The sequence below is a fragment of the Helianthus annuus genome, chromosome 1 (genome assembly GCF_002127325.2).
Source record: "Helianthus annuus cultivar XRQ/B chromosome 1, HanXRQr2.0-SUNRISE, whole genome shotgun sequence".
NCBI lineage: Eukaryota > Viridiplantae > Streptophyta > Magnoliopsida > Asterales > Asteraceae > Helianthus > Helianthus annuus.
The window spans coordinates 3,155,464-3,227,552 of NC_035433.2; the positions used below are offsets into that span (position 1 = coordinate 3,155,464).

Sequence of the window (72,089 nt, forward strand, 5' to 3'; positions counted from 1 at the left end):
TAGCGGGATTTTGGTTAGGTGATAAAGAAAATGAAAAATAATGGTGTTGAAAGGAAAATGGGTTAGTCTTATTGCCTCCATCATTTACTTACTTGGGTTTAAGTTGGTAAGGACCGGGAATGTATCGTTGTGGCAAGTTCTAGAGTTGTAAGAACTAAGCGGCTATTCACACAAGAAACGAAAAATGAGCATTTAGTTTTAAAGATGTATGCTTGTATGCTCAATAAAGGCGCAAAACTCACTTAGTGTGGGAATGGGTTTATAATGTGATCAAGTATATATAATCAAATTTTAACTAGATTTGTCATGCCGTTTCATAATTTCTTATGTTGTTTCTTTTTATCACGACGCTATCGGTTGTAAATTTGTAAAAATATAACCTTTTTAGAACTTGTTATTCCCAAATTAAACCAAGACAAGTAAAAAAATGAAAAGTTTTTGAAAAAAATTGGGGTGATTAGCGGTTCCAATAGAGTTTTGTTTAAGGCCTGTTATTAGGACTTGCAAGATTCAAGGTTTTAGCACCCCCCCTCCACACTCAAATTACACATTGGGCACAGTATGAAAGATCTTTTAGATGCACATATCCCTCCGGGAGGGCGATTGGGATGTGGGCATAAGGGCCTTTATGACACAATTAATAATTCGATTCATTTTCAATTAGGCCTTGCTCTAGCTTCTTTAGGGGTTATTACTTCTTTGGTAGCTCAACACATGTACTCTTTACCCGCTTATGCATTTATAGCACAAGACTTTACTACTCAAGCTGCGTTATATACTCATTACCAATACATCGCAGGATTCATCATGACAGGAGCTTTTGCTCATGGAGCTATATTTTTTATTAGGGATTACAATCCGGAACAGAATGAGGATAATGTATTGGCAAGAATGTTAGAACATAATGTGTCCCAAAAATAGTTTTTAGGTTGATTGAATGTGTAAAAAAGTGTTTAAAAACAAATTTTCATGTTACTGGGCGTCTGGCCACGGGCCCGTGTCGGTCCGGGTACGGCCCCGTGGTCAAATTGCCAGTATCATAATTAAACATAAGGCTGGGCATGGGGGCGTGTTCAGTAAGCACGGCCCCGTGTCCAGCTACCTGAACTAGGCATTTTTCTGTAGAACCTTGGGCACAGGGGCGTGTTGGCTGAGCACGGCCCCGTGCTAAACTTGCTGTAATGCTGGAAAATTGTTGGGAGGCTCTATTTTTGTGCATGCGGTGTGGGTTTAAAGTTCCCTTGGTAACCTCCAGCTTTTTGAGTGTGTTTTATTCCTGAAAAGTAAAGCTAAACTAGAAAACATAAAAGTTAATCTAAACTACGGATAGTTCCGCGGAATGCCTCCGTGGTGCGCCACGTTTATAAGGGTCCTTGGCTAGACCCAAAGTCAGTCATATTTTACCCAAGTGGGATGTTTTGCATCCCATGTTGCACCGTCGGAGAACATCTTCCAAGCTTGAGTCTATGACATCTATGTAGTTGACTGAGTCGTCTTCTACTCTTTTCCCAACCCTGAACTTCATTTCTTCATCTCTGACCCTTAATGTTAACTTCCCATCACTCGTATCTACCAACGCATGAGCGGTGGCAAGGAATGGTCTTCCTAGAATGAGTGGTACTTCGGTGTCTTCCTCCATATCGAGTATAACAAAGTCGGCCGGGAAGACAAAGTCTCCGACTTTTACCAACAGATTTTTGGCGACACCTTGTGGGTATTTGATAGACCTATCGGCGAGTTGTATGCTCATCTTTGTGGGGCTTGTCTTACCTAGTCCGAGTCGGTCAAACATTGAAGCGGTCATGAGATTGATGCTAGCCCCAAGGTTGGCTAGCGCATTTCGTATAGGTGATCCCCCAATGGAACAAGGGATGGTGAAGCTTCCGGGGTCGATTTTCTTTTGTGGGAGTTTATTGAGTAGCACGACGGAGCATTCTTCACTTAAATTAACTAATTGCAATGTTTCAATTTTCCTTTTGTGAGTGAGAAAGTCTCTCATAAATTTTGAATATTTTGGCATTTGAGTGAGGACTTCCACAAATGGAAGATTTATATGCAATTGTTTTAGTAAGTTTATGGATTTTCTGAATTGCTCATCGGTCTTTTGGCAAAGTAACCGACCGGGGTAGGGTACCGAGGAGCTTTAAGTAGGTTCGGGAATTGGCGGAGGAGTTGTTTCTTTTTGGGTTGTCAGTGAGGTCGTGGTTTGAATGGGTGGATTTTTGTCGGATGGAGGTAGCGAAGCCTCCTCGGGACCTACGGTACGGTTTCTCAATTTTATGAGATGCACTTACGCCTTTGGGTTGGGCTCGGTATTGCTGGGTAACGCGCCTTGTGGTCTCTCGGAAAAATTTTGAGCTAGTTGATTTAGTTGTTTTTTCAATGTTTTGAATACTAGCTTGTTGATTTCTAAAGTTCGATTCCATTTGTTGGAATCGATCCGAGTTTTTCTTTTCGGTGTCGGAGATGAGGCGTGAGATAGTATCTTCAAGCCTCTCTCGTCCCCCTTGTTGTTGAGAGAAATTTTGTGACTCATTTCTTTGTTGTTGAAAGTTTGTTCGTTGGTTTTGGTTTTGTTGGTTACTACTATTGTCGGGTTCTCTCCAACCAAGGTTAGGGTGGTTACGCCATCCTTTGTTGTAGGTACCCGTTGGAGGACCCGATGGCCTAGGTCTATTATCAATGTAGTTTACCATTTCCGTTTGATTATCCGTTTCTTTCATACAACTCCAATTTTCATGTGGTCCACCACACCCTTCGCAAGCCATAACCGAGGCCGTTTTTGCCATTTCTAACTTTTTGATTTTTGAAGAGAGGGCCTCGATTTGGGCTTGTAAAGAAGTGCTTTCATCTACCTTATGGGCGCCCGAGGTAATAGATTTTGTGCCTCGGGGAGTGTACCATTGAAAATTGGTTTGAGCAATTTCCTCAATTTGATAATAAATTTCATTTGGGCGACGATTACCTAGAAGTCCCTCGGAGCTAGAGTCTAGTGTTTGTCTCGTGTGTGGCAACAACCCATTATAGAAAGTGGATACTTGTTGCCAAACTGTAAGACCATGATGAGGCCATTTTCTTAATAGCGCCTTGAACCTTTCCCAAGTTTCATATAAGGATTCCCCATCCTCTTGTGAGTATGTATTAATTTCAGTCATTAATTTAGCCGTTTTAGAAGGAGGGAAATACTTATATAGAAACTTTTGGGCTAGTTCATGCCAAGTGTTTACCGAACCACTTGGGAGGGTGTTAAGCCAAGCCTTAGCTCGGTCTTTTAGTGAAAACGGGAACATCCGGAGGCGGATGGCGTCGTTTGATGCCCCATTGATCCGAAAAGTATCACATATTTCCAAAAAGTTGGTAATACGTAAATGGGGATCTTCGTCCGCTAGGCCGTGGAAGGTTGAGAAATTTTGGATCATTTGTATCAAATGTGGCCGAAGTTCGAAGTTGTTGGCATTGTCATTCGGTGCATTGATAGTGGCGCCGAGATTACCTATTGTGGGTCGTAGGTAATCCATTAGGGTACGCTGATCCGCCATTGATGAGTTGGTCCCCCGAAACTTTTTCTTGGATTTTAGCTTTAAGTCTTTTTCATAGAAAGCGTTCGGGTTCGTGTAAAGGTTCTTTTATGTCCTTATTGGAACTGGAGCTCATGCACTGCGTAGGAAGTTCAAGTGCTGCGCCTAGGTTCCAAGTCCTGTGATAAAAACAAAAAAGATTGTTGGTTAGAAGTCTCACCACGGCCCCATGGTCACTGACCACGGCCCGTGGTCGTGGTTACATTGATTGCTTTCTGGATCCCAGTTACCGAGGGTTTAACACGGCCCCGTGCTGCACCACCACGGCCCCGTGCTGCACCACCACGGTCCCGTGGTCACCTATCTGTAACTCAGAAAACAAAAACTGCCAGTAAGGGTGCTGGGCACGGCCCCGTGCTGAAGTCTGCAGAAACTGAAAAATTAAAGAAAAATCCTAAAAATAGAAAAACAAGGAAAATGATTAGGCCATTAATTCCTAACTTTCTTAAAATCCTTGTGTCCCCGGCAACGACGCCAAAAACTTGGTGTGTGTAAGGTGTAATATGTTTTTAAGCCCATTTTACACATTAGTCAAGTTTTAAGTTTATAAAACACGATATTCTACTAACACTAAACACATACATGGGTAAGTGCACCCATCGTGAGCGTAGTATAGCGTTGGTAAGATACCGAGGTCGTCCAAGGACACAAGAGCTTTTAGTACTGGTTTATCCTCAACGTCTAATCAATCTAAAATTTTTTAGAAAAGATTTTAAACATGAAAAATAAAAACTAAAAATGCTGAAATAAAAATAAAACAGATAGAGAAGATGAATCACTTGGATCCAACTCGCCTTTAATGTATCCTTTGACGATTTCTGCACTTTTGGCACTTTTTAAGAGATTATCTTAGTTATAGTAGTAGGCCCCTCTTTTGAAGGTGACGTTACCCTCAACCCAGTGGTTTGAGTCAGCAAGGATACAATCCCAAAGAGTCAGAATATTGAAAGATAATTAATTAAGTTATTAATGCGAAAAGTGGTAGGCCCCTCTTTTGAAGGTGACGTTACCCTCGGCTAAATGGTTTGAGTCAGCAGGGATACAATCCCAAGTAGCCGGTTTAATGTATAAATAGTAGTTTACATATGAGGGGATCAAGCCATTCGCACCCCCGCCATCCAATACCTATGGGTATTGAAGGAGGTCCTAGTAAGCTTAACCCAGGTCCTTGCAGGATCTATACACTGAACAAGGCAAGAACCTTACTAAACCATTCCCTTAACCCCCGACTAGGTAGCCAACATATCTCTATATAGACCGTACATATATGAATGGTGAAAATCTTTTACTTTATATAGACAGTAAAGTAATGCCAAGACACCACAGACAAATGATAAAGAAGTTTCACGTTCAACATAAGAAACTAGTTATTAAAGTCATTAATACAAAACAAAATAAAAAGTGTGAAAAGATTAAAAATAAAAAGTAATACATTAAATGCTTGTCTTCACCAAGTGATGTAAGAGACTTAGCCAAACATGACCATTGATTGACAAGAACTCTTACTATCAATCTTGGATCCCGAGACTACTACACACACTCTAAGGTGGATGATGGATGATGGTGGTGGATGTGGGTGTTGTAGTGGTGGCAAAGTGGGAGAGAGGTGGTTTGCCAAGGGATGCCTTTTAAGTGAGCCAAGCACCCGTATTTATAGCCTGCACAGAAGCCCGACCACGGCCCCGTGTCCGCTGGACACACCCCTGTGGGCACGACCACGTGTGCAGAAGCGTATCTGTACTATCAAGATTTTCAAGATTCTGCAAATCTTAGCGTTAACCACGCCACGTGCTGAGCTGGGCATGCCCCCGTGGTGGGCGTAGAAGCTTCCACAACTTTGTCCATTTCTGCAGACATCTGACCACACCCCCGTGTCAAGTGAGCACGAGCCGTGGTCAACCTTCTGTTTCATGTTTTTGCTTGTGGAGATGCTGTCGAGGGGTCGGGCATGCCACATTTATTCTTTTTCTTTGTATTTATGTTAGTTTTTGCTGCATATTTGTTCCTTTTGTTCGTTTAAGCTCATTTGGTCCTGAAAACACAAAAGGAAGACAAAAGCACACTTTTTCCAACATTAGTACTAAAAAGGGTTAGTTTTATGCCTCATTTAATGTAACTTATATGTTGCATTTTACACACATCAGAACGTCTGTCGGGGAAGTCATTTTTCTGTTTTCTGGATGGGTTCTCTGGTTATTTTCAAATTCCTATCGCTCCTGAGGATCAGGAAAAGACTGCATTCACATGTCCCTTCGGCACATTCGCTTACCGACGTATGTCGTTTGGGCTGTGTAATGCACCGGCCACATTTCCGCACTGCATGGTAGCCATTTTCCATGATATGATTGAGGACTCCATGGAGGTATTCATGGATGATTTTTCTGTTTTTGGGAGTTCCTTCAATCAATGTCTTGGAAATCTGAAAAGAATGTTGATAAGATGTGAGGAAACTAATCTTGTGCTGAACTGGGAGAAATGCCACTTCAAGGTGAAGGAAGGGGTAGTGCTTGGGCACAAAATCTCTAAAGCCAGGTTGGAAGTCGATCCAGCAAAGGTGGATATCATTTCTAAACTTCCACCCCCTACCTCGGTCAGAGCTATTAGGAGTTTCCTCGGTCATTCCGGGTTCTATAGGCGATTCATAAAAAGATTTTTCAAAAATCGCAAGACCGATGACTCGTTTGTTAGAAAAAAGACACTCCATTTGTGTTTTTAGACGAATGCATAAAGGCGTTCACCCAGCTGAAGCAAAGGCTTATTGAAGCCCCTATTTTGGTTGCACCGGACTGGGCGTTGCCATTTGAGATAATGTGCGACGCTAATGATTTCGCAATAGGAGCGGTCTTAGAACAACGAAGGGAAAAGTATTTTCATTCTATCTACTACGCCAACAAAACTCTACATGTTGCTCAGGAGCATTACACGACTACAACGAAAGAGCTGTTGGCCGTAGTCTATGCTTTCGACAAATTTAGGTCGTACCTTGTGTTGTCCAAAACGATTGTATACATGGATCACGCAGCTATCAAGTACCCTTTTAGCAAACAGGACACGAAACCGCGTCTTATCAGATGGATTACTACAAGAATTTGACATTGAGATCCAAGACAAAAAGGGTGCTTTGAATGTTGCAGCCGACCATCTCTCAAGACTCGAGCATGGTAATTCTGAAGATTCGCGGGAGGAACCAATAAATGACAATTTCCCCCACGAATTCCTTTTGAGTGTCGAGGTGAATGACGAGTCACCTTGGTTCGCCGACTTCGCGAACTACCTCGCTTGCGAAATCGTTATCAAAGGATTGTCATATCAACAAAAGAGGAAGTTTTTCATGGACCTAAAATATTATGTTTGGGATGAACCATTCTTGTTTAGAGTCGGTGCCGATCAAGTGACCCGTAGATGTGTATTTGGAGAGGAGGCAACCAACATTTTGCGCCACTGTCACTAGGGGCCCGTCGGAGGTCATCATGGAGCGAATTACATAGCAAAGAAAGTGTTAGACTCTGGATTTTACTGGCCCACTATCTTTCATAACGCGCATAAATGTGTGAGAGCATGCGACGCTTGCCAGAGGCCAACGAATATATCCAAGCGCAACGAGATGCCTCAGAATTCAATACAAGTCTGTGAAGTTTTCGATATTTGGGGTATCGACTTCATGGGTCCATTTCCAGCCTCACGCGGTAATAAATATATCCTAGTGGTAGTGGATTACGTATCAAGTTGGGCCAAGGCACAAGCTTTGCCCACAAACGATGCCAGGGTGGTTGTGAGGTTTTTGAAAGGTTTGCTTGCCCGATTTGGTGCTCTAAAAGCACTAATCAGTGACCGAGGGATGTATTTTTGTAATGTGCAGCTAGAATGAGCCTTGTCCCGTTATGGTGTTCATCATAGGTTGGCTACGCCATACCATCCTCAAATGAGCGGGTAAGTGAAGGTCATGAATCGGGGTTTAAAAAGAATCCTTGAGCGTTCGGTTAGTCGATACCGCAAGGATTGGTCGGAGAAGTTAGATGACGCTCCGTGGGCTTTTCGGACAGCATTCAAGACACCTATAGGGACTACTCCCTTTAGGTTGGTTTACGGAAAAGCTTGTCATCTACCGGTCGAGCTAAAACACAAGGCATTCTGGGCCTTGAAAACAGCGATTATGGACTTGAAAAGCGGCGGTGAGGCCCGTTTTCTGCAAATCCACGAGCTTGAGGAGCTAAGAAATCATGCCTACGAAAGTTCTAGCAGGTACATAGAACGAGTCAAGAGTTTGCATGACAAAAGATTGAGAGACCATAAGGATTTCCGAGTAGGAGATCTCATCTTGTTATACAACTCAAGGCTGCGTTTATTCCCCGGGAAGCTAAAATCTTGATGGATGGGACCGTACAAGGTTACAGAAATATTTCCTTACGGAACCGTAATCATCAAAGACTCAAATGGGGTGAATTTCAAAGTCAACGATCATAGGCTGAAAAGCTATATCAACGGACCGATTGACTCGGTGGTGGAGGTGATCGAACTCCACAACCCACATAATTAACAAGTGTGGGGAAAATGAGTCCAGCTATCGACTCGCTGACAAATGTAGCAAGCGTGTTTTCACACGCTAGGGGTATTTTTGTACATATTAATTTTTCACATTTATTCCATTGTTCGTTAACTTTTTCTGTTTATAGTAGGTACAAACATGTTTGATCCATGTCATTTGAAGTTATGAAGTTGGTTTACAGTTAACACAGATTAAACCTTGCAAAAATGGAAAAATTTGGTGAAAAAATGGAGTTTAAAACAGTCTGTTAGTTCTGTCTGTAGATGATGCACGGCCGTGCACTTGACCGCACGACCGTGCACTCCGTGATTGCACCTGACCAAAGCGAACGTGCACAAGGTAGTCGTCGGATACACACTACCGTGCGGACCAACTGCACTACCGTGCAAAGCGGCAAATTGTTGCGAACCTGGGTGCACCACTGATTTGCACGACCGTGCACATCGGTGCACGATCGTGCACTCCTTTTTAGCAACAGTAATTTTAGAGGTATTTAAGAGACTTTTGCAATAAAAACTCTTATATTTTTTCGAAACCCTAGCAGCCGTACCACCGTTCTTGGTCTCCCACTCACAAAACTAACCAATTTTTGCAAAGATTTAACTTCAATCGTCAGTCAAGGTATGAATCCTTACTTGTTTCCCACTTTTAATCTTGTTTTTAGTTGTAGATTAGGGTTTTCATTCAAGAACATTTGGGGGTTTTCTTCATAAACTCAAATCGAACTCTAGTTCTTGAATGATTGTGTTAATCGTATGTTATAGTCACTAATTCCAGGTCCATTCAATGAAAAGATGTTGCGATTTGTGTTAGAAAAGTTGAAATCAGTGAATGGATCTGATTTTTCATAGTTAACTGTCGTGCACGGTCATGCACTGGACCGGCATGGCAGTGCCGATTCGAGAACAAAGCCAAATTGGTGATTAGAACAACGATTTTGAGACGCACGACAGTGCACCAATCTGCACGGTGGTGCAAGACCAACTTTCCGGAACTGTCCGACCAGTGATCTCGATACGCACGACAGTGAAATTAGACTGCACGATCGTGCACATGCTGAAAACGACAACATAATGTCGTTTAAACGTTGTTCTGATGGCACCACTTGAATTATTTGAATCTGCTCTCATTTTACTACATTCCTGTATGCAGATGAACCACCAATTCCTCCAATTCGACCAAAACAAATCAAAGGATCGGCCATGCATTACCAAAAAGGAATCCTTATGGAACCGAAGGGGACAAATCGGGGGACCAAAAAGACTAAGTTGGACTGTCATGACAGCCCTGAACCAAGAGGAAAGACTATCCGACATGATCTCGTTTCCAATGTCTAGGTTTTTGAATATTCGACAACCCGTGTACCTTGAACTCACACCAGAATTTTTCACTTCCTATACTTATGACAAGCCGAGAAGGGTTAATCCAGATTTTAAACATACACAGATGGTACAGTTCAGATTGGGTAGTAAATGGCACAAGTGGTCAGTTACTAAGCTCGGAAGAAAGCTAGGAATTTACACTAATGAAGAAATCAATACTAAGCTTTTTACCAACATATACAAGTTTTGTAGTGACCAAGAAAGAGCCAACGTTTGAGCACAGGTGGCAATCGGGCCGCCATATGAGGCTAGGAAAGCTAAAGCTTCAAGGCTACGGGACCCGCTTCTCAGGGTCCTTCATCAGGTTATGAGCCACACGATCTGTGGACGCATGGACAGTTTGGGAAACTGTCCCACTCTGGATGTACTTTTCTTATATTCCATAGTTAACGGAGTGCACGCGAATCTTGCCGCATGAATGGTTGAGTTTTTCTTAAACAGGTCGGGGAGGTCCACAAGTAGCGAGATCCACGGAAGAGAATACGTGACTCAACTAGCCTATGCCCTGGGGATCATGACATATGAGGTAGTTGATGGTCTTACATTAGTTCATGCAGGAGGAGAGGTGGACCTTAAGTCCTTAAAAGCAATGGGTTTGGTAGCAGACACCCAACATGGCTCGAGATTGAAGGGCCTTAATGGAGAGATTTGGGACCCACTACCACCACAACCACAAGAGGAGGACGAAGAAATGGTTCATGAAGAGGAGATTCACGAGCCATGGAATGTGTTAGGACCGACACCAGAACACGAGCACCAGCACCAACACCAGCACCAGTACGGTTATCGGTCGCAACAGGATTGGCTTCCAGGCATCCCTTCATACCCAGAGTTCTACCAGCAATTCCAACAGATGCAGGTGACTCAAAACACAATGAGAGAGGAGATGCACGCAGGATTTTCCTATATCTCTGGAGGACTCCAAAACGCCTACCTGAACTACTTTGGAGATCCTCCATAATTTCCATTTGGAAACCCGGGTGACCACGGGGCAGTTCATCTGGAGCACGCCGCCACAGCGATGATGACAAGGAGGATTAGGTAGAGGTGGAGCGCACCATTCGGGACACTGGTGTTTTATCTTAGTTTTTATTTAGTAGTTTATTTTATTTTGGGTTTTTAAAAACTTTCTGTTTGTTTTTAAAATATTTAAGTAGTATGTTTATTTTTGTTTAATAATGGATTTTGGTTTAGTTATCTAACGATTTGATCGGTAGTATTGTTTGCTGTTTTAGTTAGTAACATACTTGGCAGGTTTGTAAGGAATGCACATAGAGTTGAGAAGACTTATATTCAAACTCTATTCATACAAGTCTACTTCAGCTCTGAGGAAGTACCTCTATCCCTTTTCACATTATTAGTTTAGCCCTTCATAATCGCTTAACTAATACGTGTTTCACATTGGGGACAATGTGAAGTTCAAGTGTGGGGAGGGGTTTAAGGGTTTAACCTTGTTTGTCCTCGTTTTTGTATATAAAAAAACCTTTAAAATATAAAAAACGGTCAGTTGTGTTCTTTAGAAAGCATCAGATTCGATCAAAACCGACAAGCCAAATTGATTTTGAAAAAGATAACTAAAAGCGTGGCAAAACAAAAAGAAAGACTTGCATATTTATCTTTACATTCACACCCATTCCTTCCGTTTTCGTGAGCATAATTTTGAGCCTTTTATTGCTTTATTGACACACTTCTTGTTTTTGCGGAAAATGAGTGAACCGGATGTTTTCATGTAATTTAGAACTTGTCATTAGTATACTTCTCAAGATCATAAATATGAGAAATTGCATAAATATGATAGAGGCACTTAGGATACCTTCTCGTGTTAACCTTTTTCTTTGTTTATATCCCGCACCCAACATTATCCATTAGTTCGCCATGTTGAGCCTATTTTCCATATTTTTCAAATTTTACCCAACTATTTAGCCTACTTAACCAAATTTAGCCTTTTTTATTTTTAACCTTTGTGTTAAAACTCTGTCAAAAGTTATTATCTAAACTAGCTGATTTTGAAAATAAATAAACACCTATGATAAACTCTCTATTGAGATTGTTAAACTCTCTAGTGAGAATGAATAAAAAAAAACACTTCTAAAACACTCTCTACTGAGACTGTGAAAAATTAGCAACGTGTCTAGAAGAAAGAAACCAATAAAAATAACCGCCGAGTTTCAACCCTTTTAGCCACTTTTAAATGTCCATTCCATACCCTTAACCATAGCCTATCATTAAAACCATCAAAGACCACTAGATTTATACTTTTTCACATGTTAATTGGTGGAGATTAGATCTTTTGACAAGCTTATAATATTGCATGAGTCATTGACTTGGCATTGAGTGATTTACACATACAGATCACATGTATGATTCAGAAATATAACCGAGTGTGTGTGAACATTGTGACAAATGTAAAGATTCGCATGCTAAGTCGATCGGAAGTAGAATCATTGCTTTTTGGTTATCTTTTCATATATCCGCATGAGCTTGTTCGTTTTAAATCTTTGATGTTGACTTTTTGGAAAACCGATTAACCATCGAATAAATAACTTTATAAATTTTTAGATTCATTTATTTGCTTTAAGTTTGCTTGAGGAGAATCAAAGTTCAAGTGTGGGGATGTTTGATATTTGTTAAATTATACATGTTTTAGTCCCACATTTTACTTCCGTTTTAAGCGTTTTTGACCAAAACATCATTGTTTAGGTACAAAATCAGGTACTTTTCCATTTTCAGGTCTTAAACAGTGTACAAAAGACAAATCTAGAGAAAACGAGGCGATTTAAGGACATTTCTGATGAAATCAAGAGATTCTGGCAAGAGATTCTGGTAAACTACCAGATGGTGCACGACCGTGCGTCTCACATGCATGATCGTGCACGAGCTACGATCCCGGAAGCACTTCCATTGCACAAGCCAGTGCCACTGTTTCCTCGAAACGCACGACCGTGCGACCTAAGTGCACTCCCGTGCATTACCTGGACCACAAATTCTGATGAAGTTCCAGACAGACAGTCTGATGACACTGCACTACCGTGTGGCCAGATGCACGACAGTGCAAATCCGAGTGTCAGAGACCAACTTGTCCACTAGTCCACTTGTCTGACCCAAATGAAAAATGATGTCACCCGACAACTAGATCTGCACGACCGTGCACTTTCAAGTGCACGGTCGTCCTAATATGAAAATTGCCTATTAAAGGCAGCATTCGCTACTGATCAAAAGGTCGGGTTTTTCTCCAAGTTTCTGGGCAATTTCTGAGGTCCGAAGCTCTCCTGATCAGACCGATTCCAAGCCTTAAGATCGAATAAAAGCTTAACCAATCCAATCCATCAATTCCTTGCTTTTTTATGGTTTGATTTCTTGTTCTTAAACATGTATTTCTGATCATTTTTCAAGTATTGAGCTGATGTTATATTATCTTATGTTTATTTAGTATTGCGTAATAGTATTAAAGAACTTGTTTCTTGAATAATCTTTAAGTTGTAATCTCAATTGTATGAATCTTTAGTAACTTTTTCATGTTTGAATCTTCATGATTATATGATGAATGTTTCATTGATGTTGGATTCTTGATTATGTTTGATTGTCTTGGATGATGAGTATGTGGTTAGTGAAGATTGTTAATAATTCCTTGATTAATCACTTATTTGTAAACTTTTAACTTGTTAATATGTTTACACCATGAAACCGGACTAGGATATTGGTTTTATCAAAGATAAATCTTATTTTGATTAAGAATGCTTTCTTGCACGTAAGGGTTCTAGCGAATTATATGTTGTTGTTACATGTTCTTGACGCGGTTTATTATCTTTGTTTAGTAGTTTTGGTTGAAATTGCTATCTTGGTAGATTTGTGTTCAAGACTTGAAAATGAAATAGTTTATGGTATAATCTACTTTAATGCTTTCGTGGCTGTATTGTGACCATCGGTATTGCTTTCTTTGATAAGTGAGGTTAGGAATCCAGACCAGGTAAATAACTTATCTTTAAAGATTCGCATGAGAGTATATCAATAGCTTGCTAATGATTGATTTTAGGTGGTTAACGTGTGACCATCGCGTTAACTTTCCGAAGAATCATAATGTTAGAAATCCAAAGTAGGTAACTAACTGTCTTGCAATTGGAAAGTTGATCAAGTGCTTTTGTGACATATCTAATATAGATAACATGTTTGGGTTGTTTGCAAAACAAGATAATATATATTTTTCATATTTGGAGTCTATTATGTTTTAAATATAGTTTTAGATAATTTTAGTTAAAAACTTATTCACTTATCCTTTTGCCGGTAAACCAATGACAAAGATTTAGTACTCAACTTTGCCCGTGTTCCATGGATCGATATCTGGTTCTTACCCATACTTTGCTACATATATGACAGGATACACTTGTCCTTTTGTGTGTGTTTTAATGTTAAGGTATAAATCATTTTTATAAATATTAAAACCGAGTTTGTGTTTAATTTCACTATAAAAACCTGTGTAGTCGCACGCACGCCAGCTAGAGAGCTATCTGATGCTTTCCAGAACATTTCTGTTAACCATACAGATATGGATACTACCGAAAATCAGATCGGTATACAAACCGGGTATGAAGTGGATATAGACGAACCAATGACATTTCAGGCCCAACCGTTACCAAAAGCACCTCCTAAAAAGATAAAGAGAGTATTGTATTGGAAGGTAAAAATGATGAAGAAAATTCCAACAACAACAAAAACCAAACGAATTGGGGAAACAAGTGGAAAAACAATTGTAGGCGAGAATCCAAACCCAACCACCATGACATTATCATGGGAGGAATTAGACCAAAGGCTGGCAAATTGCGAGATGTTCAGGCCAATACCTGAAGAAATTAATCTGATTATGCCCTCTTATCCCGATATGCCAAAAAATCCAGAACCTATAAATCCTACACCAGCAATACCACAATAACCACTTCCAAATCCAGTGGAAGAATGGTGGACTAACGATTGGGAATTTCAAAACCTCATGAATAATCCTTTTCCATTCTATCCAAATTTTCAACCCGAACCCCCTGCATTTCCCCCGATGAACCCGTAAAATGTGGTAGAGCTTCGCCACTATGGAGAGGAACTAATAGATGCAGGAAGTCGAATCCGAAATGTAGGAGAAAATCTCGTCTGGAAGTACGACGAGAGGGAGCATCACTTTTGAATAGGAAACTAACCCTATAAAATTTGCATGTATAATGTATTTCTGTATTTTGTGAGAAAAAAACTAATATATGTGTTAGTGTATGTAAAATATACGAAGCATATTATCTAAGAAAAATATAAGTCGCAATGATCGACGGTTTTGACAATATGCTCTGATTTATTTGTGTATACGATATTTTGATTACTTTGTTACTTATTCTGTGATATTAGTATTTGGAAAATGTTTGCAATTCAGATGTCAAACGAAGTTAATCAATCGATCCAAAACAATCATGAAAACTCCTTGGACAAAAGTGCCATAGAAAATATAATAGCCCAGGGAATAGCTGATGCTATACCTGCTCTACGATGGTTGGAAAATACGGAAGCTATTCTTAAGATCAGTAAATGTGCCGAAGAAGATAAAGTAATGTATGCTTCTAATCTCTTTAGAGATGAGGCATTAGAATGGTGGAACATGATTCTTCAGGCAAAAGGAAGTGACAGGGCCTATGCCATGGACTGGAAAGAATTTAAGGAAATGACATAAAGGAAATTTTGTCCCTCTCATGAAAAGGAACAAATGGCTAATAAGTTCCTAAATCACAAAATGGTTGATGTGAATTGTCGTGAGTATACGACAAAATTCTTCAAATATGCAAGAATGGTACCAACTCTGGCCTCGCCAGAATTTGTACTAATTTCTCGTTATATTTGGAGATTAATTAGTGAAATCCGTGATATAGTCAAGGCTGCTAGACCTCAGACTATTGAAGAAACAGTCGAACTGGCCAGTACTTTGACTGACGGATTAACTGCACAAGAGAAGAAAACAACAAGAAAGAATTAGCCCAGAAAATTACCCAAAAATTTCGCTCGAGTAATACCTATCACACCTTTCTGTAGAAACTGTAGAAAGAAGCATTCAGGAAAATGCAATTTTAGGATAACACCCTACAGTAACTTCCGCAAGACAACCGGGCATGTAGAGGAAGAATGTAGAAAGAAAACTACTATATGTTTCAATTGCGGAGAAACAGGTCACATTAAGCTGTATTACCCGAAGTGACAACAAGGCAAAAGCAGCAGACAGAGCCAAGAAAAACGCACGAGCCTTTACACTTACGACACAAGAGGCAGCAATGATTCCAAACGTAATCACCGGTACGTTTCTTTTCCATTACATCTACGCTAAAGTATGACTCTGGTGCAAACCAAATTTTTATTAATATTGTATTCTGTCAAGCGCTTAATCAACCGTTAACTAAGCTTAGTCAAGCTTGTACGGTAGAAACGGCAGAAGGAAACTCCACCAACATACGCGAAGTACTTCAAGAAGGGAAGCTAGAATTATTAGGACATAAATAATCTGCTACCGATGAATCTAGTTGGATTCGATGTAGTAATAGGAATGAATTGGTTAGTAGCTAATCATGCTCGAATCCTATGTGATCAAAATTCTGTTGAGATTCGTACGCCAACAGGAGAGATGATCCTGATACGAGGAGACAAGCCGACCAAGTTAACAAAATTCATCTCTGTGATGAAAGTTGCAAGTTATACACAGAAGCAAGGCATAGTGTACATGGTCTCAGTGATCATTAACACTAGAGGCATGGAACTGAAGGAAATTTCGGCAATATCGGAATACCCTGACGTTTTCCCAGAAGACCTACCTGGACTACCGCCTGACCGAGAAGTAGAATTCAGAATATTCATCTGATACCTAGAACTGCACAAATTGCTAAAGCACCTTATCAATTTCCACCTACGGAGATTCTAGAATTAAAGATGCAATTAGATGAATTGCTAGAGAAAGGATTCATACAACCAAGCTCATCCCCTTGGGTAGCACCAGTGTTGTTTGTTAAGAAAAAGGATGGGTCAATGCGTATGTGTATCGATTATAGGGAATTGAATAAGGTTAAAATTAAAAATCGATACCCATTACCTAGGATTGATGATCTATTTGATCAACTTCAAGGAGCTCGATATTTTTCTAAGATTGATTTACGCTCAGGCTATCATCAACTGAAAGTACAGGAGGAGGACATTCCTAAAACTGCTTCCAGAACTAGGAGGTATGGTCATTACGAGGAAGCTGGGACGATCACTTACCATTAATAGAATTCTCCTATAACAATAGTTATAATACAAGCATCAATGTTGCTCCATTTGAAGCACTTTATGGATGAAAGTGTCGAACTCCAGTATGTTGGGCAGATATAGGAGAAAAACAATTATCAGGTCCTAAGATTGTGCAAGAAACAACCGACAAGATAATTCAAATCAAAGAATGATTGAAAACAGCACGAGATCGTCAAAAGAGGTACGCAAATACTTGACGTAAACCATTGGAATTTCAATTTGGAGACAAACTGCTATTAAAATTTTCTCCTTGGAATGGAGTAGTCCGATTAGGTAAGAAAGGAAAGTTAAGTCCGAGGTATGACGGACATTTAAAGTTATCAAGCGAATTGGACCAGTAGCTTATCAGCTACAATTACCCGAATAAATGGCGGGTGTACATGACATCTTTCATGTATGTAACCTAAATAAATGTTTAGCTGATGAATCGTTAATAGTACCTCTTCAATACATAGAGGTAAATGAGAAACTGAAGTTTGTTGAGAAACCTCTACAAATTGAAGATAGAAAGATTAAGAATCCAAGCACAAGAGGTTAGTTCTGGTTAAAGTGAAGTGGGATTCAAAAAGAGGACCGGAATACACATGGGAGCTAGAGTTAGAAATGAAACGAAAGTATCCTTACTTACTCTAGTGAATATCGAGGACGAGATTTAAAAGAGGGGGAGGATGTAACAACCCTCAAAAAGGCCCCACAACAATTCGTATCGAGACCCCAAAAGCGCACGACGAGAACCGGCATGAAAAATCAAAAGGAAAAGATTTTTATGTTTCTCAGGGGCCACGACAGACTCATAAGAGTCCTCCGCGGGGCATTAGAGGTATGAAATTTGCTATAGACACGTGTAGGCCATGTGTCACCCACATGTCAAGCCTACCCCATGAGTCATGCCACCTATGCCCTAGCTAGACCCTCTCACGGGCCGCGAGCGTATAGCCTCGACCTGTCGCGGGGCGCGAGAAACCCTAATATCAGCTATAAATAGGATGTTCACTAAGCATTCAACATTACTCAATTTCTTTTCTTTCTCTCTCGATATACTGGTGTAATACTGCTATTATACCCGAAGTTCTAAACCTCTGCCCGTAATCAGCGTGCTAACTCGAATCACTAGTATGGTACCCTGCCTGATCGATCTAAAACCAAACCAACTGATGTTTAAGTGCTGCATGAATAAATCTATACTTTGTCATCACAATGTGGGTTGGATCTCGTGATTATCGTTAAAGTTGAATTGATTTAATACACTAATGCATGTGCATTGTGTGTTTAATTAGGAAACCTTGACTTAATCCAGAAAGCCATTACTGAAACCCTAAATTTGCAATGTGAGTCATTCTCTTTTATCAAAATGCTTTCAAAACCCTAAATGTTTTCTAAGTGTACTTACAGTGATTAAGTCTTTGTATTCTTAATGAGAAATTACCGCCAGTATGTATGTGGGGTTTTGTATACACTACTTGATAAGCTTCACTAGTTGAGAGAATGATCAACAGTGATATGACCACAGTCACAGAAGTTGCTGAGTGACAAATACTTTTGGGTAATTGTAAGATATAAACAAATGTAAAAACTCTTAATACTGTAATTATAACAATTGTTTTTGTACAATTGAATGAACTCACCAGTATTTTTCACTGATTAAATGTTTTTAAAACGCGTTTCAGGTGATTTACCATGAAGAGAAGAAAAAGTTCCATGAAGCACTCAAGCTTAAATAAGTAGCTACGTAAAGCTGAATAAAACATGTTTTGTAATCAAGGTTTTATCCCATGTAAAATCCTTTACGTAAATACCGGTTTTATCCCACAACTTATGAAATGAAAATTTGGTGTTTTGAAAACTCTGATATTTTTCTTGACACCCGGTCCTGATAAGTTTTCCGCTGTGATAATTTTAATAAACACCAGGACCAACACTGCCGTATCTGCTCACGGCTCCCGCCCAGGGTGGGGTCGGGGGTTATGACACCATTCCTAGCATCCTCATCGATCACTCGCTCCTCTTCAATCGAACGAACATGACCATCCAATTGATCGTACTGGTCATCAATCAATCCAAGACCCTGTAAAGTATCAAAACGGGTCTCGTTGCGCGCACAACGTGCTTCAAGCAATGGTACTGTTCACCCTACAGTCTTTCCTGTGAGGGGAAACACTCGTGATGTGGTGGATAACTCGCCAACCTCAAAAGCTGGAGGCACTCCCTCCTCGTTGGTCCATTCCTAAACTAGGTCTGCTAACCAACCCCATCATCTCACGACGTAGCTCCTCGTACCTTTGGCTGGACGCTCAACAAGTTTCCCAATGGGCTCTGATGGAGGACTCGAATCTCCCTCGGCCAAATTCCTCTTCTTCAGAGGCCTAACTGACTTGCGACTGGTAAAAACCACACGGGCACCTCCAGGGCGTAAGTAGGTGGGATGGAAAGACGAAAGTGTCTCGGTCTCCTTCAGCTCTACATCACTAGCAGTCTCAACCATTGGCTCTTTACCAGCACGAATCTCAACAACACGGGTCTCTACAGCGGGAGTCCTTACAGCAAGAGTCTCGGTGACAGGCTCTGTCTCGCTAGGGCCCTCATCGTCAGACTCCTACAACCATCCATTCCCTTCCACTAGGGATGGAAATCGGCTGGGTATGGGTTGGGTATGGCTAATCCCATACCTACCCGATCGTAAAACGTTGTCCCATACCCGACCCATTACCCGTCAGGTATTTGGCGGGTATTACATGTCGGGTATCGGGTATACCTGTTGGGATTTTCATGTATATTGTTTTCTTACTTTCCTTTATAATTTTATGTTTTAAAAATCTATATAATATATTAAATTGTGACAAATAACATACATATCATCATCATCACCATAATAATATTTGATATATTTAAAAATGTAAACAAATTATAATATTAGTCTCAAAAAATATTTTGTGTTTCATAGCATATAAATATGAATTGTGTCATCAAAATATAAAACTACAATAATCAAAGATTACTACACTATAGTTAAAGGAAAATAAGTACAAAACTTAAAAATTTTTGGGTAAACGGGTATACAATTTCAGGTAATCGGGTTGGGTATTATCTAATCCCATACCCGTCTCATGCTCGCGAAATATGTTTTTTCCATACCCATACCCGGCCCATTACCCATTGGGTATCGGGTATACCCGTCGGGCTTGGGTATTTTTACCATCACTACCTTCCAAAGGGGTGAGCACTCTCGCAAAACCGGAGAATGAAGGTGGAAGTGGAGACGTGGGTGAAGCGGAGGCGAACTCCATGTCGCTGTCGGAAGAAATCGTTATAGCGTGTGACTCGGATGACATCTATAACATAACATCATCCAAACTAAATAAACAACCTCGCATAAAAGTAAACACGCATGCATATAACAAATAGACATCTCATAAATTAAACATGGCATACTTATTCGTTCACTAAGGGCTTCCTGTGTTCACATGGCATACTTATTCGTTCACTAAGGGCTTCCTGTGTTCGGAAGCGCTTTCACGTAAACTCCTTTTGGGTTATAGTCTAGTCTTTTCTCTCATTTTTTTTGAAAAACTTATAGTTCACTATAACCATTCGCTTTGATACCAACTTCTGTCACACCCCGAAATGTCACAGCGGAAGGCGCGCATGGTGGTGACAGAGGTTGACAACCAATAATTATTTGGCAAAGATAGATAATTATAAATTGGACAGATAGTTTTAAAAGTTTTTACAATCATCCAAAATGTAAGTTTAAAAGTGTTTAAACTAAGGGTTCCATTACATGGACCATGACTTTTGCGTTATTATTGTCCATTTTCAAAAGTTGCCACCTAAGTACCTGAAAAATACGTTTAAAGTGTCAACACAAGGCTGGTGAGTCATAGGTTTAATTTACTTGTATCAACCTATTTTTTTTCATTTTGAAAAACATGACAACCCTAGACCAACATGTAACATCGTAATTAGCTAGGAATACTAAAATAATGTTCACAACCAAGAGCCCATAATCAAAACGAAACATTCATTGTTTCCCTTATAAAATCCTTTCAACATATATTCCTTGTCCAAAAACTGGAGCGACCGGTTACGACCTTGGGCTTTGTCAAAACCCGATAGATCTTTCAACATATCTTGTGTCCTCCCTCCAAGAGGTTAATGATTATAGCGGCAGGGAAAAATCCATGGATAATCCCTCGAAAGGGTAAATATTGGCCTTTACTCAAGGCCACCATTGGCTACATTCATTGCCGTCTATTAATCATGTCAACTCAAACTAAAACGTGTTTCTCCACCGACGAGGGACACTTTCAAACGCCCAATCACATTCTGGTGCGATTGAAAGTTTGAAACAAAAGCCCAATCAAGTAGGTATTCACCTAATAGTTCCCTATATACGAGGGACACTTTCAAATCAATTCCAAGTCTACTAACAAAGATGTTCACTCAACTTTAGACTCATGAAAACGTTTTATATGTTAACCCTTTATTTGGATGACCCGTTGGTGACTAGACACGTGGTTATGTTTCCTATCCTATTAGTGTTAAACAACACATCTTTCATACAAATTATCCTATGATTCTTAATAACAATCACACAAACACACAGATATTTACACACAAGGCTATCATAATAAATTATTTATAATTCACAAAGTACTTAAGAATCTTCATATCATATATCACATAATACTTTACCTTTTTCACCAAACATACCAAATCATACAAGTCCTACAAATTTACAACCAACCAATATGTATACTTATATTACATAAAACGTTTAAGACTTGCTTTTCTATAAGTATATTAGATCATTATAATTTTCGGCGAATCACTACTTAGCATAGGTAAAATGTAATTTGGAAAAGTCTATAATTTTTATGTAAATAGGAAGTCTAGGAATTTTAATATATCAAAATAACCATTTTAATTACTAATACCACATAGTCATAACACAAAAACACATAGATTTCCATAGTAACACAACATGAATTATACGTCTTGTTATCTAATTTTTCATGTATCGATTACCCTAATTTCATCATGTAAGACCAAAATACATCTAATATCATCATATAATTCATGTTTTAGCACATTTTATCATTCAAATCAAGTTCATGTTATTTAATCAAACAATGCATAGTTATAGCAATTTCTAAGCATAGAATTAATGTTTTTGAATCCCAACACCACATAGAACACACCAAGCATGGCAACATCATTTTATACACCATAAGACCTATTTTATCATCATATCATACACCTAAATTTTCTGTTCTTAATTAGATTCATCATGCATGCCTCATTCATACTGAAAATTACCATTTTCCGTCTTTTTAAGTCTAAAACAACCACATAAACAACCCTACCCACATTGATCACATCCAATACCTATCATATGAATTTTATTCACAAAATAATATATTTTTATCACCATAATTTCAGTTCCACATAAATCACACATTTATCATGGTAAATGTCACATTTACCCCATTTTAAGCATGTTTTACATAACTAACTACAAGCTTCCAAATCATGAGTATCATTTAGATAAACTAAGACCTGATTATTATGAAAAAAAAGGCTACCATAATATCACCACATATTCAGATCATCAATAACTTTCACATGCATGGCACAATCTAGCTTTTATCTTGCATTTTCAACAATCACCAAGTATCCTACACCCTCCTAAATTAGGGTTTTCCACCCACAATCATCATTTAATATTTTAATACAATAAATACTACCTAAAACTAATATTATACATAAACCTAAAATATATCATGTTTCATGTGACATTTAACACATTTTAAGCACCATTTCCAACAGCATAAACACCCACACCCTCCCTTATTACCCATGACCCACACACACACTTTAACCTTTAAAAACTCTTGTTTAAACCCTATGTTTACTGATTTCATTTGTTCAAAAAGAAAATCCCATTGTTTGGTGAAAAACTTCACTTTAAACAAGCTTAAAATCTCACAATTTCAAGATTCAAGAACGGGTTTACCTTGGATGCAAGTAGGGTTTTACAAAGATGATGATGGGATCTTGAAGATGAATACTCCTAAGAAATACTCCAATGGATGCTTCAATCTTCAATAAAGTTCCCAAAACTCTTATGTGTGTGAAATGAAAGGTGAAATGTAGAGAGATTTTGAGAAGATGAAAATGAAAAGTGTGAAGGAATGGCTAGGGGGTGGGGATGGTTATAGGAGGGAGTGGAAGAGAGAGTGGGTCTTGAAAATGATAAATGGTAATGATGAGGAAGAGGTGTGTGTGTTTATGTAATTAGATGTATGGTGGTGTAAGAGATTTAATCATTTTTGGAGATTTAGAGATATTTCTTGGTGGGTGTGGCCCTATAGCCGAAAATTAAGGGGTTTGGGGAAGGTTATATATATATATATATATATATATATATATATATATATATATATATATATATATATATATATATATATATATATATATATAGAAACGGGATCAGGAGAAAACGCTCAAAAGTGTGAGAACGGTGAGAACGCATCCTGGCCAACACGTGTCACGCGACATATAGAAGGGCAGAGGGGCTTTTTTGTCCTTTCATATTTCTTTTTTTAAACGCGTGTCACATCCCGTTTCCATTTTTTGGCGTTTAATAAATACGCGGCGTTTTTATTGTTTTTAGATCAGGATCATAGTAATTTTTTTGGCGTTTTAAGTATGTTTTGGCGTTTTTATTGTTTTTAGATCATGATGCATGCCTATAATGTAAAAAACATCAGTAATTTTCTTAATTTTCTTGATGTTTATTATATCAAGTAGGATACAGGTCTATAATGTGACAGACAATTATGGCGTTTTGAAAAGATAAATAAATTCAATTTTCCATGTAGTGGTTTTTAATATAATAAATGTTTGGCAATAATGTTACCGTCTCTTCATTTTTCTGTTTAGAAATTACTGAATTTCATCTGTCAAGTAGTGTTGAATTTTTCAGTAATACTTTGTTTGGCGTTTTGGCGTTTTTTATAGCAACATCATGCTTTGCTAGCATCCATTCTCTCAGTTTTCACACTATCAGTCGTTTTAGTGTAGTTTTTGGCGTTTTATACTCAATTTCTTTTTATTAGTAGAGAATTAGATAATAAACAATAGAGAATTAGATAACAAACAATGGAAAATGAAAAAAAATTAAAAATTATAATCTAATTTCTCATCCAAATCTTCACTGTCATCACCCTCTTCTACTTTAACCTTTTTGGCGTTTTGAACCTGTTTTTGAATACCTTATGTAGATCCTTATTTTTCTACATAACGCCCGTCTTTAGAAGATGCTAATTTTTTGTGGCATCCTTTATTGTGGGTTGATATATACTTGTTTGATGACATGTTGAAGACCAACGCCTGCTCTAATGTATTGATCCCTTCATGCCATCAATATATCCATCAAGAACAAAGTGACATGAGTGTCATTAGTCTCTTTTTATTGAATATTTGTCCATCTCATTCAGCAACAACTTATAGAGATACCCACCACAGAGAAGAATCCATTTAGTGAAACTTCATTCAGAACAATACTCAATATAGAAGAAACGAGGTTCTGCATCTATGGCTTTTTTAACTATTTTTTTTGGCGTTTTTTATAGCAACATCATGCTTTGCTAGCATCCGTTCTCTCAGTTTTCACACTATCAGGCGTTTTAGTGTTTGTAGTTTTTGGCGTTTTATACTCAATTTCTTTTTATTAGTAGAGAATTAGATAATAAACAATAGAGAATTAGATAACAAACAATGGAAAATGAAAAAAAATTAAAAATTATAATCTAATTTCTCATCCAAATCTTCACTGTCATCAGCCTCTTCTACTTTAACCTTTTTGGCGTTTTGAACCTGTTTTTGAATACCTTATGTAGATCCTTATTTTCCTACATAACGCCCGTCCTTAGAAGATGCTTATTTTTTTGTGGCATCCTTTATTGTGGGTTGATATATACCTGTTTGATGACATGTTGAAGACCAACGCCTGCTCTAATGTATTGATCCCTTCATGCCATCAATATATCCATCAAGAACAAAGTGACATGATGACATATCAGTGTCATTAGTCTCTTTTTCTTGAATATTTGTCCATCTCATTCAGAAAAAACTTATAGAGATACCCACCACAGAGAAGAATCCATTCAGTGAAACTTCATTCAGGAACGATTTTCAATATAGAAAAAACGAGGTTCCGCATCTATGGATTTTTTAACTATTTTTTGGCGTTTTTAAATTGAATGGTTTATAGGAAATATGGCGTTGTTTTTGGTTTGTGATCAGTTGATTGTGCAGAGACGTCTCTCTTATAGGATGTTTTTTGGCGCGTAGTTTAGGCGGGATTTTATTTATAATAAATGATATTAATAAAGTAGCCGTCTTTTCAGTTACTATGTATTTTTACTGTTTTTGTTCAGCTTTTTATGAGTTTTTAGGGTCATAGACTTTCCATCTCCCAAGCTTGGCGTTTTTTAATGGCTTTACGTAGTTTTTGGCGGTTTTTTTTTTCATTTTTTAGCTTTTAATAATACTTTTGTAAATTACTTTTATTATAGTTTGGGAGTTTTTGGCTTTTTACTACATTTATATCATTTCACAAGCATTATGACTGTTTGGCGTTTTATTAATATAATGTATTTTTTTAATTCTAAGTTGAAAAAGACATAACAAACAACAGAAAAAGAAAATTAAAAAAATAAAAATAGAAACAATTCATCTTCCAAATCTCCACTATCATCAGTCTCTTTCTTCTTTGAAATATGTTCACTGGTGGTTTGGCTTTGTCATGCTTGTGTTTTTGTTGGCCGTTTGGAAAGACAAAATGACATAAGTTTTTTGTTTGAATATGTATCTTCAAACAACTCATCAGTGTCATTCGTCTTTTCATGCCATTATAATATTCATCAATAACAAAACACAAAAAAATGACATAAGTCTGACCCCAGCAACTTTTTGTTTATGATTTGTCCATCTCATGCTGCAAAATGTTATTTGTCCATCAATAACAGCACCTCAGGGAAGAATGCATTCTCCGTAACCTGGCGTAGAACAATATTAAATATACAATAATCGATATTTGCCATTTTTGGTGTTTTACTGAGGAAATAGTGTATCAGAAAGAAACGTCGATTTTTTGGAATCTTTGATGTTTGAGTGTTTTGGTGTTTTTTAAGATGATTGGTATATAGTAAAATATGGCGTTTTTTGAGTAGGTGTGTTTGATGTTTTGGGGATTTTGGCGTTTGTAAGATGAATGGTATATAGTAGAAAATATGGCGTTTCAGGTTCTGGGGGTGTGTTTTTTATGTCTGGGATGTTTTTGTTTATATAAGGATGTGTTTTGATCTGTAATGGCGTTTTATTCACTAGTTGGCGTTTTGGTATAGAAGTGTAAAGACTTTTTTACCCTTAATGAAGTGCGTCCACTTAATAGAATTCGTGTTATTTACGAAAACACTCTAGTCCATAGATTGTTTTGATCTGACGATCCATAAGCGTTCTCACCGTTCTCACACTTTCTACTGTTTTCTCTAAATCCCGACCCTATATATATATATATATATATATATATATATATATATAGAGAGAGAGAGAGAGAGAAAGTGTAGAATACAACACCCCTAATCGTAAGTTATGTACGCGACAACTAGATAACGACGCATGTCATTCTTTTATTTTCATACCCAAGGGAAAATCAGACAATTACCTTCAACACCAGAGGATTACGAGTTCGTTACACCACTATCTCGGTAATTTTCAATATTATCAGTTTCAAATATTCAGAAATTTTAAAATTATCCATTGCGGTTAAAGCTCTGCAATTAGGGTTTCAATTAATTTCGATTTCAGTGGATCCACAGACCAGTTCCAGATGAAATACAGAAGATGTTGAAATGGGAGATGATCATGATTCGATTAAAAAAATTCGAAATCTGAATTCAAACAATGTCGAAACAGGGGATCTGTCCGGCATGCATCTTTTACATGTTTTATGTTTTCCAACATGCGTGATTATTTTTTCTATAATATGTGTGATTAGCATAACACATCATTACTAGATTTATATAACATGCTTCATTACATAATTATAACATGCGTGATTAGCAAAACACACTTATACTAGATTTATATAACATGCTTCATTACATAATTGTAACATGCTTCGTTACATAATTATAGCATGCGTGATTAGCAAAACACATTATTACTAGATTTATATAACATGTTTCATTACATAATTATAACATGTTTTATTACATGTCTATAACATGCGTGATTAGTAAAACACATTAATACTAGATTCATATAACTTGCTTCATTACATAATTATTAACATGCTTCATTACATAACTATATAACATGCTTCATTACATAATTATAGAACATGCTTCGTTACATAACTATATAACATGCTTCATTACATAATTATATAACATGCTTGATTACATTATTATATAACATGCTTCATTACATAATTATAGCATGCGTGATAAGCAAAACACATTATTACTGATCGTGATTAGAAAAACACATTATTACTAGATTTATATAACATGCTTCATTACATAATTATAACATGCATGATTAGCTAAACATATTATCACTATATTTATATAACATGCTTAATTACATATTTATAACATGCGTGATTACAATGTCTACATGCAGTGCTGAAGTAGTATATGAGGTTCTATGGCAATGGAAAGTATGGCTTAATTGTGTGTAGAATCGGAAGCAAGAAGAATGTGTGTTGAATCGAAAGCAATAAATGAGATATTTTAGGGCTAGAATTTCGCTCCAATTTGGTATGCAGTTTCTGAATATCGTATGATAAATGAGAGAGTGAAATTGACAATTATGTCATTTTCTCCTAAATTTCTATCAGAATGCTTGCTTATTACGATCGTGCCACCACGTATAATCAAGTGAAGATTGTATCAGATCCTGTGGTTGTGGTTGCTGCGTACGCACAGTATGTTAACCGGCCTATATATTAATCAATACTTGCACAATTTATAAAAGTCTAGTTGTTTTTATACAAGTTTAACACCTTCTAATACTTGTTTAAACCCAAAAAAAATTTAGAATTATTATTTTCCCACTAAGTTTATCAAAATTTTACTAACTAGAATAATATTTGGTGCTTAGTAGTACCTAGGATCTTTAAAAATCGTTAAAGATCTAAAACGCATGCGAATACCGGGCAATTCCAAACAAAAACAATAAAGTAGGGTCTTTTTGTGCTTTCACCTAAGTTCCACTTATGACCTATTATTCCATATCAAACCAAACATATTGGACAATTCATGGACTTCTAAACACTAACCGAGTCGTCGCCAACGTTCGTTTTGGGTATAATATTGTTACACAATACAATAATTTTTCTAAATCCACCATTTGCAAATCCATTGCACTCTAGGGCTCTATTAACTTCAAATTGACTTTAATCACATATATATTAAGTCTAATTGTACCATCACGAAATAACGCATTTTAATTACAGTGCGATACAATGGGCCTCGATCTTCTTGTAGAAGCCATAGCCATTGGCAAAGGAAAAGAAGACCTTACTATCAAGACCCAAACGCGATTAAGCAGCAAAAAAGTAGAATCTACTTGCTCGTCTCTTAAAACGGAAGAAATTGTTGATATTTTGAAGGATCGCATTGGATTATGTAAAGCGCGGTTAAATGAGTTCTTCTGGGCTGCTGTGTGGCCTCGTCTTTTAGCTAGAGGATGGCACTATGAACAGGCTACAAACTATGCGTTCCAAAACTCGAAGAATCTAGTGTTTCTTGCACCTGGTGTGACAAAGTTTTCAAGGAGGGATCTGGTCAAAGGAAGTCAATATTTTGACTCGTTGACTGAAGTGCTGAATAAAGTTGCATCTGAACCGCTCCTTCTTGAACACGAACCTGACAATGATGAACAAGATTTGATGAAATGCACAGTTGTGGATACCTGTTTGGTTGGGATTGTTAAAGTCAGAGAGCTTACAAATTTGACTGTTTCTAAACCTGCTGATATGCAAGCATCAGCTAATGTATCTGGAGAAACTACACATGACACAATAGAAGAATCTCAGAATGACGATGTGAATCTTAACACAGCGGAAAATACCAAAATGGATCCCTCTACAGACGAGCAAGCAGCAAAAAATCAGAAGTTGGTACTCAAGCGTAAAACAAAACGTCAAATTGTTGATAATATTAAAAATGAAAACAGCTGTGGTGCACATGAAGACATGGAAGATGCTGCATGTTCTCAGAAGAAGCGTATGAAAATAGTGATCGACTTGAACAACCCACGAGCAGGTCCAGGTTCAGATGATGATGAAAAACAATCTCCTGCTAAGCAATCGGTTTTATCTGAGACAACCACCAACCAGAATTACTCGTTGACTCCTCTTGCTAGTGGTCAATGACAGAGTAGAAGAAACCGTTTGTTGACCACAAAAGCATTGGAAGCTATTCAGAACGGATTTATGGACCCAAAAAAGAAGAGGAAAGAGCCGGAGGATGGGACCCACAGGCGTGTTCGTGCTAAAATGGGTCATGGATCAAGTTGTGGTGCGCGTTACTTGGTGGATGGAGTCATTGATGGTTCTTCCCATATGGTCACCGAGTCTCCGAAATGACATGAGGTTGACTTTTATAAGTAGTTTTCCTAAACCTGATCATGAGTTCAATTATCAAAATATGCAAAGTTAGTTGGTTCTTGTTTGATTAATACTTTATAATTCTAATATAAGGTTTTATATTTTCGGGGTGTTACAAGTCCACCCCCCTTAAAGAGGTTTCGTCCCCGAAACCTTTATTAAGTAGTTCTTTGGTTTGGACCAACTACCTTAGTTTCGTTTTTCAGACCTCATTTCTTTTTGTCAAGAGTTATCATTTGCCTCGACGCATGCGTCTTCCATGTGTAAGTTCCCATGGACTTTAACTTGTGTCTTGTATTTCTTATCTTGCCGCCTACTCGGCCTCAATTTGCCACTTGACCACTCAATAATACTACGAGTTCTTTAACATGTTTATTCTATATTACCCCATATTGTCAAGTGTTTTATGTGAGTCACAACACTATTTTGACCCCGGGTGATCTTGTCGGCTAGACTGATCATTCACCGTCACCTCTTGTCCCGTTAATTTGGGTTTATCCCTTCACCATATTCGGAGTTATGTGAGTTTACGATTTTCTATCCCGTATCTCGCGCTACAGCCTAATTATATTCTACATCACTTTTCATGACCATGATTGCATCGCATCACGTCGTGTTTAAGTTCTTATAAATTTTTCATCATCAAAACCTTCTTTCTAATGTATCGTTTTGCACCTATCGGTGTTAAGACCTACATCCTTTATTATTAACCATTTTCTATTTTGTCTCATATTGTGCATATTTGTTAAACGCTGTTTTTCACCGAAACTGAATTCTTTATACAATCACACCTATCAATGTGATCGTTGTTCTTCCTCATAAGGATTTTTATTAATTACATGTTACTTGGATAGTTACCCGTATCCAAGTTTCTAATCCATATTTATTGATACTTTATTAAGTTTCCGGGTTCGAGTGTACGGGCACCCCTTCCCATGGCAATATTTATCATGACTATTTTTGCCTAGGTTCCGCATACTCACTATTGTTTATTTTCTTATACACACACACACACACACATATATATATATATATATATATTGCCCACGGCATCAGGTTCTATCTTGACTTCGGTTGCAGTTAATTGGAAAGATCTGGCCCATGCCTTTTGTGCTTCCATCTGCACATCCTTCTCATTCAACTCCGGGCACTCAAATTTCCTGTGACCCGGTTGGTAGCAATTGTAACAAACCGAAACCTTCCCTGGGCAGAGCGAAGCCGTATGCCCTGTCTTTCCGCATATGGGACACGGTTTATCCTTAAAGCGACACTCGCCTTTATGCCCCTTTCCACATACCTTACAGCTCGGCGATCCGCCCTTCATATCCGGCTCCTTTGCCGATTCAGTTGTTCGTGCCTGCTTTGTAGGGCTTGGGTTCACATCATGCGCCCTTCGTTCGCCCCTCTCTACTTGTTTCTTCAATTCAATCTCCCGCTCTCGGGCGGTGTTAATGATTTCAGTGAGGGTCTCGTACTTTGAAGGAGTCATAAACTCCCGATATTCGGCACTTAACATATTATAATAATAACATATTTTCTGCTCCTCATTCGTCACAAGTTCGTCACAAAACCTTAATTTATCGAGAAAGATGCCCGTAATCTTGTCTATTGATTCACCCTTTTGTCTCAACTGGATGAATTCTTCCTTGATTCTGTTGATGACCGCCTTGGGACTGTGATGTTTAAGGAATGGTACCTTAAACTCATCCCATGTCATGGACCTTGCCGCATCGGCTCCAATCTCTTTCTTTTTGTTATCCCACCAGTCTTTGGCTTGACCTCTCAACTGACCCGTACCGTAAGCTACAAAATCGCTTACGTCACAGTGGGTCCTTTCAAACACTCCTTCAATATCACTTAGCCATCTTTGGCATATTATCGGGTCAACTTCCCCGTTGTAACTTGGCGGTTTACACGCCATAAACTCCTTATATGAACAACCCTTACGTTCTCCAGATTTTTCTTTCACAAGGTTGACATTGTCTTCCAACCTTTAACCCGTTCCTCAACTAACGAAAGCACTGTATTCTGGATTTTTCTATAAAACCGGATAGACTATTCTCGATTGCCTTTCCTACCTCTTCGGCAATCACCTCTTTCATTTGCTCGGTGACTATCGGCACCGCATCATTATTACCCTTTTCCGTCATCTCGAAACTGAAATGTTTATACCAATTGTTAATCACTTCATTTATAATATATTTTATTCGCTTCTGTTTAGCCAAGTTCATAACTTGCTTTAACCGTTCTCATTTAGTGCACTTTCCGGGTTTGAGTGTGTTAACACGCTCTTCCCGTGCACGTCAATTCACATCTCTTTTGTAACATATAATTAAATCTACTAAAATAACTAATTCTTACCGGATGATCGATCAAGCTTGAACCGAACACTTTGTTGACAACCTTGAGCTCTGATTACCAACTTGTAACACTCCGTTTGTTTTTATAATAATTTATCATAAACTAAGCATTTATAAACCAAAACTTTGATTTACATATCAAACATAAAGAAAGTTTCATCGAGTTAACAATTTAGATAAGTACTACTAGTTTAGCAATCCCAAAACAAGTATTTAAGTGTTAACTACATAGACATTGTTTTAGACATAATTAAGTAATCGCGGAAGCTTCAAAATATCGTTTTCGGTTCTTCGAATTGTGCTTGATCGCCATCCGGATTAAGTCCATCATCACCTACGGTCAAAACCACATAAACGATTAGTTTTGACACCTTAGAATCAATTATAAACAAGTTCCATGGTTAAAAATGAGAAACAAACAAAGATTTCAGCGGATTGAGGCGGTCGCGCCCCGCGACCGAGTTGGCATAATCCGTCGCGGCCCGCCATGGCCGTCGCGTCACGCGACGGTGATGGTGTTTCTCCATGGCGTGGCGCGAAACCACGTTTTGGGCAGTAAGTTCGTTGCTGGGTGCTGTATATCAGCCCAGCATCACTATTTCCCATTTACAAACTTTAAACTATCATAACTTTTGACTCGAGCGTCCGTTTTAGCCGATTCTTTTTCCTACGCGCCCGTAATTAAATTACGGACCCTTTTATCAACACAAATCACATAAAAATTCAGTTTACGAACAACTGGCCTATGATTCGGCTCTTTGTTTATTCGACCCATTCGTTTACAAGTCCTACAACTTGTTTTTGTTATCATCTCTTGTTTCAAGGATTTTACCCATTCCCGAGTTTTCAAACAATAGCGTTTCGCTCCCCTACCAAGAGTTGCTTACGCCTTAACAACATGCATTGTCTACGAGGATTTTAACATGCTCCTTTTAACAATTTGACAAGCATAACTTCTAAATTTTAAATCCCCATACAAAGGGTTTATTTGCAACAAGTTTAGCGTGTCCGCTTCCCGGATTACGCTTTAATTATGACCATTCATTCATCGAGTGATAGGTCAATCGCTTCAACAATTACAACTCGACATTGTTTTGACCCGTTTGGATGTTGAATGGAGGCCACCATTTCAAAGACATACCAAACTCTACATCTAACACATGTTTTGACCCGTTTTATTTGTCTAAGGCACTTCGTCACTTCCGTGACTTAACGGGTTTTACTCTTTGGCTAAATTCTAATACAAAAAACTAGAACAAATAAATAACATAATGTAACGAAACCATAGGTCACGTACCTTTAAAGCACACCCTTCAAACACGTATCACCTCCGACTTGTTCGCTTGACGATCCGGATTCTTTACCTAAAGATTTCCATTCACAACCAATTTAGAACTCTTTTATAATTAATAACGCACAATTCATTATGATATTCGAATCTGCATTTTTGTCCAATCTTTAACATTTTAATCCTCATTTAGGCGTTTTAACAAACACCTAGCGGTTCAGATTTTACATAATCAATACTAAGTTCATGTCTTGTTATTTCCATTGCTATCAACTTCAATTAAGCACATCAACACATAATTTTAACCTCAATATTCCAGAAATTTCTTCATAAATTCATATTTCACTAGAACAAGCATTATGATCCTAGTGTTCACCTAATTTCTACAAACCCATTGATCACCTACAATGGTGATTATAAACCCTACAAGTATGATGTAAGGTTTTTACAAGAAATCATCTAGGGTTTATCCCTAGACATCATATCACTTCTAATTTCATCTATACAACAATCATGCAGGCTCAAATTCAAAACTCAAGAGTTCATCTAAAATTTGAAGTAGAACCAAATATCAAATTTTTACATACCTTGCGATCCCTTCGCCGAGGTGATCGCTAATACGTATTCAGTTTTTGATTTAGACTTGATTTAGGCTTCCAATTTGTGAGATTTTGTGAAACTTAGGGTTTGAAAAGAAACCCCCTGATCGCCCCTGTGTTCTTGTTCGACCAGACACACACGCATGTGTGTGTTTGGTGTGTTAGTTGTTACTTTAAACATTTAAGTTTCAATTTTTACAAGTTTGGTCCCCTAACTTTTATTTTGCTATAGTTTAGGTGTTTAACCTTATTTTAAGTTACTTCAAGACTCGTAACTAACTGGGTTATAAATTCCTAGTTAGTTGGTTCTTGTTTGATTAATACTTTATAATTCTAATATAAGGTTTTATATTTTCGGGGTGTTACATCCACTTAATAGAATTTGTGTTACTTACGAAAACGCCACCGCGCCAATCTAGTCCATAGATTGTTTTGATTTGACGATCCAAAAGCGTTCTTACAGTTCTCACACTTTCTATCGTTTCCTCTAAATCCAGACCCTATATATATATATATATATATAGAGAGAGAGAGAGAGAGAGAGAGAGAGAGAGAGGGAGATAGAGAGAAAGAAAGTGTAGAATACAACACCCCTAATTGTAAGTTACGTACGCGACAACTAGACGACGACACATGTCATTCTTTTATTTTCATACCAAGGGAAAATCAGACAATTACCTTCAACACCAGAGGATTACGAGTTCGTTACACCACTATCTCGGTAATTTTCAATTGTATCAGTTTCAAATATTCAGAAATTTTAAAATTATCCATTGCGGTTAAAGCTCTGCAATTAGGGTTTCAATTAATTTCGATTTTAGTGGATCCACAGACCAGTTTCAGACGAAATACAGAAGATGTTGAAATGGGAGATGATCATGATTCGATTAAAGAAGTTCGAAATCTAAATTCAAACAATTTCGAAACAGAGGATCCGTCCAGCATGCATCTTTTACATGTTTTATGTTTTCCAACATGCGTGATTATTTTTTCTATAATATGCGTGATTAGCAAAACACATTATTACTAGATTTATATAACATGCTTCATTACATAATTATAACATGCGTGATTAGCAAAACACACTTATACTAGATTTATATAACATGCTTCATTACATAATTGTAACATGCTTCGTTACATAATTATAGCATGCGTGATTAGCAAAACACACTATTACTAGATTTATATAACATGTTTTATTACATGACTATAACATGCGTGATTAGTAAAACACATTATTACTAGATTCATATAACTTGCTTCATTACATAATTATTAACTTGCTTCACTTGAATCGAAAGCAATAAATGAGATATTTTAGGGCTAGAATTTCGCTCCAATTTGGTATGCAGTTTCTGAATCTCGTATGATAAATGAGAGAGTGAAATTGACAATTATGTCATTTTCTCCTAAATTTCTATCAGAATGCTTGCTTATTACGATCGTGCCACCACGTATAATCAAGTGAAGATTGTATCAGAGCCTGTGGTTGTGGTTGTTGCGTACGCACCGTACGTTAACCGGCCTATATATTAAACAATACTTGCACAATTTATAAAAGTCTAGTTGTTTTTATACAAGTTTAACACCTTCTAATACTTGTTTAAAACCAAAAAAAATTAGAATTATTATTTTCCCACTAAGTTCATCAAAATTTTTACTAACTAGAATAATATTTGGTGCTTAGTAGTATCTAGGATCTTTAAAAATCGTTAATGATCTAAAACGCATGCGAGTACCAGGCAATTCCAAACAAAAACAATAAAGTAGGGTCTTTTTGTGCTTTCACCTAAGTTCCACTTATAACCTATTATTCTATATCAAACCAACATAGTGGACAATTCATGGACTTCTAAACACTAACCGAGTCGTCGCCAACGTTCGTTTTGGGTATAATATTGTTACACAATACAATAATTTTTCTAAATCCACCATTTGCAAATCCATTGCACTCTAGGGCTCTATTAACTTCAAATTGACTTTAATCACATATATATTAAGTCTAATTGTACCATCACGAAATAACGCATTTTAATTACAGTGCGGATAATGATCGGGAAAAATACGGGATGTCACATTCCAATCCTCCCTCCCAAATTTTGATGCTAAAATATTTGGCAAATATTTGGCTCTTCAGCCCTAGGCCCTGGTTGCATATTTATCTTATCAGGCAAGAAACTGTTGATGCCAAAAATGGGGAGAAGCCTGAAAACCCAGATATGATAGCCATAGTGTTATGTGAGCCGTAGCACGGGATACCCCACAACTTTCTTGGCGTACTGCAATCTTTTATTTCATTTCCGTTTTTTTCTGTTGTGATACCCTTAATCAAATGTTAGGATACCCCTGAATGTAATAGAAGAGGATAAGATGAAATAAAGTTTCAGAGAAAATGAAAATTTTCGGTTACATAAAGTTGCAGGTTACGGAGCATACTTTCTTGAAGAAGGAAGAAGATAGAACTCGTAATAATTAATATTTAATATAATATTATGAGTATTGGGATATTAAATGAAAATGAACACTACTAAATCTGGAAAAGTCAAAAGTCACTTTTCAAAATATCCAATTAATGTTCAACCTTTTATTCAATTTACTATAAACATTTTTTTTTGAAAAGTAATTTATTGTAAACATTACTTAATTATTTTTTTACTTTGTTTATTTATTATTTTATAGTTTTACCTGCATAAAAGATTCCCTGAAAATGATATGCATCAACATTTTTTATAAACTGTACGGTGGTTATTTTTTAAACTAATAAAAAGGTTAAAAGTGAAAATATTACTTGTAAAAAGATTAAAATAGTTCTTTTTAAATACATAATAATACTTGAAAAGATTAAAGTGGTTCTTTTTAAATACGTGATTTAATAAATTATCTTTTTTATTTAAATGTAAAGAAATATTATATAAACATGAAGAATATATAAATGTTTTATCTATTCTATGGATATACAAATAAGAAAAAATTTAAACTCCAGTCATAAAATTAAAGATAAAGATCTTAGACACGATTCTTAATATTATTTATTATAAACTAAATATTATTTATAAAACCTGTAAATACCATTTAAAGTTTTATAAAAAAATATTTGATAATGTTCTCGTGTGTGTAGTACACGCATTAATAAAAAAATGATAATCAACATATGCTTTAAATTGTAAAAAGAAGAATTTAAGGGCCTATTTTTACTAGCTGCACAGGGCCCTTGAATTCTCAGGGACGGGTCTAGGTAAAAAAGATTTGAGATACCCCTAAATTTTTCTTCTAGTTCTGCCACCGGATAGAAGGGCCATTGATATGGTTGAAAAACAAAAAGAGCCCTTTGTTGGTGACATAGACCATGAAGAAAGAAGATCAAAATTCAAGAGGTCTAAGTGTTGCCTTGGTGAAAGATCAGATAGAAAGTTAAAGAGCGAGGAAAGAAAGATGTGAGGCAAGATATAAAAATAAATAAAATTGATAAAGTCGATATGAGGCCTCCAATAGTTATCCAAAAATCCAAAGCTCTTGCAAAATTTGAAGCTAAAAAGAGACAAGTTCCTCAAACTCAACCAGCAGTTCAAACTCAAGAAAAATAAGAATGTTATAAAATGGTGGTTAACGTGTTAGCTGGTTTGGTCTTGTGACTGCCACAAAACATACAATTCGAAATCGCCCTGACTATCTATGAACACCCAAAAGTTTATTATTGGTGATTATCTAAGTAAAGGGATGAATCAGTATATAATGTAAAAGTTATTAATCTCTTTTTATTTTTAATTCACAAATAATTAAACCAATTGTTATAAATAGGACAGTTTAAAACCATACATGTTAAGGAAAAGCATCTTGAGACAACTTAATTTAAATGAGAAAATGAAAAAACTAACTAAAAAACACGCTGAGGACCGCAAGGGCGATTTTTATATTATACATGTGATAAAGTGCCTTTTAATATATATATATATATATATGTATATATATATATATATATATATATATATATATATATATATATAGGGGAAGGTTCAAATGAAAACCGCTAGTTATTGTGAAAACTCGAAAACTAATTAAAAAAAGCCAAAAAAACTTACAAAATTTTTTTTTTTAATTTTTTTTTTGCAATCAAAATTTCGCAGGTTTTTTAATATATAAAAAAAAATTTTCAAAAAAAATTTTTTTTTTTTTTTGTGTAGTGCACATGTGTAATACTGCACATATGTATGTGTACTACACATGTGTATTATTACACATGTGCACTATACAAATTTTTTTTTTTTTTTTTGAAAAAAAGTTTTTTTTTATATATAAAAACTAGCGATTTTTATAAAAAAAATTGAAAAAAAAAATTTTGTGTGTTTTTTAGGCTTTTTTTAGTTAGTTTTCGAGTTTTCACAATAAAAGTGGTTTTTAATTTGAACCATCCCCTATATATATATACTGCATATATGCATTATACGAAAAACAAAAATTTTGGAAAAAAACGTTTTATTACAAATGTGTAATATAACATGTATTACATATCGTTTTTGCCTTGCGGACCGCAAAGACTTTTTCTTGTGGTCCACAATGTGTTTTTTTAGTTCCGGGTATATGTATTACGTACGTGTAATACAGCTTCGGATGAAGTTTTCTAGTTTTCTTGTTAAAAGGAGTTTCTCATGATCCTTCCCTTCCATATATGATAATTTATCAATATGTGGTTTTATTAGTATAAAAAATGGAGAGACCATAGACATGGATGAACCATTCAGAATGGATAATACATGCATTCAAATATAAGTAAATCAGTTATTGTGGGCTTATAGACAGATTAGAATAATTATAAAATTTTCAAACTACTTATATTAATCCAACTTTAAAGAAGACAAATAAAAATGTTTATAAGGTGTTGGTCAGACGTGTTTGGTCTTGTGACTTGTAAAATCCACCCCAAGAAAAGCAGATTATTCGTCTCTTTTTATTCTATAAATACCCGAACACATACTCTTCTCTTTCTGCAATCACAGTTTCCTCAGGAACGCTCTCAGGCTGCAACAACAACAACTTGTTCACTTGCAATATTTCTCAAAGGTAGAATTCTTTGTTTCATGATCATCAACTACTGTTTTATGTCTTTGTTTCTTGCATTCTTCATCATCATGTTGTGTGTTCATCAAAGAAATTAATCTTCAAAACAATAATTAAAAATGTATCAATTTGATGCAAAACATGGATACCCATCTGTCAATCTTTGCGGCGTCACGTGGGATTCGTTACATTCAAGTTTAGTATGCTTTTTTGATATGTTTTTTTCATTGCTGTAGCATTAAACTTATATAGGTTTGATCTAATTGTTTATGTTTTCATCGCGAATGCTTTTAGTTATCGATGCTTATACTTTAATATATGTTCATGGCATTCACTGTTTTTTTATGTTAATTTCTGTTCAATTTGGTATTGTTGTATGTGTTCAAATAGTTACCAAATTGTTTTGATTCTTGGGTTCATTATAGATCTGAGTGTGATTTTCTATAGGAGCTAATCATCTAAATTAATTTCGTTAATTATGGAATAACTTAACTTGATTTATTGAATTGATACAAAGTTTCTGTTTAGAGGCAAAGATTTGGAATAGTCGTAAATCACGTTAAATTCGAGGGGAAAATTAGGTTCCCAATAGTATAAAAGGTATTTGGGGACAAAAATGTGTTTAGTCATACAATCAAGAACTTGTGTTTTGATTGAAACATGACGCTAACAAGTAGCGTTGTCTGTTTTCATGTTTAGTTGTGGATGGATGGATAGAGATGTTGATCAACGTGTCGAATGGCTCCATTCTGAACAATATTCTGCTGCTGATAACATCTTTGGAGAGCCACAAAAGATCGCGCGGGTTGGAGATGAATATCAGGCACAAATCCCATGTTTGATGACAGAAAGCGAGCGATCCCAACTCAAGAAGGTACCCATCTGTGAATGTGGTCTGTCAATTCCTGTCACATGGGTTCACAGTCAACATAAGAACAAAGAAGAAACCATGGATATTGAAGCAAATGCTAAGGGCTGTAAAACAGACAACGATTTGGTTCCAGTTCCTTGTTCACAAATTGAAGAATCTTGGAGCGCGATTGAACATGATAGTTTTGTTCTTGGTTTATATATATTTGGTAAGAATCTTCGCGCTGTGAACAAGTTCATGGGGAATAAAGGTATGCCAAATGTTATATCTTATTACTATGGGAAGTTCTACAGAAGCAGTGAACACCAAACATGGTCAATGTATCGGAAGAAAAAAATTAGCAAGTCCCTTCCTGGAAAAAAGATTTTCAGAGGGTGGAGGCTGCACGAGCTTTTGTCTCGCTCGCTTTCTAATGTAACTGATGAGTGTAAAGCTAAGTTGACACAGGTACTTTGTTTATTGCTGATTTTTCTACAGTTAGAAACATCGGTTATTAATGTATGGTTTCTTGCAGGTCATTAGAACGTTTGAGGAGGGTAAACTTTCATTTGAGAAGTATGTGTTCAGTTTAAGAGATACAATGGGCCTCGATCTTCTTGTAGAAGCCGTATCTATTGGGAAAGGAAAAGACGACCTTACTATCAAGACCCAAACGCGATTAAGCAGCAAAAAAGTAGAATCTACTTGCTCTTCTCTTAAAACGGAAGAAATTGTTGATATTTTGAAGGATCGCATTGGATTAAGTAAAGCGCGGTTAAATGAGTTCTTCTGGGCTGCTGTGTGGCCTCGTCTTTTAGCTAGAGGATGGCACTATGAACAGGCTACAAACTATGCGTTCCAAAACTCGAAGAATCTAGTGTTTCTTGCACCTGGTGTGACAAAGTTTTCAAGGAGGGATCTGGTCAAAGGAAGTCAATATTTTGACTCGTTGACTGAAGTGCTGAATAAAGTTGCATCTGAACCGCACCTTCTTGAACACGAACCTGACAATGATGAACAAGATTTGATGAAATGCACAGTTGTGGATACCTGTTTGGTTGGGATTGTTAAAGTCCGAGACCTCACAAATTTGACTGTTTCTAAACCTGCTCATATGCAAGCATCAACTAATGTATTTGGAGAAACTACACATGACACAATAGAAGAATCGCAGAATGACGATGTGAATCTTAACACAGCGGAAAATACCAAAATGGATCCCTCTACAGACGAGCAACCAGCAAAAAATCAGAAGTTGGTATCCAAACGAAAAACAAAACGTCAAACTGTTGATAATATTAAAAATGAAAACAGCTGTGGTGCACATGAAGACATGGAAGATGCTGCATGTTCTCAGAAGAAGCGTGTGATCGACTTGAACAACCCACGAGCAAGTCCAGGTTCAGATGATGATGAAAAACAATCTTCTGCTAAGCAATCGGTTTTATCTGAAACAACCACCAACCAGAATGACTCGTTGACTCCTCTTGCCAGTGGTCAACGACAGAGTAGAAGAAACCGTTTGTTGACCACAAAAGCATTGGAAGCTATTCAGAGCGGATTTATGGAACCAAAAAAGAAGAGGAAAGAGTTGGAGGATGGGACCCACAGGCGTGTTCATGCTAAAATGGGCCATGGATCAAGTTGTGGTGCGCGTTACTTGGTGGATGGAGTCATTGATGGTTCTTCCCATATGGTCACCGAGTCTCCGAAATGACATGAGGTTGACTTTTATAAGTAGTTTTCCTAAACCCGACCATGAGTTCAATTATCAAAATATGCAAAGATACAGCAATTAGATTTTACAAAGAGCAAATGCAATGTGATTGCTCTAAATAAAATAGTTCACTAAACCAATCCGTATTAGCATAATGATATGGAAAGTTAGAAGTTGAAACTTTTATCTACAAGATGTTTGGTTAAATAATTGTAGTCCAAAGTGTTCTAAATTGATAATTATGTCATTTTCAATGTGTGTTGAATCGAAAGCAATAAATGAGATATTTTAGGGCTAGAATTTCGCTCCAATTTGGTATTCAGTTTCTGAATCTCGTATGATAAATGAGAGAGTGAAATTGATAATTATGTCATTTTCTCCTAAATTTCAATCAGAATGCTTGCTTATTACGATCGTACCACCACGTATAATCAAGTGAAGATTGTATCAGATCCTGTGGTTGTGGTTGCTGCGTACGCACCGTACGTTAACCGGCCTATATATTAAACAATACTTGCACAATTTATATAAGTCTAGTTGTTTTTATACAAGTTTAACACCTTCTAATACTTGTTTAAACCCAAAAAAATTGAGAATTATTATTTTCCCACTAAGTTTATCAAAATTTTACTAACTAGAATAATATTTGGTGCTTAGTAGTACGTAGGATCTTTAAAAATCGTTAAAGACCTAAAACACATGCGAATACGGGGCAATTCCAAACAAAAACAATAAAGTAGGGTCTTGTTGTGCTTTCACCTAAGTTCCACTTATGACCTATTATTCCATATCAAACCAAACATATTGGACAATTCATGGACTTCTAAACACTAACCGAGTCGTCACCAACGTTTCGTTTTGGGTATAATATTGTTATACAATACAACAATTTTTCTAAATCCACCATTTGCAAATCCATTGCACACTAGGGCTCTATTAACTTCAAATTGACTTTAATCACATATATATTAAGTCTAATTGTACCATCACGAAATAACGCATTTTAATTACAGTGCGGATAATGATCGGGAAAAATACCGGATGTCACATTCCGATCCTCCCTCCCAAATTTTGATGCTAAAATATTTGGAAAAATATTTGGCTCTTCAGCCCTAGGCCCTGGTTGCATAATTATCTTATCAGGCAAGAAATTGTTGATGCCAAAAATGGGGAGAAGCCTGAAAAACCAGATATGATAGCCATAGGAGCTGCAACTGCCAAGAAAAGGACCGATGATTGAAGCAGGGGCGGAACCAGTGTTATGTGAGCCTTAGCACGGTATACCCCTCTACTTTCTTGGCGTACTTCAATCTTTTATTTCATTTCCGTTTCTTTTTTTTTTTTTTGTGGCGATACCCTTAATCAAATGTTAGGATACCCCTGAATGTAATAGAAGAGGATAAGATGAAATGAAGTTTCAGAGAAAATGAAAATTTTTGGTTACATAAAGTTGCAGGTTACAGAGCATACTTTCTTGAAGAAGGAAGAAGATGAACTCATAATAATTAATATTTGATATAATATTATGAGTATTGGGATACTAAAAGAAAATGAACACTATTAAATCTGGAAAAGTCAAAAGTCACTTTTCAAAATATCCAATTAATGTTCAACCTTTTATTCAATTTACTATAAACTTTTTTTTTTGAAAAGTAATTTATTGTAAACATTACTTAATTGCTTTTTTTACTTTGTTTATTTATTATTTTATAGTTTTACCTGCATAAAAGATTCCCTGAAAATGATATGCATCAACATTTTTTATAAACTTTACATTTTTTATAAACTGTACGGTGGTTATTTTTTAAACTAACAAAAAGGTTAAAAGTGAAAATAGTACTTGAAAAAAGATTAAAATAGTTCTTTTTAAATACATAATAATACTTGAAAAGATTAAAGTGGTTCTTTTTAAATACGTGATTTAATAAATTATCTTTTTTGTTTAAATGTAAAGGAATATTATATAAACATGAAGAATATATAAATGTTTTATCAATTCTATGGATATACGAATAAGAAAAATTTTAAACTCCAATCATAAAATTAAAGATAAAGATCTTAGACACGATTCGTAATATTATTTATTATAAACTAAATATTATTTATAAAACCTGTAAATAACATTTAAAGTTTTATATTTTTTTTTATAATGTTCTCGTGTGTGTAGTACACGCATTAATAAAAAAATGATAACCAATATATGATTTAAATTGTAAAAAGAAGAATTTAAGGGCCTATTTTTACTAGCTGCACAGGGCCCTTGAATTCTCAGGGACGGGTCTAGGTAAAAAAAATATTGGGATACCCCTAAATTTTTCTTCTAGTTCCGCCACCGGATAGAAAGGGTCATTGATGTGGTTGAAAAACAAAAAGAGCCCTTTGTTGGTGACATAGACCATGAAGAAAGAAGATCAAAATTCAAAAGAGATCAAAGAGGTCTAAGTGTTGCCTTGGTGAAAGATCAGATAGAAAGTTAAAGAGCGAGGAAAGAGAGATGTGAGGCAAGATATAAAAATAAATAAAATTGATAAAGTTGATATGAGGCCTCCAATAGTTATCCAAAAATCCAAAACTCTTGCAAAATTTGAAGCTAAAAAGAGACAAGTTCCTCAAACTCAACCAGGAGTTCAAACTCAAGAAAAATAAGAATGTTATAAAATGGTGGTTAACGTGTTAGCTGGTTTGGTCTTGTGACTGCCACAAAACATACAATTCGAAATCGCCCTGACTATCCATGAACACCCAAAAGTTTATTATTGGTGATTATCTAAGTAAAGGGATGAATCAATATATAATGTAAAAGTTATTAATCTCTTTTTATTTTTAATTCACAAAGAATTAAACCAATTGTTATAAATAGGACAGTGTAAAACCATACATGTTAAGGAAAAGCATCTTGAGACAACTTAATTTAAATGAGAAAATGAAAAAAACTAACTAAAAAACACGCTGAGGACCGCAAGGGCGTTTTTTATATTATACATGTGATAAAGTGCCTTTTAAAATATATATATATATAGTGGAGGGTTCAAATGAGAAGATTTTTTTTGTAAGAAGAAAAAAGAAGAAGTTCAACCAATAAGAATGCTTCATTTTACTTCATTTAATATTTGAATTTAATTTTAATATAAGGGTATATTGGTAAACTTACTAAATCATTAATGTGTATTCTTCCCATTTAATAACTAGCTAAATTAAATTTGTAACTCCTTTTCAAAATATATATATTTTTTTCAAATTAAAAAAACAACTTAATTTAAAGTGTAGAATAAATTACTAGTTTGTGTAGGATAAGTCACGAGTTGTGTAGGATATATATTTCGAGGTGTGTATGATAAATTTCGACTGTGTAGGATAAAATTCTATAATGTGTAGGGTATATGTAGGAAAATTTTGATATGTGTAGGTTTTGTAGATTATATGTAGGATAATTAATAATTAGTTGACTAATTAATTAAAGAGAGAAAAATTAATGATATGAGTTATAAATGAAATAACATTTTACTAATATGTCCTTTCTTCTTTTTCTTCTCACATGAAATTTCTTCTCAAATGAACCTTCCCCATATATATATATATATCTTGCTCAAGATATTTTCCCAATTTGAATTGACATGATCATTTAATGCCCATCAACTCATTTGTATAATTCACCCACCCCATATTTCTTTTACAACATTTCATTTTATATCTTCTTCAACACAAAAACCATAGTCATCTTTTACTCCAAATTATCATTTCTCCATTAATGTCCATGGATACAAATCCACCAACCTCCGAGTTAATGTCGCCGGTCCATAGTTTCCCCAACAGGTTCATTGACAACGATGAAGAACGAAGTGAAGAACGAAAATCAGATCGATTAATCCATGATGAAGAACGTGGTTTTGTGATGAAGATGTTATTATATGAAGTCAGATCCACGTGGAAACTCCTTCCTGATCTTGTTCCATTCCTTTTAGATCTCCTTTGTCCACATGTTTCATAATGTTATTACAGATTTGAATATTTGTGAGTTTTTTACACCTTTTTTGTTTATATAAAATATGATTTGTATATGTTGTTTCAGATCTTGATATTTGTGAGTTTTTTACACTCTTTTAGTTTTATGCAACATATGTTTTCATATATGTTCTGGGTATTTTCGTATGGATTTTTCTGATTTTGTGGAGTTTATGTTAGTTGATAACTTGAGCATGTAGGTATGAACTTTTGAAAGATGATTATAATTTACGGTTCTACTATTTTACACTTAAATATTGAACCAATAAAATATTGAATTTAAAATTGATATAGGTATGGACTTTATAATATGATATTCAACGTCTGGCTCCATTTTTTACACTTAAAATATCAAAAATTATTCATAATTAATAGGTTTTTGTGTAATGGCTGTTTTAGAGATGAAACATGATTTTTTTTTTTGGTTAAAATGGTTCTTAAAAGGGGTAAATGTTTATGTAATTTGCAGGTTTTTATTTTTGTGTTACAGCACAACACAAATAACACGTGTTATAGCAAACGTTGGTTCCGTCAAACGTGGATCAGATGCTCAAGGATCATGACCATGACCATGTTTATGTTACAGCACAACACAACTAACACGTGTTATAGTTTGAACTTCTCGGACATGCATGTGTTACATGTAACATGAAACCCATGTACAACGTAACACGTGTTACGTGAGACATGAAAACACATTTTTATAACTTCCATGGCATACGCACACCCACATGTTTACAAACCGTTTCAAGACCGACCCAAACAATAAAGCAAGGGTAGCCGCTGAAAAGCTAAGGCAACAAAGGTAGCCGCTGAAAAGCTAAGGCAGTATGTCAAAGGAAGCTCCACCATTTTTTTAGTGCTATGTATTTTCGTTTACTAGTAATATGTATTTTGAGACTCTTATTGTTTTGTCTAGTACATGATGTTAAAACGGTATGGACTTAACACATTATGGAAGTCTTAACACACGTTATAAAAGAGACTTAACACACGTTATATCAGGTATACTGTGTTGTTATTAAGTTACTATTGGAGTTTATGCATCCATTCTAGAAGTTTTAACACATATTACTGTTGGAGTTTACTATTGGACTTAACACATTCTGGAAGTCTTAACACACTATTGGAGTTTATGCATCCAATCTGGAAGTCTTAACACATGTTATAATAGAGGCTTAACACACGTTATATCAGGTTTACACTGTTGTTATTAAGTTACTATTGGAGTTTATGCATCTATTATGGAAGTCTTAACACATTTTATAATAGATGCTTAACACATGTTATATATTTCAGTCGCTTAATATACATGTTACAATATGTATATACACATCATGGTGTTTTGGAAACCACTAGCTTATACATGACACCATGTTAGGTTAAACCAAGATTATAACAGAGGCTTAACACATTTTATCCCAGGTATACATGACACCATGTTAGGTTAAACCAAGATTATAACAGAGGCTTAACACATTGTAAACCACTAGCTTATACATGAATACATGTCAGGTTACAAACAGATTATAACAGTGGCTTAACACATGTTATACATTCCAAAATGTGCAAAACAAATGACCCGTTTCATATTATATATTCAAAAATTACCGGTACATGTGTTACCATAAATGGCTCGTTTCATATTACACGTTACATACTAACTTGTACATTTATTACTTGTACAAGTTTTACGCTCAGTATCCGCATTATCGGATATTTTAAACATCAACAAAAATCAAATAGATATTACTTGTTTTTTTAATTAACAAAAGGTTAATACATGTTATATATCATTCTAACAGAGGCTTAACACATGTTATACATGAACACATGTGAGGTTTACATCATGGTGTTCTGTTACAGCATGAACCACTAACACATGTTATAAATGAATGAAGACTTCTTTCCCAAAGGATGTGACTTATTCAATGTCCCCACATTAACGTCGCCTACATCCATCCAGCTTGTCAATTGAATATCTTTTATGGATCTGTTTCTGTAAATCAACACACGTTATATACAGGTGCTTAACACATGTTACGGGTCTGTCTCTGTAAATCAAGCAACCCAACAAAAAAAATATTGTTAAGATCAAAAGCCCTAAACAAGCAACCAAACCAACAAAAAAAAACCCGTTCAAATTCTCATCCTAAAGTTTTGGATTTATTTAAAATACGTTAACATTAACCATTACTAGAACACAATTGAATATCATTATGGGTTTGTTTCTGTAAATCAACACACGTTATATAACATTATAACAGGGGGGCTTAACACATGTTATGGGCCTGAGTCTGTGAATCAAGCAACCAAACAAAAAAACACTTACTGTTCAGATAAAAAACCCAAACAAGCAACTCAAACCAACAAAAAAACAGCTACTTTTAAGATCAAAAGCCCCTAACAAGCAACCAAACCAACAAAAAAACCCGTTCAAAATCTCATCCTAAAGTTTTTTATTTATTTAAAATACATTAACATTAACCATGGATACCCCATTAACCAATACTAAAACACTTTCAGCACACAAAAAACATATTAACAACCATTTCAACAAAAAATCAAGTGTGAAATGATATTTCAAGAACACTTACCGGATTTATACCCGCCCGATGAACACGAAGAAGATCTTCAAACCTTCTTCTCTCACACACACTCGTGCGTGTGTCTTTGTGATAAAGATTGTTGTTTCTCTATCTAAAACATCAACTTTCTCTCTCTAAAAACATTCATCTTGTCATCGCTCTTCTCACACACACACACTCGTGCGTGTGTCTTCATGACGCTGAAATTATCTTCAAATGAAGATCACCATTGAAGGATCACCATTGAAGACCATGAAGCTTTCTTCTTTTTAATGATGAAGAAAGAGGAGAGAGATAATAGTTAATTGATAGATTTGACTAGAAGAAAGAGGAGAGAGATGATGACACAAGTGGGTTTTGTCATTTTCAATGCCAAAAAGTGGGTTTTGTTCTACCGAAAATGCCCTCCCAGACTTTCAAATGTGCATTATACTATTTCTTTTAATTATAATTGTTACTAAAATGATGAGAGCCATTGATCAAGTTGGATGAAAGACAATCAATGGATGAGATTGGGTTTCCAAGGTTTTTTAAAAAAGATGGGGTTTCTTATAGAGCCCAGCCCTATATATATATATATATATATATATATATATATATATATATATATATATATATATATATATATATATATATATATATATATATATATATATATATAGTGGAGGGTTCAAATGAGAAGAATTTTTTTGTAAGAATAAAAAAAAACAAACTTCAACCAATAATAATGCTTCATTTTACTTAATTTAATTTTTGTATTTAATATGGGTGTAAGGGTATATTGGTAAAACTAGATAGATCATTAATTCTTAGTCTTCCTTTTTAATAGCTCACTAAAATAAATTTGTAACTTATTTAAAAATATATATATATATTTTCAAAGAATAAAAAAATTAATTTAAAGTGTAGGATAAATTATGAGGTGTGTAGGATGAATTAAGAGTTGTGTAGGATAAATTTCAGTATGTGTAGGATAAATTTAAAAAACATGTAGGATAAATTTTGATGTGTCTAGGCAAAAATTTTAGTGTGTAGGATGATACTCTTTATAACTAATTAATTAGTAAAAAATAATAATAAATGAGATGAGAGAAAAACTATTTAATGTTTTACAATTGTACCATTTATTCTTTTTCTTCTCAAATGAAGCTCCCCCTATATATATATATATATATATATATTGGATATACTGCATATATGCATTATACAAAAAACAAAAATTTTGGAAAAAAAAACGTTTTATTACAAATGTGTAATATAACATGTATTACATATCGTTTTTGCCTTGCGGACCGCAAAGACTTTTTCTTGTGGTCCACAACGTGTTTTTTTAGTTCCGGGTATATGTATTACGTACGTGTAATACAGCTTCGGATGAAGTTTTTTAGTTTTCTTGTTAAAAGGAGTTTCTCATGATCCTTCCCTTCCCTATATGATAATTTATCAATATGTGGTTTTATTAGTGTAAAAAATGGAGAGACCATAGACATGGATGAACCATTCAGGATGGATAATACATGCATTCAAATATAAGTAAATACCTTGTGGGCTTATAGACAGATTAGAATAATTATAAAATTTTCAAACTACATATATTAATCCAACTTTAAAGAAGACAAATAAAAATGTTTATAAGGTGTTGGTCAGACGTGTTTGGTCTTGTGACTTGTAAAATCCACCCAAAAAAAAGCAGATTAGTCGTCTCTTTTTATTTATAAATACCCGAACACATACTCTTCTCTTTCTGCAATCACAGTTTCCTCAGGAACGCTCTCAGACTGCAACAACAACAACTTGTTCACTTGCAATATTTCTCAAAGGTAGAATTCTTTGTTTCATGATCATCAACTGCTGTTTTATGTCTTTGTTTCTTGCATTCTTCATCATCATGTTGTGTGTTCATCAAAGAAATTAATCTTCAAAACAATAATTAAAAATGTATCTATTCGATGCAAAAAATGTATCTGTTAATCTTTGCGTCGTCACGTGGGATTCATTACATTCAAGTTTAGTAAGCTTTTTTGATATATTTTTTCGTTGCTGTAGCATTAAACTTATATAGGTTTGATCTAATTGTTTATGTTTTCATCGCGAATGCTTTTAGTTATCGATGCTTATACTTTAATATATATGTTCATGGCATTCACTGTTTTTTTATGTTAATTTCTGTTCAATTTGGTATTGTTGTATGTGTTCAAGTAGTTACCAAATTGTTTCGATTCTTGGGTTCATTATAGATCTGAATTTGATTTTCTATAGGAGCTAATCATCTAAATTAAATTGGTTAATTATGGAATAACTTAACTTGATTTATTGAATTGATTGAAATTTGCCAACATAAATGCAACAAAGTTTCTGTTTAGATGCAAAGATTTGGAATAGTCGTAAATCGCGTTAAATTCGAGGGGAAAATTAGGTTCCCAATAGTATAAAAGATATTTGGGGACAAAAATGTGTTTAGTCATACAATCAAGAACTTGTGTTTTGATTGAAACATGACGCTAACAAGTAGCGTTGTCTGTTTTCATGTTTAGTTGTGGATAGATGGATAGAGATGTTGATCAACGTGTCGAATGGCTCCATTCTGAACAATATTCTGCTACTGGTAACATCTTTGGAGAGCCACAAAAGATCGCGCGGGTTGCAGATGAATATCAGGCACAAATCCCGTCTTTGATGACAGAAAGCGAGCGATCCCAACTCAAGAAGGTACCCATCTGTGAATGTGGTCTGTCAATTCCTGTCACATGGGTTCACAGTCAACATAAGAACAAGGAAGAAACCATGGATATTGAAGCAAATGCTAAGGGCGGGAAAACAGACAACGATTTGGTTCCAGTTCCTTGTTCACAAACTGAAGAATCTTGGAGCGCGATTGAATATGATAGTTTTGTTCTTGGTTTATATATATTTGGTAAGAATCTTCGCGTTGTGAACAAGTTCATGGGGAATAAAGGTATGCCAAATGTTATATCTTATTACTATGGGAAGTTCTACAGAAGCAGTGAACACCAAACATGGTCAATGTATCGGAAGAAAAAAATTAACAAGTCCCTTCCTGGAAAAAAGATTTTCAGAGGGTGGAGGCTGCACAAGCTTTTGTCTCGCTCGCTTTCTAATGTAACTGATGAGTGTAAAGCTAAGTTGACACAGGTACTTTGTTTATTGCTGATTTTTCTACACTTCGAAACATCGAAACATCGGTTATTAATGTATGGTTTCTTGCAGGTCATTAGAACGTTTGAGGAGGGTAAACTTTCATTTGAGAAGTATGTGTTCTGTTTAAGAGATACAATGGGCCTCGATCTTTTTGTAGAAGCCGTAGCCATTGGCAAAGGAAAAGAAGACCTTACTATCAAGACCCAAACGCGATTAAGCAGCAAAAAAGTAGAATCTACTTGCTCGTCTCTTAAAACGGAAGAAATTGTTGATATTTTGAAGGATCGCATTGGATTAATGATGCGGGCCCAAGCGTAGAAGAGCGGGCCATCCGGTACTTGGAGGCCCAAGATCGCGTCACAAAAGGGGCCTCACTGAAATGGCTCTAACTTGGGCTACGGAGGTCCGTTTGGGGCGTGTGACCAGTCAAAACAAAAAAGATTGTTGGTTAGAAGTCTCACCACGGCCCCATGGTCACTGACCACGGCCCGTGGTCGTGGTTACATTGATTGCTTTCTGGATCCCAGTTACCGAGGGTTTAACACGGCCCCGTGCTGCACCACCACGGCCCCGTGCTGCACCACCACGGTCCCGTGGTCACCTATCTGTAACTCAGAAAACAAAAACTGCCAGTAAGGGTGCTGGGCACGGCCCCGTGCTGAAGTCTGCAGAAACTGAAAAATTAAAGAAAAATCCTAAAAATAGAAAAACAAGGAAAATGATTAGGCCATTAATTCCTAACTTTCTTAAAATCCTTGTGTCCCCGGCAACGACGCCAAAAACTTGGTGTGTGTAAGGTGTAATATGTTTTTAAGCCCATTTTACACATTAGTCAAGTTTTAAGTTTATAAAACACGATATTCTACTAACACTAAACACATACATGGGTAAGTGCACCCATCGTGAGCGTAGTATAGCGTTGGTAAGATACCGAGGTCGTCCAAGGACACAAGAGCTTTTAGTACTGGTTTATCCTCAACGTCTAATCAATCTAAAATTTTTTAGAAAAGATTTTAAACATGAAAAATAAAAACTAAAAATGCTGAAATAAAAATAAAACAGATAGAGAAGATGAATCACTTGGATCCAACTCGCCTTTAATGTATCCTTTGACGATTTCTGCACTTTTGGCACTTTTTAAGAGGTTATCTTAGTTATAGTAGTAGGCCCCTCTTTTGAAGGTGACGTTACCCTCAACCCAGTGGTTTGAGTCAGCAAGGATACAATCCCAAAGAGTCAGAATATTGAAAGATAATTAATTAAGTTATTAATGCGAAAAGTGGTAGGCCCCTCTTTTGAAGGTGACGTTACCCTCGGCTAAATGGTTTGAGTCAGCAGGGATACAATCCCAAGTAGTCGGTTTAATGTATAAATAGTAGTTTACATATGAGGGGATCAAGCCATTCGCACCCCCGCCATCCAATACCTATGGGTATTGAAGGAGGTCCTAGTAAGCTTAACCCAGGTCCTTGCAGGATCTATACACTGAACAAGGCAAGAACCTTACTAAACCATTCCCTTAACCCCCGACTAGGTAGCCAACATATCTCTATATAGACCGTACAGATATGAATGGTGAAAATCTTTTACTTTATATAGACAGTAAAGTAATGCCAAGACACCACAGACAAATGATAAAGAAGTTTCACGTTCAACATAAGAAACTAGTTATTAAAGTCATTAATACAAAACAAAATAAAAAGTGTGAAAAGATTAAAAATAAAAAGTAATACATTAAATGCTTGTCTTCACCAAGTGATGTAAGAGACTTAGCCAAACATGACCATTGATTGACAAGAACTCTTACTATCAATCTTGGATCCCGAGACTACTACACACACTCTAAGGTGGATGATGGATGATGGTGGTGGATGTGGGTGTTGTAGTGGTGGCAAAGTGGGAGAGAGGTGGTTTGCCAAGGGATGCCTTTTAAGTGAGCCAAGCACCCGTATTTATAGCCTGCACAGAAGCCCGACCACGGCCCCGTGTCCGCTGGACACACCCCTGTGGGCACGACCACGTGTGCAGAAGCGTATCTGTACTATCAAGATTTTCAAGATTCTGCAAATCTTAGCGTTAACCACGCCACGTGCTGAGCTGGGCATGCCCCCGTGGTGGGCGTAGAAGCTTCCACAACTTTGTCCATTTCTGCAGACATCTGACCACACCCCCGTGTCAAGTGAGCACGAGCCGTGGTCAACCTTCTGTTTCATGTTTTTGCTTGTGGAGATGCTGTCGAGGGGTCGGGCATGCCACATTTATTCTTTTTCTTTGTATTTATGTTAGTTTTTGCTGCATATTTGTTCCTTTTGTTCGTTTAAGCTCATTTGGTCCTGAAAACACAAAAGGAAGACAAAAGCACACTTTTTCCAACATTAGTACTAAAAAGGGTTAGTTTTATGCCTCATTTGATGTAACTTATATGTTGCATTTTACACACATCAGAACGTCTGTCGGGGAAGTCATTTTTCTGTTTTCTGGATGGGTTCTCTGGTTATTTTCAAATTCCTATCGCTCCTGAGGATCAGGAAAAGACTGCATTCACATGTCCCTTCGGCACATTCGCTTACCGACGTATGTCGTTTGGGCTGTGTAATGCACCGGCCACATTTCCGCACTGCATGGTAGCCATTTTCCATGATATGATTGAGGACTCCATGGAGGTATTCATGGATGATTTTTCTGTTTTTGGGAGTTCCTTCAATCAATGTCTTGGAAATCTGAAAAGAATGTTGATAAGATGTGAGGAAACTAATCTTGTGCTGAACTGGGAGAAATGCCACTTCAAGGTGAAGGAAGGGGTAGTGCTTGGGCACAAAATCTCTAAAGCCAGGTTGGAAGTCGATCCAGCAAAGGTGGATATCATTTCTAAACTTCCACCCCCTACCTCGGTCAGAGCTATTAGGAGTTTCCTCGGTCATTCCGGGTTCTATAGGCGATTCATAAAAAGATTTTTCAAAAATCGCAAGACCGATGACTCGTTTGTTAGAAAAAGACACTCCATTTGTGTTTTTAGACGAATGCATAAAGGCGTTCACCCAGCTGAAGCAAAGGCTTATTGAAGCCCCTATTTTGGTTGCACCGGACTGGGCGTTGCCATTTGAGATAATGTGCGACGCTAATGATTTCGCAATAGGAGCGGTCTTAGAACAACGAAGGGAAAAGTATTTTCATCCTATCTACTACGCCAACAAAACTCTACATGTTGCTCAGGAGCATTACACGACTACAACGAAAGAGCTGTTGGCCGTAGTCTATACTTTCGACAAATTTAGGTCGTACCTTGTGTTGTCCAAAACGATTGTATACATGGATCACGCAGCTATCAAGTACCCTTTTAGCAAACAGGACACGAAACCGCGTCTTATCAGATGGATTACTACAAGAATTTGACATTGAGATCCAAGACAAAAAGGGTGCTTTGAATGTTGCAGCCGACCATCTCTCAAGACTCGAGCATGGTAATTCTAAAGATTCGCGGGAGGAACCAATAAATGACAATTTCCCCCACGAATTCCTATTGAGTGTCGAGGTGAATGACGAGTCACCTTGGTTCGCCGACTTCGCGAACTACCTCGCTTGCGAAATCGTTATCAAAGGATTGTCATATCAACAAAAGAGGAAGTTTTTCATGGACCTAAAATATTATATTTGGGATGAACCATTCTTGTTTAGAGTCGGTGCCGATCAAGTGACCCGTAGATGTGTATTTGGAGAGGAGGCAACCAACATTTTGCGCCACTGTCACTAGGGGCCCGTCGAAGGTCATCATGGAGCGAATTACACAGCAAAGAAAGTGTTAGACTCTGGATTTTACTGGCCCACTATCTTTCATAACGCGCATAAATGTGTGAGAGCATGCGACGCTTGCCAGAGGCCAACGAATATATCCAAGCGCAACGAGATGCCTCAGAATTCAATACAAGTCTGTGAAGTTTTCGATATTTGGGGTATCGACTTCATGGGTCCATTTCCAGCCTCACGCGGTAATAAATATATCCTAGTGGTAGTGGATTACGTATCAAGTTGGGCCAAGGCACAAGCTTTGCCCACAAACGATGCCAGGGTGGTTGTGAGGTTTTTGAAAGGTTTGCTTGCCCGATTTGGTGCTCTAAAAGCACTAATCAGTGACCGAGGGATGTATTTTTGTAATGTGCAGCTAGAATGAGCCTTGTCCCGTTATGGTGTTCATCATAGGTTGGCTACGCCATACCATCCTCAAATGAGCGGGTAAGTGAAGGTCATGAATCGGGGTTTAAAAAGAATCCTTGAGCGTTCGGTTAGTCGATACCGCAAGGATTGGTCGGAGAAGTTAGATGACGCTCCGTGGGCTTTTCGGACAGCATTCAAGACACCTATATGGACTACTCCCTTTAGGTTGGTTTACGGAAAAGCTTGTCATCTACCGGTCGAGCTAAAACACAAGGCATTCTGGGCCTTGAAAACAGCGATTATGGACTTGAAAAGCGGCGGTGAGGCCCGTTTTCTGCAAATCCACGAGCTTGAGGAGCTAAGAAATCATGCCTACGAAAGTTCTAGCAGGTACATAGAACGAGTCAAGAGTTTGCATGACAAAAGATTGAGAGACCATAAGGATTTCCGAGTAGGAGATCTCATCTTGTTATACAACTCAAGGCTGCGTTTATTCCCCGGGAAGCTAAAATCTTGATGGATGGGACCGTACAAGGTTACAGAAATATTTCCTTACGGTACCGTAATCATCAAAGACTCAAATGGGGTGAATTTCAAAGTCAACGATCATAGGCTGAAAAGCTATATCAACGGACCGATTGACTCGGTGGTGGAGGTGATCGAACTCCACAACCCACATAATTAACAAGTGTGGGGAAAATGAGTCCAGCTATCGACTCGCTGACAAATGTAGCAAGCGTGTTTTCACACGCTAGGGGTATTTTTGTACATATTAATTTTTCACATTTATTCCATTGTTCGTTAACTTTTTCTGTTTATAGTAGGTACAAACATGTTTGATCCATGTCATTTGAAGTTATGAAGTTGGTTTATAGTTAACACAGATTAAACCTTGCAAAAATGGAAAAATTTGGTGAAAAAATGGAGTTTAAAACAGTCTGTTAGTTCTGTCTGTAGATGATGCACGGCCGTGCACTTGACCGCACGACCGTGCACTCCGTGATTGCACCTGACCAAAGCGAACGTGCACAAGGTAGTCGTCGGATACACACTACCGTGCGGACCAACTGCACTACCGTGCAAAGCGGCAAATTGTTGCGAACCTGGGTGCACCACTGATTTGCACGACCGTGCACATCGGTGCACGATCGTGCACTCCTTTTTAGCAACAGTAATTTTAGAGGTATTTAAGAGACTTTTGCAATAAAAACTCTTATATTTTTTCGAAACCCTAGCAGCCGTACCACCGTTCTTGGTCTCCCACTCACAAAACTAACCAATTTTTGCAAAGATTTAACTTCAATCGTCAGTCAAGGTATGAATCCTTACTTGTTTCCCACTTTTAATCTTGTTTTTAGTTGTAGATTAGGGTTTTCATTCAAGAACATTTGGGGGTTTTCTTCATAAACTCAAATCGAACTCTAGTTCTTGAATGATTGTGTTAATCGTATGTTATAGTCACTAATTCCAGGTCCATTCAATGAAAAGATGTTGCGATTTGTGTTAGAAAAGTTGAAATCAGTGAATGTATCTGATTTTTCATAGTTAACTGTCGTGCACGGTCATGCACTGGACCGGCATGGCAGTGCCGATTCAAGAACAAAGCCAAATTGGTGATTAGAACAACGATTTTGAGACGCACGACAGTGCACCAATCTGCACGGTGGTGCAAGACCAACTTTCCGGAACTGTCCGACCAGTGATCTCGATACGCACGACAGTGAAATTAGACTGCACGATCGTGCACATGCTGAAAACGACAACATAATGTCGTTTAAACGTTGTTCTGATGGCACCACTTGAATTATTTGAATCTGCTCTCATTTTACTACATTCCTGTATGCAGATGAACCACCAATTCCTCCAATTCGACCAAAACAAATCAAAGGATCTGCCATGCATTACCAAAAAGGAATCCTTATGGAACCGAAGGGGACAAATCGGGGGACCAAGAAGACTAAGTTGGACTGTCATGACAGCCCTGAACCAAGAGGAAAGACTATCCGACATGATCTCGTTTCCAATGTCTAGGTTTTTGAATATTCGACAACCCGTGTACCTTGAACTCACACCAGAATTTTTCACTTCCTATACTTATGACAAGCCGAGAAGGGTTAATCCAGATTTTAAACATACACAGATGGTACAGTTCAGATTGGGTAGTAAATGGCACAAGTGGTCAGTTACTAAGCTCGGAAGAAAGCTAGGAATTTACACTAATGAAGAAATCAATACTAAGCTTTTTACCAACATATACAAGTTTTGTAGTGACCAAGAAAGAGCCAACGTTTGAGCACAGGTGGCAATCGGGCCGCCATATGAGGCTAGGAAAGCTAAAGCTTCAAGGCTACGGGACCCGCTTCTCAGGGTCCTTCATCAGGTTATGAGCCACACGATCTGTGGACGCATGGACAGTTTGGGAAACTGTCCCACTCTGGATGTACTTTTCTTATATTCCATAGTTAACGGAGTGCACGCGAATCTTGCCGCATGAATGGTTGAGTTTTTCTTAAACAGGTCGGGGAGGTCCACAAGTAGCGAGATCCACGGAAGAGAATACGTGACTCAACTAGCCTATGCCCTGGGGATCATGACATATGAGGTAGTTGATGGTCTTACATTAGTTCATGCAGGAGGAGAGGTGGACCTTAAGTCCTTAAAAGCAATGGGTTTGGTAGCAGACACCCAACATGGCTCGAGATTGAAGGGCCTTAATGGAGAGATTTGGGACCCACTACCACCACAACCACAAGAGGAGGACGAAGAAATGGTTCATGAAGAGGAGATTCACGAGCCATGGAATGTGTTAGGACCGACACCAGAACACGAGCACCAGCACCAGCACCAACACCAGCACCAGTACGGTTATCGGTCGCAACAGGATTGGCTTCCAGGCATCCCTTCATACCCAGAGTTCTACCAGCAATTCCAACAGATGTAGGTGACTCAAAACACAATGAGAGAGGAGATGCACGCAGGATTTTCCTATATCTCTGGAGGACTCCAAAACGCCTACCTGAACTACTTTGGAGATCCTCCATAATTTCCATTTGGAAACCCGGGTGACCACGGGGCAGTTCATCTGGAGCACGCCGCCACAGCGATGATGACAGGGAGGATTAGGTAGAGGTGGAGCGCACCATTCGGGACACTGGTGTTTTATCTTAGTTTTTATTTAGTAGTTTATTTTATTTTGGGTTTTTAAAAACTTTCTGTTTGTTTTTAAAATATTTAAGTAGTATGTTTATTTTTGTTTAATAATGGATTTTGGTTTAGTTATCTAACGATTTGATCGGTAGATTGTTTGCTGTTTTAGTTAGTAACGTACTTGGCAGGTTTGTAAGGAATGCACACAGAGTTGAGAAGACTTATATTCAAACTCTATTCATACAAGTCTACTTCAGCTCTGAGGAAGTACCTCTATCCCTTTTCACATTATTAGTTTAGCCCTTCATAATCGCTTAACTAATACGTGTTTCACATTGGGGACAATGTGAAGTTCAAGTGTGGGGAGGGGTTTAAGGGTTTAACCTTGTTTGTCCTCGTTTTTGTATATAAAAAACCTTTAAAATATAAAAAACGGTCAGTTGTGTTCTTTAGAAAGCATCAGATTCGATCAAAACCGACAAGCCAAATTGATTTTGAAAAAGATAACTAAAAGCGTGGCAAAACAAAAAGAAAGACTTGCATATTTATCTTTACATTCACACCCATTCCTTCCGTTTTCGTGAGCATAATTTTGAGCCTTTTATTGCTTTATTGACACACTTCTTGTTTTTGCGGAAAATGAGTGAACCGGATGTTTTCATGTAATTTAGAACTTGTCATTAGTATACTTCTCAAGATCATAAATATGAGAAATTGCATAAATATGATAGAGGCACTTAGGATACCTTCTCGTGTTAACCTTTTTCTTTGTTTATATCCCGCACCCAACATTATCCATTAGTTCGCCATGTTGAGCCTATTTTCCATATTTTTCAAATTTTACCCAACTATTTAGCCTACTTAACCAAATTTAGCCTTTTTTATTTTTAACCTTTGTGTTAAAACTCTGTCAAAAGTTATTATCTAAACTAGCTGATTTTGAAAATAAATAAACACCTATGATAAACTCTCTATTGAGATTGTTAAACTCTCTAGTGAGAATGAATAAAAAAAAACACTTCTAAAACACTCTCTACTGAGACTGTGAAAAATTAGCAACGTGTCTAGAAGAAAGAAACCAATAAAAATAACCGCCGAGTTTCAACCCTTTTAGCCACTTTTAAATATCCATTCCATACCCTTAACCATAGCCTATCATTAAAACCATCAAAGATCACTAGATTTATACTTTTTCACATGTTAATTGGTGGAGATTAGATCTTTTGACAAGCTTATAATATTGCATGAGTCATTGACTTGGCATTGAGTGATTTACACATACAGATCACATGTATGATTCAGAAATATAACCGAGTGTGTGTGAACATTGTGACAAATGTAAAGATTCGCATGCTAAGTCGATCGGAAGTAGAATCATTGCTTTTTGGTTATCTTTTCATATATCCGCATGAGCTTGTTCGTTTTAAATCTTTGATGTTGACTTTTTGGAAAACCGATTAACCATCGAATAAATAACTTTATAAATTTTTAGATTCATTTATTTGCTTTAAGTTTGCTTGAGGAGAATCAAAGTTCAAGTGTGGGGATGTTTGATATTTGTTAAATTATACATGTTTTAGTCCCACATTTTACTTCCGTTTTAAGCGTTTTTGACCAAAACATCATTGTTTAGGTACAAAATCAGGTACTTTTCCATTTTCAGGTCTTAAACAGTGTACAAAAGACAAATCTAGAGAAAACGAGGCGATTTAAGGACATTTCTGATGAAATCAAGAGATTCTGGCAAGAGATTCTGGTAAACTACCAGATGGTGCACGACCGTGCGTCTCACATGCATGATCGTGCACGAGCTACGATCCCGGAAGCACTTCCATTGCACAAGCCAGTGCCACTGTTTCCTCGAAACGCACGACCGTGCGACCTAAGTGCACTCCCGTGCATTACCTGGACCACAAATTCTGATGAAGTTCCAGACAGACAGTCTGATGACACTGCACTACCGTGTGGCCAGATGCACGACAGTGCAAATCCGAGTGTCAGAGACCAACTTGTCCACTAGTCCACTTGTCTGACCCAAATGAAAAATGATGTCACCCGACAACTAGATCTGCACGACCGTGCACTTTCAAGTGCACGGTCGTCCTAATATGAAAATTGCCTATTAAAGGCAGCATTCGCTACTGATCAAAAGGTCGGGTTTTTCTCCAAGTTTCTGGGCAATTTCTGAGGTCCGAAGCTCTCCTGATCAGACCGATTCCAAGCCTTAAGATCGAATAAAAGCTTAACCAATCCAATCCATCAATTCCTTGCTTTTTTATGGTTTGATTTCTTGTTCTTAAACATGTATTTCTGATCATTTTTCAAGTATTGAGCTGATGTTATATTATCTTATGTTTATTTAGTATTGCGTAATAGTATTAAAGAACTTGTTTCTTGAATAATCTTTAAGTTGTAATCTCAATTGTATGAATCTTTAGTAACTTTTTCATGTTTGAATCTTCATGATTATATGATGAATGTTTCATTGATGTTGGATTCTTGATTATGTTTGATTGTCTTGGATGATGAGTATGTGGTTAGTGAAGATTGTTAATAATTCCTTGATTAATCACTTATTTGTAAACTTTTAACTTGTTAATATGTTTACACCATGAAACCGGACTAGGATATTGGTTTTATCAAAGATAAATCTTATTTTGATTAAGAATGCTTTCTTGCACGTAAGGGTTCTAGCGAATTATATGTTGTTGTTACATGTTCTTGACGCGGTTTATTATCTTTGTTTAGTAGTTTTGGTTGAAATTGCTATCTTGGTAGATTTGTGTTCAAGACTTGAAAATGAAATAGTTTATGGTATAATCTACTTTAATGCTTTCGTGGCTGTATTGTGACCATCGGTATTGCTTTCTTTGATAAGTGAGGTTAGGAATCCAGACCAGGTAAATAACTTATCTTTAAAGATTCGCATGAGAGTATATCAATAGCTTGCTAATGATTGATTTTAGGTGGTTAACGTGTGACCATCGCGTTAACTTTCCGAAGAATCATAATGTTAGAAATCCAAAGTAGGTAACTAATTGTCTTGCAATTGGAAAGTTGATCAAGTGCTTTTGTGACATATCTAATATAGATAACATGTTTGGGTTGTTTGCAAAACAAGATAATATATATTTTTCATATTTGGAGTCTATTATGTTTTAAATATAGTTTTAGATAATTTTAGTTAAAAACTTATTCACTTATCCTTTTGCCGGTAAACCAATGACAAAGATTTAGTACTCAACTTTGCCCGTGTTCCATGGATCGATATCTGGTTCTTACCCATACTTTGCTACATATATGACAGGATACACTTGTCCTTTTGTGTGTGTTTTAATGTTAAGGTATAAATCATTTTTATAAATATTAAAACCGAGTTTGTGTTTAATTTCACTATAAAAACCTGTGTAGTCGCACGCACGCCAGCTAGAGAGCTATCTGATGCTTTCCAGAACATTTCTGTTAACCATACAGATATGGATACTACCGAAAATCAGATCGGTATACAAACCGGGTATGAAGTGGATATAGACGAACCAATGACATTTCAGGCCCAGCCGTTACCAAAAGCACCTCCTAAAAAGATAAAGAGAGTATTGTATTGGAAGGTAAAAATGATGAAGAAAATTCCAACAACAACAAAAACCAAACGAATTGGGGAAACAAGTGGAAAAACAATTGTAGGCGAGAATCCAAACCCAACCACCATGCCATTATCATGGGAGGAATTAGACCAAAGGCTGGCAAATTGCGAGATGTTCAGGCCAATACCTGAAGAAATTAATCTGATTATGCCCTCTTATCCCGATATGCCAAAAAATCCAGAACCTATAAATCCTACACCAGCAATACCACAATAACCACTTCCAAATCCAGTGGAAGAATGGTGGACTAACGATTGGGAATTTCAAAACCTCATGAATAATCCTTTTCCATTCTATCCAAATTTTCAACCCGAACCCCCTGCATTTCCCCCGATGAACCCGTAAAATGTGGTAGAGCTTCGCCACTATGGAGAGGAACTAATAGATGCAGGAAGTCGAATCCGAAATGTAGGAGAAAATCTCGTCTGGAAGTACGACGAGAGGGAGCATCACTTTTGAATAGGAAACTAACCCTATAAAATTTGCATGTATAATGTATTTCTGTATTTTGTGAGAAAAAAACTAATATATGTGTTAGTGTATGTAAAATATACGAAGCATATTATCTAAGAAAAATATAAGTCGCAATGATCGACGGTTTTGACAATATGCTCTGATTTATTTGTGTATACGATATTTTGATTACTTTGTTACTTATTCTGTGATATTAGTATTTGGAAAATGTTTGCAATTCAGATGTCAAACGAAGTTAATCAATCGATCCAAAACAATCATGAAAACTCCTTGGACAAAAGTGCCATAGAAAATATAATAGCCCAGGGAATAGCTGTTGCTATACCTGCTCTACGATGGTTGGAAAATACGGAAGCTATTCTTAAGATCAGTAAATGTGCCGAAGAAGATAAAGTAATTATGCTTCTAATCTCTTTAGAGATGAGGCATTAGAATGGTGGAACATGATTCTTCAGGCAAAAGGAAGTGACAGGGCCTATGCCATGGACTGGAAAGAATTTAAGGAAATGACATAAAGGGAATTTTGTCCCTCTCATGAAAAGGAACAAATGGCTAATAAGTTCCTAAATCACAAAATGGTTGATGTGAATTGTCGTGAGTATACGACAAAATTCTTCAAATATGCAAGAATGGTACCAACTCTGGCCTCGCCAGAATTTGTACTAATTTCTCGTTATATTTGGAGATTAATTAGTGAAATCCGTGATATAGTCAAGGCTGCTAGACCTCAGACTATTGAAGAAACAGTCGAACTGGCCAGTACTTTGACTGACGGATTAACTGCACAAGAGAAGAAAACAACAAGAAAGAATTAGCCCAGAAAATTACCCAAAAATTTCGCTCGAGTAATACCTATCACACCTTTCTGTAGAAACTGTAGAAAGAAGCATTCAGGAAAATGCAATTTTAGGATAACACCCTACAGTAACTTCCGCAAGACAACCGGGCATGTAGAGGAAGAATGTAGAAAGAAAACTACTATATGTTTCAATTGCGGAGAAACAGGTCACATTAAGCTGTATTACCCGAAGTGACAACAAGGCAAAAGCAGCAGACAGAGCCAAGAAAAACGCACGAGCCTTTACACTTACGACACAAGAGGGAGCAATGATTCCAAACGTAATCACCGGTACGTTTCTTTTCCATTACATCTACGCTAAAGTATGACTCTGGTGCAAACCAAATTTTTATTAATATTGTATTCTGTCAAGCGCTTAATCAACCGTTAACTAAGCTTAGTCAAGCTTGTACGGTAGAAACGGCAGAAGGAAACTCCACCAACATACGCGAAGTACTTCAAGAAGGGAAGCTAGAATTATTAGGACATAAATAATCTGCTACCGATGAATCTAGTTGGATTCGATGTAGTAATAGGAATGAATTGGTTAGTAGCTAATCATGCTCGAATCCTATGTGATCAAAATTCTGTTGAGATTCGTACGCCAACAGGAGAGATGATCCTGATACGAGGAGACAAGCCGACCAAGTTAACAAAATTCATCTCTGTGATGAAAGTTGCAAGTTATACACAGAAGCAAGGCATAGTGTACATGGTCTCAGTGATCATTAACACTAGAGGCATGGAACTGAAGGAAATTTCGGCAATATCGGAATACCCTGATGTTTTCCCAGAAGACCTACCTGGACTACCGCCTGACCGAGAAGTAGAATTCAGAATATTCATCTGATACCTAGAACTGCACAAATTGCTAAAGCACCTTATCGATTTCCACCTACGGAGATTCTAGAATTAAAGATGCAATTAGATGAATTGCTAGAGAAAGGATTCATACAACCAAGCTCATCCCCTTGGGTAGCACCAGTGTTGTTTGTTAAGAAAAAGGATGGGTCAATGCGTATGTGTATCGATTATAGGGAATTGAATAAGGTTAAAATTAAAAATCGATACCCATTACCTAGGATTGATGATCTATTTGATCAACTTCAAGGAGCTCGATATTTTTTTAAGATTGATTTACGCTCAGGCTATCATCAACTGAAAGTACAGGAGGAGGAGATTCCTAAAACTGCTTCCAGAACTAGGAGGTATGGTCATTACGAGGAAGCTGGGACGATCACTTACCATTAATAGAATTCTCCTATAACAATAGTTATAATACAAGCATCAATGTTGCTCCATTTGAAGCACTTTATGGATGAAAGTGTCGAACTCCAGTATGTTGGGCAGATATAGGAGAAAAACAATTATCAGGTCCTAAGATTGTGCAAGAAACAACCGACAAGATAATTCAAATCAAAGAATGATTGAAAACAGCACGAGATCGTCAAAAGAGGTACGCAAATACTTGACGTAAACCATTGGAATTTCAATTTGGAGACAAACTGCTATTAAAATTTTCTCCTTGGAATGGAGTAGTCCGATTAGGTAAGAAAGGAAAGTTAAGTCCGAGGTATGACGGACATTTAAAGTTATCAAGCGAATTGGACCAGTAGCTTATCAGCTACAATTACCCGAATAAATGGCGGGTGTACATGACATCTTTCATGTATGTAACCTAAATAAATGTTTAGCTGATGAATCGTTAATAGTACCTCTTCAATACATAGAGGTAAATGAGAAACTGAAGTTTGTTGAGAAACCTCTACAAATTGAAGATAGAAAGATTAAGAATCCAAGCACAAGAGGTTAGTTCTGGTTAAAGTGAAGTGGGATTCAAAAAGAGGACCGGAATACACATGGGAGCTAGAGTTAGAAATGAAACGAAAGTATCCTTACTTACTCTAGTGAATATCGAGGACGAGATTTAAAACAGGGGGAGGATGTAACAACCCTCAAAAAGGCCCCACAACAATTCGTATCGAGACCCCAAAAGCGCACGACGAGAACCGGCATGAAAAATCAAAAGGAAAAGATTTTTATGTTTCTCAGGGGCCACGACAGACTCATAAGAGTCCTCCGCGGGGCATTAGAGGTATGAAATTTGCTATAGACACGTGTAGGCCATGTGTCACCCACATGTCAAGCCTACCCCATGAGTCATGCCACCTATGCCCTAGCTAGACCCTCTCACGGGCCGCGAGCGTATAGCCTCGACCTGTCGCGGGGCGCGAGAAACCCTAATATCAGCTATAAATAGGATGTTCACTAAGCATTCAACATTACTCAATTTCTTTTCTTTCTCTCTCGATATACTGGTGTAATACTGCTATTATACCCGAAGTTCTAAACCTCTGCCCGTAATCAGCGTGCTAACTCGAATCACTAGTATGGTACCCTGCCTGATCGATCTAAAACCAAACCAACTGATGTTTAAGTGCTGCATGAATAAATCTATACTTTGTCATCACAATGTGGGTTGGATCTCGTGATTATCGTTAAAGTTGAATTGATTTAATACACTAATGCATGTGCATTGTGTGTTTAATTAGGAAACCTTGACTTAATCCAGAAAGCCATTACTGAAACCCTAAATTTGCAACGTGAGTCATTCTCTTTTATCAAAATGCTTTCAAAACCCTAAATGTTTTCTAAGTGTACTTACAGTGATTAAGTCTTTGTATTCTTAATGAGAAATTACCGCCAGTATGTATGTGGGGTTTTGTATACACTACTTGATAAGCTTCACTAGTTGAGAGAATGATCAACAGTGATATGACCACAGTCACAGAAGTTGCTGAGTGACAAATACTTTTGGGTAATTGTAAGATATAAACAAATGTAAAAACTCTTAATACTGTAATTATAACAATTGTTTTTGTACAATTGAATGAACTCACCAGTATTTTTCACTGATTAAATGTTTTTAAAACGCGTTTCAGGTGATTTACCATGAAGAGAAGAAAAAGTTCCATGAAGCACTCAAGCTTAAATAAGTAGCTACGTAAAGCTGAATAAAACATGTTTTGTAATCAAGGTTTTATCCCATGTAAAATCCTTTACGTAAATACCGGTTTTATCCCACAACTTATGAAATGAAAATTTGGTGTTTTGAAAACTCTGATATTTTTCTTGACACCCGGTCCTGATAAGTTTTCCGCTGTGATAATTTTAATAAACACCAGGACCAACACTGCCGTATCTGCTCACGGCTCCCGCCCAGGGTGGGGTCGGGGGTTATGACACCATTCCTAGCATCCTCATCGATCACTCGCTCCTCTTCAATCGAACGAACATGACCATCCAATTGATCGTACTGGTCATCAATCAATCCAAGACCCTGTAAAGTATCAAAACGGGTCTCGTTGCGCGCACAACGTGCTTCAAGCAATGGTACTGTTCACCCTACAGTCTTTCCTGTGAGGGGAAACACTCGTGATGTGGTGGATAACTCGCCAACCTCAAAAGCTGGAGGCACTCCCTCCTCGTTGGTCCATTCCTAAACTAGGTCTGCTAACCAACCCCATCATCTCACGACGTAGCTCCTCGTACCTTTGGCTGGACGCTCAACAAGTTTCCCAATGGGCTCTGATGGAGGACTCGAATCTCCCTCGGCCAAATTCCTCTTCTTCAGAGGCCTAACTGACTTGCGACTGGTAAAAACCACACGGGCACCTCCAGGGCGTAAGTAGGTGGGATGGAAAGACGAAAGTGTCTCGGTCTCCTTCAGCTCTACATCACTAGCAGTCTCAACCATTGGCTCTTTACCAGCACGAATCTCAACAACACGGGTCTCTACAGCGGGAGTCCTTACAGCAAGAGTCTCGGTGACAGGCTCTGTCTCGCTAGGGCCCTCATCGTCAGACTCCTACAACCATCCATTCCCTTCCACTAGGGATGGAAATCGGCTGGGTATGGGTTGGGTATGGCTAATCCCATACCTACCCGATCGTAAAACGTTGTCCCATACCCGACCCATTACCCGTCAGGTATTTGGCGGGTATTACATGTCGGGTATCGGGTATACCTGTTGGGATTTTCATGTATATTGTTTTCTTACTTTCCTTTATAATTTTATGTTTTAAAAATCTATATAATATATTAAATTGTGACAAATAACATACATATCATCATCATCACCATAATAATATTTGATATATTTAAAAATGTAAACAAATTATAATATTAGTCTCAAAAAAATATTTTGTGTTTCATAGCATATAAATATGAATTGTGTCATCAAAATATAAAACTACAATAATCAAAGATTACTACACTATAGTTAAAGGAAAATAAGTACAAAACTTAAAAATTTTTGGGTAAACGGGTATACAATTTCAGGTAATCGGGTTGGGTATTATCTAATCCCATACCCGTCTCATGCTCGCGAAATATGTTTTTTCCATACCCATACCCGGCCCATTACCCATTGGGTATCGGGTATACCCGTCGGGCTTGGGTATTTTTACCATCACTACCTTCCAAAGGGGTGAGCACTCTCGCAAAACCGGAGAATGAAGGTGGAAGTGGAGACGTGGGTGAAGCGGAGGCGAACTCCATGTCGCTGTCGGAAGAAATCGTTATAGCGTGTGACTCGGATGACATCTATAACATAACATCATCCAAACTAAATAAACAACCTCGCATAAAAGTAAACACGCATGCATATAACAAATAGACATCTCATAAATTAAACATGGCATACTTATTCGTTCACTAAGGGCTTCCTGTGTTCGGAAGCGCTTTCACGTAAACTCCTTTTGGGTTATAGTCTAGTCTTTTCTCTCATTTTTTTTGAAAAACTTATAGTTCACTATAACCATTCGCTTTGATACCAACTTCTGTCACACCCCGAAATGTCACAGCGGAAGGCGCGCATGGTGGTGACAGAGGTTGACAACCAATAATTATTTGGCAAAGATAGATAATTATAAATTGGACAGATAGTTTTAAAAGTTTTTACAATCATCCAAAATGTAAGTTTAAAAGTGTTTAAACTAAGGGTTCCATTACATGGACCATGACTTTTGCGTTATTATTGTCCATTTTCAAAAGTTGCCACCTAAGTACCTGAAAAATACGTTTAAAGTGTCAACACAAGGCTGGTGAGTCATAGGTTTAATTTACTTGTATCAACCTATTTTTTTTCATTTTGAAAAACATGACAACCCTAGACCAACATGTAACATCGTAATTAGCTAGGAATACTAAAATAATGTTCACAACCAAGAGCCCATAATCAAAACGAAACATTCATTGTTTCCCTTATAAAATCCTTTCAACATATATTCCTTGTCCAAAAACTGGAGCGACCGGTTACGACCTTGGGCTTTGTCAAAACCCGATAGATCTTTCAACATATCTTGTGTCCTCCCTCCAAGAGGTTAATGATTATAGCGGCAGGGAAAAATCCATGGATAATCCCTCGAAAGGGTAAATATTGGCCTTTACTCAAGGCCACCATTGGCTACATTCATTGCCGTCTATTAATCATGTCAACTCAAACTAAAACGTGTTTCTCCACCGACGAGGGACACTTTCAAACGCCCAATCACATTCTGGTGCGATTGAAAGTTTGAAACAAAAGCCCAATCAAGTAGGTATTCACCTAATAGTTCCCTATATACGAGGGACACTTTCAAATCAATTCCAAGTCTACTAACAAAGATGTTCACTCAACTTTAGACTCATGAAAACGTTTTATATGTTAACCCTTTATTTGGATGACCCGTTGGTGACTAGACACGTGGTTATGTTTCCTATCCTATTAGTGTTAAACAACACATCTTTCATACAAATTATCCTATGATTCTTAATAACAATCACACAAACACACAGATATTTACACACAAGGCTATCATAATAAATTATTTATAATTCACAAAGTACTTAAGAATCTTCATATCATATATCACATAATACTTTACCTTTTTCACCAAACATACCAAATCATACAAGTCCTACAAATTTACAACCAACCAATATGTATACTTATATTACATAAAACGTTTAAGACTTGCTTTTCTATAAGTATATTAGATCATTATAATTTTCGGCGAATCACTACTTAGCATAGGTAAAATGTAATTTGGAAAAGTCTATAATTTTTATGTAAATAGGAAGTCTAGGAATTTTAATATATCAAAATAACCATTTTAATTACTAATACCACATAGTCATAACACAAAAACACATAGATTTCCATAGTAACACAACATGAATTATACGTCTTGTTATCTAATTTTTCATGTATCGATTACCCTAATTTCATCATGTAAGACCAAAATACATCTAATATCATCATATAATTCATGTTTTAGCACATTTTATCATTCAAATCAAGTTCATGTTATTTAATCAAACAATGCATAGTTATAGCAATTTCTAAGCATAGAATTAATGTTTTTGAATCCCAACACCAAATAGAACACACCAAGCATGGCAACATCATTTTATACACCATAAGACCTGTTTTATCATCATATCATACACCTAAATTTTCTGTTCTTAATTAGATTCATCATGCATGCCTCATTCATACTGAAAATTACCATTTTTCGTCTTTTTAAGTCTAAAACAACCACATAAACAACCCTACCCACATTGATCACATCCAATACCTATCATATGAATTTTATTCACAAAATAATATATTTTTATCACCATAATTTCAGTTCCACATAAATCACACATTTATCATGGTAAATGTCACATTTACCCCATTTTAAGCATGTTTTACATAACTAACTACAAGCTTCCAAATCATGAGTATCATTTAGATAAACTAAGACCTGATTATTATGAAAAAAAAGGCTACCATAATATCACCACATATTCAGATCATCAATAACTTTCACATGCATGGCACAATCTAGCTTTTATCTTGCATTTTCAACAATCACCAAGTATCCTACACCCTCCTAAATTAGGGTTTTCCACCCACAATCATCATTTAATATTTTAATACAATAAATACTACCTAAAACTAATATTATACATAAACCTAAAATATATCATGTTTCATGTGACATTTAACACATTTTAAGCACCATTTCCAACAGCATAAACACCCACACCCTCCCTTATGGTAGCCTTTAACCTTTAAAAAACTCTTGTTTAAACCCTATGTTTACTGATTTCATTTGTTCAAAAAGAAAATCCCATTGTTTGGTGAAAAACTTCACTTTAAACAAGCTTAAAATCTCACAATTTCAAGATTCAAGAACGGGTTTACCTTGGATGCAAGTAGGGTTTTACAAAGATGATGATGGGATCTTGAAGATGAATACTCCTAAGAAATACTCCAATGGATGCTTCAATCTTCAATAAATTTCCCAAAACTCTTATGTGTGTGAAATGAAAGGTGAAATGTAGAGAGATTTTGAGAAGATGAAAATGAAAAGTGTGAAGGAATGGCTAGGGGGTGGGGATGGTTATAGGAGGGAGTGGAAGAGAGAGTGGGTCTTGAAAATGATAAATGGTAATGATGAGGAAGAGGTGTGTGTGTTTATGTAATTAGATGTTTGGTGGTGTAAGAGATTTAATCATTTTTGGAGATTTAGAGATATTTCTTGGTGGGTGTGGCCCTATAGCCGAAAATTAAGGGGTTTGGGGAAGGTTATATATATATATATATATACTAGTCGTTTACCCGCGCGATGCGGCGGGAAACATATCACTTAGGTTGGTGAGTTTAGGGCTATGTAGCGGTTCAGTTTTGTGCCATAACCAAAACCAAATTCACGACACAAAGGAAAACACAACACTTATTAGTACTCTAAGGGTGTGCATGAGAAGGTTCAGTTCAGTTGTGCTTTTCCCGGTACTCGTTTTCTGATAGTTTATTAATCCTCTCATGATGTATCGTGTAATACTTATGTTAGTGCGTCACAATGACATCAATCTCGATGTGCTAAAGATGTGTGATTTACTAATATACTACAACCATTATTTGTTGTTAATTATTTAGCTTAATATGTCTACCAGTGTAGAATTTTGGATCTCTAAATCTTACTAATTCTTATAAAAATGCTACAGTACCGAAAGGTAAGAGAGAACGTTTTTTTTTTCCTTTTGAATTATAGTAGTGTAACATATACTCTCTCCGTCCCATTAAATGTGTTGGTGCACTTGTGTCTGTACTTTGTCTGTATACGGTCTGTATATAAACGATGTCCTAAGTTAGTCTGTAAGTTGACCAAGTCAACTATCCTCCTAGTTTGACTTGGCCAATAAGCTGTAATATGTTAGTCTGTCTCGAAGGATAGGATAGGCTCGAAGGATAGACTCGAAGGATACTGTTGATCCTTCGAGATGGTCGATAGATATGGTTCGACTGTTAGACCTCGAAGGATCATCCTTCGAGGTCCCTGCTCATCCTTCGAATGGCTTGTCCTCGATAGATGATCCTTCGGACCATCTATCGGATCCTTCGGGATAGACAACCTGTGCTGGGTATATATATACCCATGCAGTGTTGTGTGAAAGATAAGATGCACACAGACAAGAGTTAGAGACCAGAGAGCATTCTGTCCGAAAACACACACACACATAGTGAGAGTTTGCAAACTGATTGTAAACATTGTGCTTGTAACCGGAACCTTCATACGTATTAATACAGTGGTGTTAATCGGTGAAATCTTGTGTGTTTGTTTCTCTACTTGCTTCATCTCGGTTTGCCTACTAGCTTGGATTCCGCACTTGCTAGTGGGTTAGTATAACAAGGT

The 72,089-nt window shown here is 36.8% G+C and overlaps 2 protein-coding genes, 2 long non-coding RNA genes and 1 other non-coding gene across 5 annotated transcripts; 3 read left to right on the top strand and 2 right to left on the bottom strand.

The window, feature by feature from the left end:
* The first annotated feature begins 564 nt into the window (after window positions 1-564).
* On the top strand, window positions 565-16,689 carry LOC118482242. Its single transcript, XR_004867925.1, has 3 exons — window positions 565-906; window positions 3,666-3,668; window positions 16,678-16,689. It is a non-coding gene; the product is annotated as an uncharacterized LOC118482242 (long non-coding RNA).
* Window positions 3,055-3,161, top strand: LOC118482826. The gene has a single exon (XR_004868948.1). It is a non-coding gene; the product is annotated as a small nucleolar RNA R71 (small nucleolar RNA).
* Window positions 16,690-29,388: 12,699 nt separating the features above from the next.
* Window positions 29,389-31,408, bottom strand: LOC110868626. The gene is made up of 2 exons (XM_022118140.1): window positions 30,532-31,408; window positions 29,389-29,501 (listed from the first exon to the last, which is right to left on the bottom strand). The coding sequence occupies exons 1-2, from the start codon at window positions 31,406-31,408 to the stop codon at window positions 29,389-29,391; spliced, it is 990 nt and encodes a 329-aa protein (XP_021973832.1).
* Window positions 31,409-32,023: 615 nt separating this feature from the next.
* On the bottom strand, window positions 32,024-33,858 carry LOC118482243. The gene is made up of 3 exons (XR_004867926.1): window positions 33,723-33,858; window positions 33,145-33,211; window positions 32,024-32,181 (listed from the first exon to the last, which is right to left on the bottom strand). It is a non-coding gene; the product is annotated as an uncharacterized LOC118482243 (long non-coding RNA).
* Window positions 33,859-39,501: 5,643 nt separating this feature from the next.
* On the top strand, window positions 39,502-41,359 carry LOC110867868. The gene is made up of 2 exons (XM_022117224.1): window positions 39,502-40,110; window positions 40,178-41,359. The coding sequence occupies exons 1-2, from the start codon at window positions 39,502-39,504 to the stop codon at window positions 41,357-41,359; spliced, it is 1,791 nt and encodes a 596-aa protein (XP_021972916.1).
* The last annotated feature ends 30,730 nt before the right edge of the window (window positions 41,360-72,089 follow it).

Excerpts from the sequence above, each read along its gene's own strand:
- LOC110867868 (XM_022117224.1), top strand. The coding sequence starts at position 39,502 with ATGGATAGAGATGTTGATCAACGTGTCGAATGGCTCCATTCTGAACAA. Across the intron at positions 40,111-40,177 it reads GTAAAGCTAAGTTGACACAG|GTCATTAGAACGTTTGAGGA; the intron begins GTACTTTGTTTA and ends GGTTTCTTGCAG.
- LOC110868626 (XM_022118140.1), bottom strand. The coding sequence starts at position 31,408 with ATGGCGTGTAAACCGCCAAGTTACAACGGGGAAGTTGACCCGATAATA. Across the intron at positions 29,502-30,531 it reads GATAGAACCTGATGCCGTGG|GTTTAGGAAAACTACTTATA; the intron begins GCAATATATATA and ends ACTCATGATCAG.